The 72,089-nt window shown below is 43.4% G+C and overlaps 1 protein-coding gene across 2 annotated transcripts; it reads right to left on the bottom strand.

Moving 5' to 3' along the window:
- Positions 1–23,895: 23,895 nt before the first annotated feature.
- Positions 23,896–71,758, bottom strand: OCRL (OCRL, inositol polyphosphate-5-phosphatase). 2 transcript variants are annotated; one of them, XM_018044193.1, is made up of 24 exons: positions 71,530–71,758; positions 71,185–71,264; positions 66,734–66,813; positions 63,961–63,999; positions 55,864–55,974; positions 55,313–55,402; positions 54,486–54,606; positions 54,236–54,397; positions 53,072–53,173; positions 52,440–52,554; positions 51,254–51,370; positions 50,960–51,147; positions 48,869–48,980; positions 47,238–47,347; positions 44,904–45,039; positions 40,142–40,252; positions 39,367–39,532; positions 38,862–39,097; positions 31,942–31,965; positions 29,101–29,217; positions 28,107–28,191; positions 27,421–27,548; positions 26,544–26,655; positions 23,896–26,338 (listed from the first exon to the last, which is right to left on the bottom strand). In XM_018044193.1, exons 1-24 carry the CDS (start codon positions 71,566–71,568, stop codon positions 26,214–26,216), a joined length of 2,706 nt encoding a protein of 901 aa, XP_017899682.1. In that variant the 5' UTR covers positions 71,569–71,758; the 3' UTR covers positions 23,896–26,213. The 2 variants fall into 2 exon arrangements, with proteins under 2 accessions (XP_017899682.1, XP_017899683.1); XM_018044194.1 differs by lacking the exon at positions 31,942–31,965.
- Positions 71,759–72,089: the final 331 nt, after the last annotated feature.

Below are 72,089 nucleotides of genomic sequence, written 5' to 3'. Positions count from 1 at the left end.
TCTAGAAAGAGTCCGTGCTTGTCACCACTAGACTACACTGTCTCTTGGATGGGCAGAAATGGGATGGGAGCAGAGTGGTCCAAAGAACAGAATAAGCAGACAGTCAGGGATGCAGGAAAAGATGGCCCCCTCCTGGAAAGAAGAGATGAGTCTATTAGGACTGGAGTGTTTGGCTCATGAAGGGAGAAGTCCAAGATGGGACAGAAAAAGAAGTTGGTTTCCAGTTAAATCGTCAGGCATCTGACAGCAATGAGTCTCCGGCACTCACCTTAGCCCCGACTCCAGAGGGGGAGGCACACCCCTCTGAAGCTGGGCCCAGCTGAGACAGTGCTGTTCAGTTCTTGGGGGGCTTTGCCAAGAGCAAAGGCGCTGAGGCGGGTATTCATCCGGGGACAAGAATGGAAAATCCATCATGCTCAAGGCAGGAAATTCCACAGTGAAGGCTCCTTGAGCTGCATCATTGAAGTAAGACCCATTGCCCGTGCAAGGCAGGTCCCGTTCCTGTTTTGTTTGTCTGCGGACCAAAGGTTGTTTTTACCCTGCTCTGCCTGTGTTTATGTCAGGGGATATTTACCATCAAAACAAAAACAAAAACAAAGTCCAGGCAGCGGGCCCGCCAATGCAGCGACCACGGAACCCTTCTCTCTGACATTTCTGGCTCTCTCCCACCTGATGGATTTCCCAATTGAACAACATCAAAGATCTCCTTTTCTGATTTCCCTCTCATCTTAAAGGGACTGGTGCTGAGAGGAAGCCATTTGACTGTGGAAGAAAAGTTGCTTCTAGATTTGGCACCTTCTCCCATGTCCAACCTGGGTGAGAAGTGAAACAGGCTTGTTTCACAACCGCTGCTACACAAGCAGGGGCAGGGAAGCCAAGGTCTGGACCCTCGTGCTCCACCGCCAGCCTGGGGAACATCCACAGCCTGGAGGCAGAAGCTCTTATTGAATCAGATTTCAGAGGCTGAAGGGAAAGCAGGAGAAGCGACACTGGGGGCCTGCAGTCTCCAGCACGAATACCTTTATTCGGCAGATGAAATAACTGAGACTTAGAAGAAAAAAGGGATGACGATGAGACCCAAAGGAGGGAGAGAGAGTAGGGATGCATGCAGAAAATAAAGGATACAAAGAGAAGAGAATATGAGGTGGGGGGAAAGGGCAACCCTCATGGCTTCTGCAGCCATCTGGCCCAAGGTCCCTCTCTGCCTTTCTGCTGCCCCTACCTCTGCCCCTACATGGCTGCTCGCCCTCTTGCCTGCACCTGACCCACATCTCCTTCCGTCCTCACTGAAGGCCTGCTGGTCTCCTCCACCAGCCCTCACACAGATGAGTGCATCCCAACCCGGCCAGAACTCAATCTGCCCGCCCCATGCCAATCCCTCCTCTCCTGCAGCGTCCAGCCCTACCCTCACTCCCCACGTGCAGAATCCTCCTTCTGCTGCATAAAGTACAGGCTGCAGAGTCCAGCACTGGGCTATGGACAGAATCCCCCTAAACTTTCCTCCCACCCTCTTGCGTGAGGTGGCATCCTCCACCATCAGTCAGGGCTGAGACCAAGTCCCCTCTTTTTTTTTTCCCTTCCTCTCTGTCCTCCTCTCTCGCCAACAGCACCCAACAATGGGCCATGCTCTCATGCCCAGTGAGACATATGATAAGATCCAATGAGCCTCCCCATGACAAAAGGGATCCACTAACTGCCAAGACTAAGGATGACTAAAGACGGGGATAGGGGAGTGGGAGACTGGGGGACGGGCAGGTGGCAAAAGAAAAGGGCCCAAAAGCAAATAGGAAAAGTCTCAGACAAGGAGAGGAAGCTGTTTCCCCAAAAATGGTAGAGAGTGATAACATGTTGCCTGTGGCCCAGAAGCTGGGGAGAGGAACAGAGCCACAATGACCTTGTTACGTTGGCCCCACGCCGGCACCACCTCCACGGGGGAGTAGCTCCCAGCACCCCTAGCTGCCGCTCTAGCACTGGAGGGAGAGTGGACCATGCGGGTGTGGGTGGTGCACTGATCTGGGGATTCTCTCTGGCCTGGCCTCTGTGGGGGCCACACCACATGCTTGAGTGCCCGACTGCAAGGTCTCATGGGTGCGGCAGCTGGATCTGGGCAGGTGAGGAGCAGAACCAAGTTGGCCCCTGCTGGCCACTGCTGGCTACTGCTGGCTCATCTCATTTAATTTGGACAATTCGGTGAGGAAGGTGCTGCTTTTCTCTCCATTTTACAGATGAGAAAATGCATCCCCAGAGAGGTTACAAGTGACCTGTCTGAGGCCATAGAGCACGTGTGTGGTGGTGGGTCTGGTATTTAAGGTCAAGTCAGTCTGATGCCAGTCAGGCTCATCGCCCTGTGTTACACTGTGCGATGAAGGCAAGAAGCCTCAATCAGCAGTCGTGTGCTCAAAGCACAAGACAGGAATTGATAGGTGTGAAGGTCTGAAATACAGCCCCCCTTCCAAAGTACACACATCTACACACACACACATGGGGCACACACACATGGGCACACACATGGGCACACACATATGGTACACACATGGTACACACATGCACACACACATGCACACACACGGAACACACGTACACACACGGAGTGCGCACACACAGGGCACACACACACACACATTCCACGCTTTGGGAACATCTTTTTGATGCAAAGGTTACAACTTCCAGCAGGGAAGAGATTGCAGAGTGCACCCCTGGGGGTCAGAGGGGGACAGAGGGCCTATGGCAGGGCTGCCTCCACAGTAAAGATACGAAGTCAGAAGGACAGACACAGCTGAAGCTCTCAGCAGGGAACTAATAAAGCACTGCGGGGTGAGGGTTGCCCCTTTAAGACTTTGGGAGCTTCTTGTGGTTGTCCACCCATCCCTTCAGTTGCAGGAGAAGCACAGGGGTGGGGTCACTTCAACACAGCAGCTTCCCAAGCCCCTGGCAGGGTGGGTGGGTGCCCTTGGTCTGAGCTAGTGGTGCCAAGCCCCACCCACTAGCTGCTGAGCACGCGGAACAATCAGAAAGAGGACATCCACCTCCCAGGCCCTGGCAAGCCAGCCAGTGCCCTAGGTCTGCGTATACAAAGGTCTCCAGCTAGGCCACAGGAAACACCCTCACTCCTTCAGAGGTTTGCCTGTGAGTCACTTTGTCAGTGAGGCCTGCCCAGGCCACCCTATTTAAAAGGGCACCTATCCCCAGCTCTCCTTTTCTTTTCTTGACTTTTCTACAACAACATTTATCATCAAATTTTATGTTATACTTATTCATTTTCTTTATTGTCTGTTTATCTCTCTGGCACACTGTATGGATCATGAAGGCAGGGAGGTTTAGGCTGTTTTGCTCACTGCTGTAGCCCCAGTACCAAGAACAGTGCCTTGCATAGAGTTGGCGCTCAAGAAGAATGTTGACTGAATGAACTCACTGATTGCTACTATTTTTGAGCATGATGCAAAATATGATAGTGTTTACAGTCTCATGCGTTCTCAGCCATTCCTGAGGGGCAGGCTTGGTATTTGGGAATATAGCCAGTAAAATGGTCAGGGTGAGATCCTAATTTAAAACCAAAAAAAAAAATCTTATAAACATGATTTCCCTGCCAAGATCAGTTACTGCAATCGTCACTCTGAAGGAAGGGCCTCACTGAGGTTTAAAGTTCTTCAATCACATACAAAAGCCATGAGAAAATTCAGGAGTGCTCTGTTCACACACAGGTCATCTCCAGCAATGTTGTTTATCACGACTACCAGCAGACAGGATCTAAACTGCAGTAGGAGCTGATAGAGAACTTCCTAAGCAACTTAGGTCAACAACGACCACAACAGAAACAGGGGAACTCCCTGGCTAGTGACTAATAATAACTCACTTCATTTTCACTGGCTGGGCCACCTCAGGCAACTTACTTGACCTCTCTGAGCCTTAGTATCGCTGTAAAAATGGAAATGATAATAGTGCCTCCCTCATAGGGCCGCTGTAGGGCTTAAAATGAATGAATAGATGTAAAGTGCTTGGAACATGGTAGGTAATAAGCATTATACAAGTGTCACTTATTATTTGTATAGTTCTTTCTAGACAATGAATGTATGAGGTGAGAATCTTTGTCCTCTGCCCCACCACGTCAAGAATGACACATATGAGCAGAATATGTTTGCTATTGATACTGTTATCAATATAACAGTAACAAGGAGCAGGAGGGGTACATGTAATGTCACTACTGAATTGATGGGCCTTCTATAGGAACTGCAAGCTTCATGAAGGCAGGCAGGGGCCAGGATTGCCTAGATCCCTAGAACACAGTGGGCATAAAGCTTATACACAGCATGTGCTCAACTGAATCTCACATGTGACTTTTACCCAGGGGTTTGGGAACTCTCCTGCCATGTTAGAACTCAAATATTCTTATACGTGAGTCAGCCTTGGCCCTCCCTCCCATAGGGGACACAAAGGATAGAGACATCATAGTCTCCTCTACTTTCCCTGGGTAAACTCAGTTCAACAGGTCCAGACCTGAGAAATCACTTGCAAGCCATTCAGAAGGAAGTAATCAAACAGGTAGGCACAGTGGACCTCCCTGGTGGTCCAGTGGTTAAGAATCCACCTGCCAGTGCAGGGGACGTGGGTTCGATCCCTGGTCTAGGAAGATCCCACATGCCATGGGGCAACTAAGCCTGTGGCACCACAACTACTGAGCTTGATGCTCTGGAGCCTGTGCAGCTCAACTAGAGAGAAATCCACATGCCGCAAGTGGAGAAGCCCAAGCACCACAACAGAGAGCCTGCGCATCCAAATAAGACTTGACACAGCCAAAGAAATAAATGGACTAAAAATATTTTAAAAACCCAAGTAGGTGCAGATGGTGATCATTGATATAATACCAAAGAAATAAACCCACTGATGATAAAGAGTATCTGTCTATGCTGTGGCCGGAGGGGGGCGTGGTGGGAGACTTTATGGCTTTTTGTGGGTAGTCAGACCTCTATGTGGTGGTCTGAACTTAGACTTGAAAGATGAAAAGGAAGCAGACTGCAAAGATCTGGGAGAAGAACATTCCAGGCAGAGGGAACAGTAGACTCAGAGGCCCCAGAGCAGCCAAGGGTTTGAAGTTTCTGGAAATAGAATGGAGGCCAGCAAGCCTGGGTCATTAGGCAGAGGGGTGAGGTTGGAGAGGCAGGCGTGGGCCTTGTGAGCCTCCAGGAGGGAAGCCGTGACCCATACTCTGTCCTCAAACAACCTGTCGGAACACATTGCTCAAGTATCTAGTCGTTAAGGTAGCTTCCTGAAGACTTGTCCTTGGCAGCGATTGTTAACTCCCTTGTCTGTATATGTGTAGTGGAACATGAGCGCTTCCCAGGTGGTGCTAGTGGTAAAGAACCACCTGCCTACCAATGCAGGAGACACAGGAGACTCGGCTTTAATCCCTGGGTCAGGAAGATCCCCTGGAGGAGGGCAAGGCAACCCAGTCCAGTATTCTTGCTTGGAGAATCCCCATGGATAGAGGAGCCTGGCAGTCTACAGTCCATGGGGTCACAAAGAGTCAGACACGACTGAAATGACTTAGCAGACACGCACGCATTAGAACATGAATCTATAAAAAAATAAGAAATGGAGCTTTGGGAAGGGAAATATGCAATATGTCAGTTAAAAAAAATGGAATCCAAAGCCTGGTCACTGCCCAATTCATCTGAATTTCCTGAGTCCCTATTGATATAACTGTGAGGAAACGTTTGTGTCCACATCCTGGGCAGGAGACACAGTAAAACCTCAAAATATCCCAACCACAGGGACAAATTTCCTACCCTCCCACCCCCACCCCCAAGAATCCTATTTAGAATTGGGTTCCATGCCTTGGCTCCTCAAACCTGCCTGGAAGGTCACGTCAGGAATTTGTTTCCTCCCTTATATCTCAGTGCTGCTGCTCTCTCAAAATGTTTCTTCTTCACTTGACCCTGTCCAACAGACCATGCGTGGCAAGCATCGTGCTCAGCAGATATCCACTTGCTCCCCGATGCTTCCCAGCCTCCCTTGGAGTTAAGTTTGGTCCACGTGAGGAATTCTGACTGAGGGTGAGTCGTTGGAAGCCATGTACATCACTTTGGGGGCTGAGGGGCTTAAGACTTGTTATCAGCTCTGACTGAGTCGTGTCTCCGCTTCATATGTTGAGGGCCTAACTCTCAGGGTGGCCGTATTTGGGTTCAGGAAGGAATTATGGTTAAATGAGGTCATGAGCATGGGACCCTAGTCTGATGGGACAGTTGCTCTGATAAGAGGAGACAGCAGGAAGCTCGCAGTGAGAAGCTGGCCATCTGCTAGCCAGGAAGAGAGCTTGTTGTTGTTGTTCAGTTGCCAAGTCATGTCCAACTGTGCGCGACCCCATGAACTGCAGCACCCCAGGCATCCATGTCCTTCACTGGCTCCTGAAGTTTGCTGAAACTCATGTCCATTGAGAGCTTTTACCAGGAATCAAATCAGCCAGCACCTTGATCTTGGCCTTCCCAGCCTCCAGAGCTGCGGGGAGTAGATTTCTGTTGTGTCAGCCACCCAGTCTGTGGTAGTCTGTCATGGCTGCCCCAGATGACTAAGATTCGCGCTTCCCTGTCTCTCTCCTCCCTGCTGTGGAGCTCTCGGAGGACACATGTTCCAGACAGCCGAGCTACCTGTCACTCAACCTGCATCACACTCTGTGTGAACAAGAAACAAGCCTTTCCTGTGGTAAACCACTGAGATTGCAGGGCTTCTGCGTCACTGCTGCAAACGTGGCCTACCTAAAGCAACGCACAGTGGCCGAGAAAAGGACGCGGAGTAGACAGTGTTTATCCAAACAAGAGCAGAAGCGGAGGAACGCCACCAGTGCTTGTCCCTCTGGCCCAGCTTGCCCCTCACGACTGTGTGTGGATCCAGTGAGCCCAGGGTATTCAAACAGACGCAAATAAAATCATGCTTTCTGGGTCCCAGGATTCAGCCAACAGTGAAGATGTAAACTGCTCTGGGAATTCATGGAGCTCTCAAGTGAGAAAACAAGACTTCTTCCTGCTAAAAAGTTGGGAAACCCTGGGAGATAAGGCATTGTCTCCAGACAGCCCCCACTGAAATACAGACCAGTTCCCTGGAAGGCGTTACTCATTTATCCACTAACGACCAGGAGGCACTTTCTTAGAGATCCATTTCTCAGGGGAGGGCTGGAGGGGACAGGCAGACCACACAGCTTGACCCAGGATTACCCCTCCTCTACCCATGGGGAGGTTTGAATTTCATCAGGAGTAAGAGGGTCATTTCAAAACTTCAGTTTCTCTGTGACTTCTCAGTGGTATGCCCCTCTTGGGTCAGGCCACCTGTGTGACCATGTCTTCAGACCATCCATGAGAGAGGATGGAAGTGAAATTTGAGGCCTTGCTTTTACTCATTCATTCATTCATTCATTCAAATGCTTGGCAAGACTTACAAGAATCTTCTTCTATCTGACCTTCCAAATTCGTCTCCCCATTTAAAGCCAAGCTTAACCCTAACCTTCCCTAACAAGCCTTCCCTTACTCCCCCTTCCCTTCTATTCCTGCTGATCTAATACCAATAGCTCTAACCAACATTTACCTCATACCACTACACACCAAGCCCTTCACTAGCTCGTACGACATGAATGCCATCTCATTTGATCCTCTGGATCCTGAGGGGAGAGGGTGTTATCATCCCTACTTTAAATCTGAGGTAATAAGTTCAGAGAGGGCAAGTGACTTATCCAGAGTCACCCAGTAGGGAATTCCCTGGCAGTCCAGTGGTTAAGACTGTGAGCTTTCACTGCCGAGGGCTCAGGTTTGATCTCTCTTTGAGGAGTGGCATGGCCATAAAAACAAAACAAAGCAAAAAAGCTCAAACAAAGTCACACAGCAGAACCTGCAAGATTCCAGGTGTATCCAGTTCTAAGATCCCCCCTACTATAACCACCACACTCTCTTGCCCTCCACAGTTCAACTTCTGTTATCATCTGTTCTGAATTGCGCTCCCCCCACCCAATCCCTGTAAGCTCTTCGAGGGTATGAACAGTTTCCTCTGGGCTTCCGTGGTGGCTCAGTTGGTAAAGAATCCACCTGCAATGCAGGAGACCCAGGTTCGATCCCTGGGTGAGGAAGACCCCCTAGAGAAGGGCATGGCAACCCACTCCAGTATTCTTGCTGGAGAATCCTGTGGACAGAGGAGCCCGGTGAGCTGTAGTCCACGGGGTCTCAAATGAATAGACATGACTGAGTGACTAACACACACATACACACAGCTTCTTCTAATTGGTTAATAATTAGCACTTCTCCTTGGACCAGCACTTCACAGTTTCTATAGGGCTTCTACATACTTGACGTCATCTGTATGGCTGAAGAGCTTCTTCCACTTCAGGGAATTCTGACATGGGGAGGCCCGCAGACAGTTCCCAGGTTGGGGGTAGTGACTGAAGCAAAAGAAAAGCTTTGTATGTCTGTACCCCACTGAGTCAAGACTCCACAACAAACCAGTTACACGGTGTGAGACTCCATCCCCGAAAGCCTTCCATCCCTCTGAGCTTTTTTCACAGAGCTTTCGTGGGTGTGGTTTCCTTGTGGCCCTTCTGGGGTGAGGCTGACCCAGCAGCTGGAGGAATGGAGGACAGGCCCAGACATAGACTTTCCTTCAGGGGGAGCCCGGATGAGGCCTGCAAGGAAGTTGCCCGGAGAATAGCACCCCTCACCTCCAACCCTTGCACCCCCCAAAAAAAGTCAAGCAAAGTTTTGTGACTATGAGGGAGGTAAGAGCAGTGGAAAGGAAGGTTGGAGACCTGTGTCTGAGGCCCAGCTCTCCCACTGACTGACTCGGCTAAAGAACAACCTCTCTATGAGTGTCCTCAGGTGGAAGGTGATGGTGGTGCCGCCCTCAGAGGGCTGCAGGAGAGGCCAATGGGATGCCATTGGCTGAACTGTGGGCCACAGGCCTCCTTGTTCCATCTCTTGCTGTATAATTTGGAGTAGGTCTCCTAAGCTCCCTGTGATTATCTGTAAAAAACCAAAGAATGTTTTAAACTATCTGAAGTGAAAGTCACTCAGTCATGTCTGACTCTTTGCCACCCCATGGACTATAGAGTCTGTGGAATTCTTCAGGGCAGAATACTGGAGGGGGGAGCTGCTCCCTTCTCCAGGGGATCTTCCCAACCCAGGAATTGAACCCAGGTCTCCCTCATTGCAGGCGGATTCTTTACCAGCTGAGCCACCATGGAAGCCCAACTGTCTGAAAGCAGATATTAAATGGAAATACAATTTTTTAAAACTATCTGAAAGCAGAGGGCTGGCCTGTATAGTCTCACAAGGTCCCTTCCTGTTCTGTGTTTCCATGATTTAAAAACAAAACAAAATATAAACAAAAACTTGGAACTGGCAAAGGGAGTCGAATGCCAGGGAGGCAGCTTTCTGTACCACTCCCTCAACAAGCCAAACAAAACTGAGGTTATTCTGCCCCCTGGTGGACTGCGTTGCTACTGCAGCCACTGCCGGGGCCTGCTAGGTTTCAGATCTAGAATCGCTTATGGCCATTCACCCATTCATTCAGGCCTCACACGAATCGAGGGCTCCGCTCTGGGTCAAGCTCTGCGCTGTACACTGTGGCAACAAAGATGAATCACGTTAGGACTCCTCTCTGAAGGGGCCTTGTTATGATGTGATTTCTTTTGTGTTGTGATTCCTACTCATATTCTGTGAAACACAGGATTTAAGATATGTTTGTTCAGCCATCTTAAGCAGTTTAAATGGAGTCACAGTGGCCAATGTGAACTTCCATATTAGTGGTTTTAAAGCATGTGGTATAGGACTGCGAGTGTCTTAGAATGTCTTAAAGAATGTTACTTACATAAGAAATTTGGCAACGTCCACAAAAAGACTTCACTGGAACAAGAGCAACTGATAGAGACAAGACACCCTGGGGCATAACTGTTACACCCTACTGATGGACTTCTTAAAAAGGGACCACTGAGCTGAGCGACTTGTAAGTTTCCTCATTGGAAGACCAGGCTCTGTGTTGCTGAGAGCTGTTCACAGGGTCGCTGCTGGAGGTACTACGTGAGCAGAGGGTGATCCCCACTCACACATGTGAGACCCGTGGCCAGAACTGTGGCTGAACCTGAGATGGTGGCTCCTGTGGTGATGCCTCGTCCCTGGGCTCCTCCTTGGAGTGGTTGCTTACTCCTCTATTTTCCCCACTCTGACCAACCTGTGCAATAAACCAGGTGAGTAATGAACTGAATATTGGCTACATCTCATTTTTATCTACAATTCCATACTTCTTCCCTGACTTCATTGCTGGACCTTGATTAGGGGGCTGCAGTCTCGAGGGACAGACAGACACACAGAGAGATCATTTTGAGACAATGAAATAAAGGCTGTTAAAGGTCATTATGTTTGGCTTGAGGGAGGGACAGGGGACATGTCAGGAAGAGCTTGGCAAGAAGAGGTGGTGGTTGAGTTTGATGACTGGCTTTACGTTCTTTAAGGGCCTTCTGGACAGAGATGGGTGTGGGCGTGAAGGCACGGCACATATGTAAGTGATGATAGAATGTTTCATATGCTGGTGCCATAGTGAGGGTTGGGGGGGACAGTGAGAGATGACATTGAGAGCTGGCTGGTGTTCAAGGGGTGGAGGGTTTCATGTGCCATTCGAATGGCTTAGACCCTATCCCAGGGCAACTGGGAAGTCCCTGAAGAGCTCCGAGCAGGGTATTGACAGGTGAATTTCCATGAGTTCGTTCTGGCTGCTTTGCAGAGAACAGGCTGTAGGAGTGTAAGGCTGGCGAAGCTCTTGGGAGGGTGGCCAGATTTAAAAAAAAAAAACAAAACAGGATGTCACTAAAATTGACATTTCAGACAGAGAACAATTTTTAGTGTAAGTCTATCTCAAATGTTGTATGTGACATACAAAGAATCGTGTATCTGAAATTCAAATTTAACTGAGCAGCTCATATTTTATTTGGAAATCCTATCCTAGAGTCATCAAGGAGAGATGATGGAGGCTTGGACTAGCATGGAGGCAGTAGAGTTGGAATTGAAGTGGAAAAATTCAAGAAGTATTCTGGAGACAGAAATGGAAGAACTTGGAGATGCTGTGGGTGAGGGAAAGTGAGAAGGAAGCGTCAGACATTATATCAACTCTCAGTCTGACCTGCTTGCTCTGTGTCTGGTCCTCTAACTGCACCCCATCCTAAACACCACACACACCAAGGTCAAGGGTTCTTCCTAAAATCTCCTAGAGATCCCTGAACCCAGGAGCCAATATATCCTGCAGTTCCCCATTCACCTCTGCCCAGCTCCTTGGCTTCCATATCTGCTTGGTTCTAAATTTTGGTCTCACCCTTTGTATGGTCCAGTTTATCAGCAATGGACTGCAGCCTCAAGTGTCATCTGGGCCACCTTCAGGCTTCTGTTCTTTGCCTCTCTGTTCCACGCTCCACAACGACTGGCATGGGGTGCCCAGCCCAGGCCTCTGAGGTTGATTAGGACACATCTTTCCTACCAGGGAGGAAAATCCCAAACAATTCCCAAAAGCCACAGGTTTCCTTAGAGCCTTTCTCACCACCAGAAGGCTAGGACTGGAATGGTGGCAGGGCTTCTCAGAGCTTCTTGTGAGCCAACAGCACCTCTCAGTGGTCACACAGCACACTGCAGGCTGAGGGGAGGACGTGCGTCGCTCAATCCAGTCCAACTTTTTGCGACCCCCTGGATTGCAGCCCGCCAGGCACCTCTGTCTATGGGGATTCTCCAGGCAAGAATACTGGAGTGGGTTGCCATGTTCTCCTCCAGGGGATCTTCCCAACCCAGGGATCGAACCCAGGTTTCCCAGAATGCAGGAGAATTCTTTACCGTCTGAGCCACCAGGGAAGCCTGAAGTGATGTGGGAGACTGGTCTTTGGACTGGTTTACAGGGAGGGGTTAGCCATCCTGATCTCTCCCCTGGCAGGGCACAGTGGTCCTGCCCCTTCTGCTGGCCATCCTTCAGGAGTTCTGTTAGCACACCTTGGCTCTTACGGATCTGAACACCACATCTGTTCCGTCAACCTGCTGGTAGAGAGGTGGCCCAAGGTTACACCTGAAGAATTGAACAGCCAGGCCCTGAGGTCTCTGTCCTTGTCAGGGCTCAGGGTTGAACTGGTCAGAGTCGCTTAAATTCTCAGTCTTCCATATTTGATAAAAACCCATAAAGGTAGCTGTGTCTGGGGATCCCCTCCCCATACGTGCCTGTGGAGGGGTGGCGGCTCTGACAGATGGGTTCCCCACCGTGGCCATGTTGCCAGCCACACAATGGGCCTTGCCATCATCAAGGGCGACCGTCCAGCTCTCCAGCATGCCGCCATCCTCTCTGGGGTCTCAGCCAGAGAAAGAAAGAAACGAGCAAATGTCCCACCCACTCTCTCTTCCACACCAGAGGCTTTGAGTGTGCAGCCAGAGCCAAGGTTCTGGGCCCCAAGCTGGGGAGCTGAGAGACCTGGGGCCTCAGACGGCCTTGCGGGCAGGAGCGGAAGACTAGTCTGGAGAAATTTAAAAAGGAAGTCGGCTCCAGAAGTTCAGCTTCTAACCTTTGCTGTCTGACTCAAGGCACTTGCTGTGGGGGCCTGGGAATACCCCAGGCTGTGGGGGGTGGAGGAGGCTGAGGTGACCACTGACCAAGTGCTATCTGGCTGGAGATGGTGAACTACCCTCCAGGAATAGCACACCCTTTGCTTTCTAGCAGGATTTTGGCCATCAGCGTTTGCCATGGCCCCTGGGGGCCCTGGACTCTATTTTCCAGGGCCTAGGACTTTGGACAAACATGCAACTTGCCATGTGCCTCATCTGTAAAATGGGAATAACAATAACATTCACCTCATCACTACATGAGTTAATACCTATTTTGTTATTGTTGTTAAGGTGAGCACTTCTCAGAGTGTGAGATTGAGTCTCTGCAAGGATTTAGACACCAGCTAGGGTCTAAAGCGCCTCAAGCTCTCTTCCTTTCACTTCATCACTGGGTCTCCAGTTGTCTGCTTGAAAAATGAAACAGCGCATCTTTTCCATGGGCTATGAACCTCTCAGAATGAGGACTTCTTGAGGTTGTGTGCATCTGGGCGGGCTGTGGGTAGAGACCATGGTCATGGTCATTGAGCAGTGCAGCGCCCCACTTATCTTCCAGTAACTAATGAACAACAGTTTGCCTGACCTCCTGGGCTGAGGGGCTGCGATCTGCTTGTGACATCAACACACGCTCTGGAGTCTTTCACCTTGCATGAGCCACTGGCCTGCTCCATCCTAGATGGTGTTTTAGCCCCACTTCCTGGCCAGTGCTGAGAGATACGCAGGTGAAAGGCCCAAGGGGCCATGTTCTATTCAGCAAGGGGGCCACCTGCGGCAGACCAACTCCATCAATGCAATTTCTTGCCTTCACTGGGTTCCATAAGGCATCAGTCATCATTCATGTCTCCAACCTGACCTCCTCAGGTGGGGAAAGAATTTCTCGGTCTCTGATGAAGGGCATTTGTCTTGGTTTATGTGCGAGGTCTGGATCCAGCTCTATGGTGCCCCAATACAGCTTGAAAATGAGAGTGTCATTTGCTCAGTCGTGTCTGACTCTTTGCGACCTGCCCATGAGGTTCTCCAGGGAAGAATACTGGAGTGGGTTGCCATGCCCTCCTCCAGGGGATTTTCCCGATCCAGGGATTGAACCCAGATCTTCTGCACTGCAGGTGGATTCTTTACTGTTTGAGCCACCAGGGGGTAGCTTAGCAAAGAGTCAACACTTAGAATTGTGCACAGCAGTGGGGGAGATGCTCATGCAAGGGACACACATGGGCACTGAGATGGAGGGAACAGCAGAGTCATGATTCCCATGAATCTCATGCTCAGCCGAGCTATCTGCTCGTTGAGTGGTAGAGGGTGAAATTGCTGCACAAAATAGTGATTTTTATCTCTCTGTTACACGTGAATTCCTGCAGTTTAAATGCCATGTGATGTGTAACTACCACCAGGACCAACCTCTGGGTTTGTGGGTGCTTTGTTAAGGGGCCACAGCCTCTAGTGGTGGGTGGCTCAGACCACCCCAGTCTAGAGGAGGGGTCAGCAAATTTTTTTCTGTGAAGGGCCACAGATACTACGTATCTTAGACTTTGTGGGCCATATGGTCTCTCTCCCTACCACTCAGCACTGATTTTGCTGCACAACAGAAGCCATAGACAACATGCAAATAAATGAGCATGGCTGTGTTCCAATAAAACTTTATTTACAAAACAGATGATGGGGCTTCTCTGGCAGTCCAGTGGTTAACAGTCCACCTTGCAATGCAGGGGACATTGGTTCCATTCCTGTTCGGGGAAGATCCCACAAGCCTTGGAGCACCTAAGATACTTGGGGTTAGAACTTTAACTCACAAATTTATTGGAAGCGGGGAGACATAATTCAACCAATAGCCAGCCGTTTGTTCTCCTTTGTTTTCTCTTCCTCTCCAGTTGGCTGGCCAGAGATCATTCTGTCTCTCCCCATTCACAAATGCATCTCCCCTGCCTCCGACTGCGTCATCACCTCCAGCCCTCTTTTCCAGGTTACCCGTCTCCAAAGAAGATCTAACTCCTCAGCTTGCAGTGACAAATTCACCTCCCCACTGACTGTCCATGAAAATTTCTAAATAACTTGGAAGGGGGCGGGGGAGGAGTCAGGGAGGAAAATGCTATTTAATTCCACCTGGTTTTCAGCAAAAGAGAAGGCTGCCACCTCCATAGACTTTAGATGATTACAATGCACTCTTGAAAAGATGTTTTTGTGGATTTTTCAGACCATTAGTAAGAGATTATAATAGTCATACTCCTCCAAATAGAAAGAAATTATCAGAAAATGAGAAGTCTCTGTAGCTTTAAATACCAGTTTTACAACTGGGGACAGTCATTCTCTGCCATCTACTGGCCACAGCTGCAATCGATAAATGATCTTTGGTCTTTGGAGCCAGGGCCACCATAATTAAAGGTAGAGCAGTGGCACAAGATCACTGAACGGCCCTTGTAAATGTCTTTGTGCATGGACATGACTTACGGTGACATGTCCCATGGAGCCCCATGGCCCACAGTCAGGATGAGACCCTGGCCAGCCAGGGAGCCCCGAGGCTGCCTGGTGGTGTTCTGGTCTGAAGTGCTAGAAGCCAGAGGAGAGAAGGCTGCAGATGAGGACAGAGCAGGCCTGGGATGCGAGGAAGCCGCGAGCAGTGGGCCCGGCTTTGTGCCCAGGAGGCCCTCTCCAGCCGCCTACGTGCCTGAGCAGGACACTGTGTCTGTTCATTCAACACACAGACATCTCTTTCTTTTAAGGAGTAATGTTTTCTTTAATCTTTTCCTGATATAAAAAGTAAAGCATGCTCATTGTAAAACATTTAGGAAACCAAACAAATATAAAAGTAGAAAAACATCATTTAGGTTGGCACCAGAGGGTGGCTTGGGGGGCTTTACTGCAACCTCCATTAGCACCCCCAAAGTCACTCCAAATACGCATGCAACTTGAGGGAAACCTCTGCTTGCCTAGCAGAGCAGCTTGCAGTTTGAGGAGAAAGTCCCTAGCCCCTCTTTGAATGGCTTCTAAAGCATCCATTATAGACTTCCTGCAGGGCCCACTGGCCACAGTGCCACCAAACCTGGAGGTGACTACTGTCTGCCATTTTTGTGCCTGTGTGTTATCTTTTCTTAAATTTATTTTTTATTGAGATACAATTAACAGATAACTATATTGGTTTCAGGTGTACAACATAATGATTCAAGGTTTGTATATATTATGAAATGATCACAATAAGCCTCCTTAGCATCCATTGCTGCACACGGGACTTCCCTGGTGGTCCAGTGGTTAAGACTCCATGTCTAAGATCGTACCTGCCGAGTGGCACCCCCCCCCACCCCCGGCAAAAAACTCCACTGGTGCACAGAGTTCCGTTTTTTTTTTTCCTGTGATGACTGACAACTTTTAAGACCTAGTCTCTTAGCTACTTTCAAATATACAATGCAGTATTGTTCACTATGGTCATCATGTTGTACATTATATATCTTATCTTTATGTACTATCTTTATATCTGATTTTTTAAAATTTAGGACATTTAGGACATACCTGCTTATATTTTATTTTCCACTCAATGGCACATCTTAACATGTTTCCATGTCACCATTCCTCTGAAACATTATTTATAAAGGCTGCATAGTATTTTATCCATATAAATCTGCAATGTGTAGATCCACCTTCCAGTTTGGAAGTTTATGTAACTTGCTTCCAGGTTTTGCCCTGACGGAAAATGCTGGAATGAACTTCCATGGATCTCTGTTTGTGTGCTCCTCTAGGATCTTTTTTTTTAAAAAAATATTTAATTAACCTATGAATTAATTTTTTTTAAATTTATTTGTCTTCATTGGGTCTTAGCTGAGGCAGAGGGGGATCTTCACTGCAGTGCACAGACTCTAGTTGTGTCTTGCAGGCTTCAGAGCATGTGGGCTTAGTCGTTGTAGCACACAGGCTTAGTTGCACCTTGGCATGTGGGATCTTCCTGGACCCAGGGATCAAACCCATGTCCCCTGCATTGGAAAGTGAATTCTTAACCACTGAAACACCAGGATCATTTCTTAAAACAGGAATTACCATCGATAGTACAGATGCTTTCAGGCTCTTTGATATACATGGCCATATTTCTTCTAGCAAGTTGAGGCTCCTTTACCCTTTGGCAAACAATAGATGTGTGGATTTTCCCTCACCTGTGCCTATGCTAGACGTAAGCAACTGGGTGCCAAACAGTAGGCTGCATGCTGGAGACACCTTAGCAAGAAAATTAAAAAAAAAAAAGAAGAACTTGGTGTCTGCCTCCCCAGATTTCCTGACTTAGCCGGAGAAAGCAACCCTGATCAAATAATGAACGTAGAATTACAAACTGGGAGGAGTTATCTGGGAGAGAGGAAAGGGTGTGAGGAGAGTGCAGTGTGTGGCGGCGGGGGGCGGTGCGGGGCGGCGGGGGGAGCTGGCTTTGGAGTGAGGGAGGCAAAGAGCAGTCAAAGACAAGTTCCGTGTGGCTGAAGCCAAGAGGATCCGGTGGCTGGTGGCCGAATGTGGGTGGAGGCTGCAGGCGAGCTGCTCAGACCAGCTGGGCCATGTATTGACAGATCACAGGAAAAATTCCAGAGTACTACTAAATAGTTTTAAACACCAGGGTGGTGTGGTCAAAATTGCCTTTTGAGAGTCACTATTTTTAAAACAAAAAATTTAAATAGTGGTTAAAAGAAAAACAACTAACATAAAATTTATCACTATTGGTTAATTTTATTTTTTTCCCTTTTGAGTGGTTACAGTTCAGTAGTGTGCAACAGATTCCCCAAATTTTTCATCTTGCAAGACTGAAACTCTGTCTCCATTAAATATCAACTTCCCATTTCTTCTCCCGCCCCTCAGCCCCTGGCCATCACCTTTCTACTTTCCATGTCTATAAAGCTGACTAGGCATCTCAGGTAAGTGTGATTATGTAGTGTTTGTCTCTTTGTGGCTGGCTTCCTTCACTTGGCACAATGACCACAAGGGTCATTTATATTGTACCATGTGTCAGAATTTCTTTCCTTTTAAAGGCTGAATAATATTCCATTGCATGCGTATATCACATTTTGTTTCTCTGTTCATCTGTCAGTGCACACTTGGGTTGCTTCTGTGTTCTGGCCATTGTGAATAATGGGTGTGCAAATATGTGTTTAAGCTCTGTTTTCAATTCTTTTGGATCTATTCCCAGAAGTGGGATTGCTAGATCATATGACTGCCAGGGAAATCCCTCCTATGTTAGCTCTATTTTTAAATTTTTGAGGAACTTTGAGAACTCTCAGGAAGCAAATTCAGCAAGGCTAATTCTCTTGTCTACAAAACAATAGAAAATAGTACTGGATATTGCTGAAAGCTATCAACTTCTTGTATTACATTACTATACTTTACTAACTATACACACACATGAGTGTCTCCAAAGTTAAAAGAGCTCAATATGAATAATTAAATGTTTACACATTTCAGGAACACCTATTGTATAGACTTGTGTCTTTAAGTGCTTTGAGGGACAATATTTGTTAACCAAATGTTGTTGAGCTCTCGGTCTCTATGAGGCATCATGGGGAAACCCAAAATATGCCTAGCTTGGGTTTCTGGGAAACCCCACTCTCACAAAGGTGGCAACACCACCCTTTGTTACGTGGTGTGATAGAAATAGAGGTACAAAGGGAAGGTTCTAAGAGTTCAAGGGAGGCAGGAGTCATGGGGAAAGGCTTCCAGGGGGAGGTGACAGTGGCTGTGGTGGGGTTTGGGCAGGTGGAGGGGTAGGGGCTGGAGGGTTCTAGGTGGCTGACACAGGCATGAGAAGATCAATAGGGGGGGATTCTGTGGGTGAGATGGGCGGAAGAGACCCAGAGCTTTAATGCCAGGCTGAAGAATTGGCACTTCTGTGGTAAGCGGGGGTGAGGGGCCCAGAGGGGTTTAGGGGAATGACATCAAGCTGTGCAGTGATGTGTGTAGAGTAGACTGAAAGGGAGAGCTACGGGCAGCTGAGAAATTAGTTAGAAAGGGATTAGGTAATGAGGGTTTGAGTTCGGTGGTATGGCACAGGAGGCGGGGAGTGACAAGGAGGGGCCGGATGGATACTGTGAATGACTTGACCTTAGCTTCTTTTCTGTGGATGTCCCATCCCACCTTTTCTTCCTTCCTTTCTCCTCTCCTCTCCTCCTTCCCTCTTTCCTTTCTCCCTCTCTCCTTCCTTTAGAAAAGTATCACATATATCTTACCTTATGATAATCAGTCTTCCTTATTTAGGTTTCCTTCTGAACCTTGCATAGTGGCCTATGCTTACCAGAAACTTAATACTTGTTGGATTGCCATTGTTTACTGATTAGAAGTGGGACAGGTGCCAAGGCATGGAGTCAAGTCTGAGTGATGGGAGAGAGCAGGATGCCAGGGGAAGCTGCTCAGGGTCAATGTCAGGTTGAATCTGAGCTACTGGCAGGTTATGCAGCTGACTTGAAATCTTGCGCTGTGCTGGGAAAGATTGAATGCAAAAGGAAAAAAGGGGTGGCTGAGGATGAGATGGTTGGATGGTATCACTGACTCAATGGACATGAGTTTGAGCAAACCCCAGGAGATAGTGACAGACAGGGAAGCCTGGTGTGCTGAGTCAGACTGAACAACAACAACAAGCTAGAAAAGAGAGAGATTCTAAGGAACATCCCTGCCTTCACCCCCACTCCAGCTGGGGTGATAGTATCTGTGTTTTAGAGCACAAATTTTGGTCTGGGGTCATATTTTGGTCTGCCACTATCCGAGTACCAAATTAGGTAGTCTTTCTGAGCCTCTGGTGGCTCAGATGGTAAAGCATCTGCCTACAATGTGGGAGACCCGGGTTCAATCCCTGGGTCGGGAAGATCTCCTGGAGAAGGAAATGGCAACCCACTCCAGTACTCTTGCCTGGAAAATCCCATAGACGGAAGAACCTGGTAGGCTACAGTCCATGAGGTCGCAGAGTCGGACATGACTGAGCGACTTCACTTTCACTTTTTACTTTCTGAGCCTCAGGTTTTCTTTCACCTGTGAAAGTGGGATAAAGTGGTATCCTATAAGGTGGTTGTCAAGGCTAAGGTGAGGTTAAATGTATTCATATAGCACTTGGGGCAAAGAATAGCTATAGTTATGAGTTATTATGATTATTAAGGTTTGGAGAGGGAACATAAACCACATGACCCCTGAGTAACACCATCACGGCTTCCCACTGCACGGCGAATAAGACAGCCTCCTTCCTGGGCTCCGCACTTGGTCAGGTCCCTGCCTGCCTCTTGTCCAACCCCTCAGCTGTGTTCTGCCTGCCTGCCCCCTGAACTCAGCAAGCTCTCTGCTGCCTTAGGACCTTTGCATTTGCTCCTTCCTTGCTTGGAAGGTTCTTTGCCAGATCTTGTGCAGCTAGCTTTTTTCTGGGACAAGGGAGTATGTATGCTCTGTAATCCTCATTCAAATAGAGATACGGGATCTTTTGGCTTCCTGAGATTTAGATCTCAGCTCAGACATCATGACTTCAAAGCAAATGTCCCTGAGCAAGTCCCCTTGCCATGCCCTCTGGCACACCATCCTGCTTTATTCTCTCTAGAGCTCTCACCGTGATCTCCAGTTACCTTGCACACAGTTTATTTCTATGTCCATTGACTGTGCTCTGCCTCACCCTCCTGGAGAAAGTACCACAAGAGCAGCCACTTTACCGTGTTTACTTCTATATCCTCAGCACCTTGAACAGCACCTGGTGCAAGGGAGAGACTCAGCAAATACTTGAATGAATGGCTGGTGTAGAAGATGAGAAAGGAGGGGTGATGGTGACAGGAACAAGGTCAGTGAGGGTGGAGGAGGTGGGGAGGAGGAGTGGCCTGGGCAGGGGAGATCACTTACTTCCGAGACAGGAGGGAAGGGGGAGGGATGAGGGGACCCTGGAGACATTTTGATATGCAGTACAGGGCTTCAAGTGCACTGCTTCGGCTGACCGCGTTGACATTTTCACAAAGGAAAGGGTGCAGTCACCTGCTGAGAGCTGAAGGGCAGCAAAAGAGGGGTCTGGGCTCTGAGGCTAGTGGAGGGTTTTGGAATAATTGTACTAGTTGCATTTATTTAGCACTTATGCACCAGGCACTGTTCCAAGCCCCTCAGACTAGTTGATTTCATCTCATGACAATCCTATGAGGAAAGGCATTATCATTACTTCTATTTTAAGATGTGGAAAGTGAGGTCCAGAGAGGTCAATTCACTTTTTCCCAAGGTCAGACATTTAGGACATGGCAGTCTGGCTGTTGGAGCCTGTGTGAAGAACCTCTGCAGTTCCCTGCCTCCCTGGTCCCCAAGGCATGGGTATATGAAGGATCAGGAGGATATGAAGAGGACTGTGGCCTAAGTGGCACATGGCAGGCCCAGAGGCAGCCAGCCAGCCAGTATGCTGTGCCAGGAACCTAGGAATGGGAGCACAGAGTGAAGGGGACCATGGGGTGGGGCAGGTGGTGACTCAGGGTTAAGCATGGCAAAGATGGAGGCTGAGGCTTTCTGAAGTGCATGAGGGAGGGGGTTTCTGGGCAGAGAAAACAGCATCTGCAAAGGCCCTGGGGTGGGAAGGAGTTTAGCTCACTGGGAGGAGTGAAAGGACAGAGTCATAGTAGAGTGGCAGGGATGGGGGATGGTGACTGGTTGGCACGCAAACAGTCCAAAATGGAGCCCAGGCATTGGTATTTTTTAAAGTACCCCAGGTTATGCAGTCAGTGTTGAGAACCACTGATTTAGACCTGTTTCTAGGTGTTAGTGGTTGGGGGCCTGATTGTAGACGGCAGGGATTATATTTATTGAATTCATTTCAGTGCTCAGCATGGAGGTTTGGGGCCCACACTTTGAGAAACATGGTCTAGATGATTCTAGTAGCCAAGATGGGGTCATTGACCAGCACAGAGCCATGGCTTCAAAGTGTGACCTCATCTCCTCCCAGGGAACCAGGACCAAGGTGAGGAAGAAGGCAGCATCGGTTGGGAAAGGATCAACTTAGGTGAGCAGCAAAGGTGGTAACTGGGCAAGGGGGGCACTTTATCCCAGGCACAGGCAGAGGAAGTGGGGCTAGGAGCCAGGCACTGGGGGTGGGCAGCGCAGGAAGGAGCAAAAGGAAGCTGGCGGTGGGCACGGGCAGAGCCATGGGTGGGGTTCCAAGGTTCAGGGCTCACCGCAATCAGGTGTGACATGCTGGTGATGGCACCTCATTATTCATCCTTTAACTGACACTTCAGTCCCACTCCCAAAAAGATGTGTGGTGAAACTGAAATATGGAAGTATGGAAGGGGACTGGATGGTGTGTCTGTGGTGGGGGGAGGAGGGCAGCAGAGCAGGTGTCAGATTTTACCGAGCCAAGGTTGTTAACATCACATGACAGCGAGAGTGAGAAAGCCCTGGGTAGGGCAGCAGAGCCAGCATCATGCTGTCTGGCGCAGAGCTTGGGGAGGGGGGATGGGTGGCATCCACACAGCACCCACTATGTGCCAGGCACCACGTTTGCCACTTTGTTTCTTTCTCACTTAATAACGCAAGGCCTGGTGGGCCATAGGAAAGTTTGGCCTTTTTTCTTAAACGCACTGGGAAGTAACTGAAGGGTTTTCAAGAGGGAAGTGATGAGAGTGATGTAGTTAAGTCATACAACACTGGCACTCTGCCCATTCTATTTGATAGGCCAGGAAACTAGAGGTTAGTTAGTCCAGGACCATGCACAAGGAGGTGGTGGCCAAACCCAGATTGAAACCAGGCCCCTCTGAGATAAAGCAGTTAGGGCAGAATGTTAACAGTTGGTGAGCACAGGTTAGGGCTCTAGGGTGTTCACGTTCTCTTCTTTCAGCTTTTCTATATGTTTGAAAAGTTTTGTAAAAAAAGAAAATTAGAAAAAAGAACTAGGTCTAACTCCAAAGCTGGAGCTCTTTTTTCCCCCAGTTATGCCATGTCCTGTCACTAACCTAAGTGACATTAAGTCACTCACTGTCCCCTCTGAGCCTGACTTAGACCATGAGAAAAAACAGGATTGGATTAGACCACCACCAAGGTTCTCTAACACTTAGCAGGAATCTTGCCAGGGCAACATGTAGCTTTACGTTGCTGCTGCTGCTGCTGCTGAGTCGCTTCAGTCGTGTCCGATTCTGTGTGACCCCATAGATGGCAGCCCACCAGGCTCCCCCGTCCCTGGGATTCTCCAGGCAAGAACACTGGAGTGGGTTGCCATTTCCTTCTCCAATGCATGAAAGGGAAAAGGGAAAGTGAAGTCGCTCAGTCGTGTCTGACCCTCAGCGACCCCATGCACTGCAGCCTTCCAGGCTCCTCCGTCCATGGGATTTTCCAGGCAAGAGTAATGGAGTGGGGTGCCATTGCCTTCTCCTTTAGGTTGCTAGGCTACACTAGGAGACAGGGCTTCCACCTGCCCTGCACTCAGGAAGGCTGCCATGGTTCTCCTGTAACAGCAGCTGGCAGGCAGTTTCTAACCTCCAGGAGGGTAGTCACTGAGGCTGCCCTGTCACACTGCCTGCTGCTCCATCCACTGTGGGGAATCACTTGCAAAAGGAAACACCTTCTTCTGCCAAGGCTTTGGGTGGGGCTACAAAAACCGTTCATGACAACACTGAATCAGCACACACATTTGGGTCAAGTTCACAGAGCAGAGTGGAAGAGAGCCCTGATTGAAAAGCAGCCTCCAGCTGAGGCCTCTTGAGTCCTGAAGGGAAAGGAATCAGAATGCCCAAATCCATACCAGAGATTGGAGGCAGGGGAATAAAGGCACTATGTTCAAATGAGGGGTTTTCTCTTCCAAGTGATAGAGCTCAGATTCAAGTTCAAAAAAGCACAACTAACTTCATGGGCTTTGTCACCCCAAGAGGTACTACAAGTTCAAAACAGATTTTTTTTAAAGTTGCAAATGAACGATGTGAAAACAGGCTCTTTGGGAGGCAAGTGTAAACTACTGAGGCTATGGTGCCAAGGCCCAAGTGGTTCTCCAAAAATGTGTATGACAGAGCCTGTCAGATTCCTGGGGCTGGCGCAATCATGGGTCTGACTCAGTGTGACATTTGTGGCCATCAAGAATCAACATCTTTTCTTCTAACAGTGTTATTTTGTTGCCTGAATCCCCAGGGTCAAAATAAGGATCCTTTGCTGACTTCTGAAAGCACTGTGACTGCTTTGTTTATTTTTGATAATACGTGGTTTCTTCTCCTCTCCAAAGGCAAGTACACTGAGAATTCTGATGCTATTTCCTTTCAAGATAGGAAATGCCACTCCAGGCATAGCTGGGGGGATGGCAGCAGTCATGTGGGACCTGGCGACATAAGCCTCCTCCTCAGTTCTTCCTAAGATCACACTTTGGTTTTTCACACAACATATATTTATTCAGAAAAAATTTGCAATAAATTATAATAAAAAAGATGACACGAAATACAGAATCCCACTAGCAGCTTTGCTTAGTGACCAAGACATTTTTGGGAAATGTAACAAACCATTCATTACAGGGTAAAAATTAGGAAACAGTGAAAGGGAGACTAATGCGACATCATCACGAGGGGTTAAACCATTTCTTCCCTAAAACGGTAGCTGCAGAGTCCTTCCTACCAGCTGGATCTAAACTCCTTACTTCAGAGGCGCTAGGAAGTAGTGCATTAGAGGCACCTAGGGGTTAGAGAGTGGGTGCTGGAGTACACAGGGAAACAGATTTCTTATGTCTGCTCTGTTTCTGATCTCCCATCCCGAGAGATTGTCTAAAACCCTTGACCCTGTGTACATCCCAGGACCAGAGCTGGACAGAAGGTGGAGGCAGTGAAGCAACCGAGTACACCTGCCTTTCGGAGAGTGAGCTGGAAGCTGCCCACGGCCCCCACCAACCACAGCCCTGACCACATGAAGGCCCCAGGTGGTAGCTGACCGGGAAATGTGTCTAGGACAGGCACTTCCCTGTCTCTGTGTGACCACCTTGCCCCAGAGTCTATCTATCACCTGCCTCTCCTCAGATCCTTTTCTGACCTACTGGACATGACAAAAGGTTGTGCTCAGTCGGCCAGTAACTAAGTTCAGCACCCAGCCCCTGACTTATTAGGTCTGCAGCTATTTGGTACCAATAACTTGATTCCTACTTCCATAATTCTCAATCAGGAAAGGCTTTAGGCAGAATATCACAGGATACATACCTTTTCTTCCCCCAAAGAACTCAATGCATGGGAGACAGGGGAGCTGAAGAACCACTCAGTGGCAGTGCTTTCCTGGCTCTCTGCTTCGATGCTCTAGAAGAGTCAGGAGTCAATGCCTAAAACCTTGCACACAGCCTATACACACGGCTCTGGGGTTTCCATGTGAACATGTGACAATGAGTCAACTCAGGGTGGTTTTAATGAAAGAAAACCAGGAGGAAGTCAATTACATCAGGCAGTTTTGCAGTCAGTGGCTGGTTTGCCAACCAACATAGATTAATTTTTTTTAAAAAGGGCTGCCCCACAGGAGCTTGAGTGAATGACAAGCTCAGAGGGTTGTCTTGGGAGGGAGAGAAGGTGCTTGCTTTGTCCCACTGCACAGTCTCTTTTACGCAGCACTGGACAGGTGACTGGGAGCTGAGGGCAGCTGGCTGCAGAGCCCCAGTCAGTCCTGATGTGGGAGGGGGTGACGGTACGTCAGGAGAGCAGAGAGGGGATTCTTGGGGTTATCCTCAATTCCCCTGCTGGGGGAAGGAACAGTTTCTGTAGAGAGGCCCACTTGGAGTGCAGCCTCCCTTTTTGACTGTGGTACAAGCGTTGCTCTGGAGCTGGATTTCTAAGTGGGGTATGGGCCCCACAGACACCCAGGGTTGGTTCTCGTGTACAATTTGTATAAGAACCAAAAGGGATAGTAGGAAGCAGGACCTGTCGAACATGAATATTCTCATTTCTGAAACACTCAAGAGTGCTTCCATTCTGTGAGTCTGTCACATCAATGAGATGTCATCTCTAATAGTCCCTAATGTTCTGCTACTAAGTGTGGTCTGAGACAAGAGAATGTGCTTCCACTCATCATAGATCCATAAAAGGCCAATGTCAGGAATGGGGACAGATACCATTGTGGTAGGAATGCACAAATGCATGTAAAAACCACATGGAGATGGTTAACTCACTGTTGGAGACACCCAAGGAGTCACCAGCCTCACCGACTTTCTTCGTCATGGTAGTAATTAGTGGAGTAGAGCACAAAGGGGTGACATGGGGAGGCGGTAGGGCCAAAGTCCTTTAGACCAAGGACTACGGACAAGTCTGAGCTACGGCAAGTAGTGCTTGTGGGCCTAGAATAGGTACACCTCAGAATCTAGGTCTCAAGGACAATCATGATGGCTGGGCTGGAGGGCAACACACACATCCCTAGGTAAAGGAGTGTAAATACAGGTCTCTTTGCCTTATGAAGAGAGAACACAAAAACACCAAAATATGGTTAACTTTGGCTTGGCAATATAAGTCTAAAAGTATCTTGCTGCGTAGAATATGGCAAGGGAGGGGTTAGGAGACTCTTTTCCTTTCACACTAGAAACAGAACTTTTTCATGCCAACAGCCTCGAAATTCTGCAACGGACCCTTCCTGTGGCATGACTTTTGAAATCATTCTGAAATACTCGAGGCCCAAGATCTTCTGCCTCTAGAACCTTGGAGAGTAGTAAGAGGAAAAGGCTTATCATTAGTCTTCATCACTCCCAAGTAGAAAAGTCAGAAGGAACTGAGTAGCACGCTGGCGGTCACTTGGAGTCTGTCTTGCCATAAGGTTGGGTGGAGGCCTTAGAAGGAGACTAGTGAAGAGAGTAGCTAGAGGGAGAGAGAAAGAAAAGGGGAAAACACTTAGTCAGACACAACTTAAGCAAAACCTCAGGGATGGGGGCCAGGGGATGAGGGCAGTGGGAGGAAGTGACTGTTATACGCCTGGACACGAAGAAGGGAATACATGTGTCCACCATCCACGGACAGTCCTGACCAATGCTCCCATGTGGCCATTCCTAGGAAGTGTTCTTACCGATCATGTTGGCGTTGACATTGTTGTACTCGGAGAATTTTAAGAGTTCTCGAAGGAATGCCATCAAATAACGAAAAACGTTTCTATGGCATCCTGGAAGCTGGGAAATCACCTGTTTTTTTTAAAAAAAGGGGGTGGGCAGTGAGGATAACATGGAGGAAGGGAGTAAGAAGAGCTCACAGCTGCCATGAAAGTAGTTTATAATTCAGCCCTTACAGGACCCCTCCCTTATTGACTCATGACCAATATTACCTGTTGAATGGTAACTCACACGGCAGAATGGTCATCCTGTTTGGCCCCTGTCCACTCAATGAACAGGCCACGTTAACACATAGTCATACGCACGCCCTGCCTCAGGAGCAGATGGGTGTCAGCCTGGTCTCTCCCAACCTCCCCAGGCAGGTGGTGGTGGCATCTGCCAAGCTGAATGGCTTTCTGTGCAATGCCATTTGGCATGGGTGGGAGCACCTCCCGATACTCACTAGTCTGACTCAGAGGTATTTTCAGTTATTCTGCCTCAAAAGCATTTCAAGATTAAAAACAAACACTGAGAAGATAAAAAGAAAGGCTCACGAGTGTCACCCACCCTTCCTGGTCATGTTGGCTAGAATGCCGCATGTGATCAGTTTTACCAATCTTACCCTGGAGAAGAGGTGTGCACCCTACTCAATGGGCTAACTGGAAAAGGGTGGCAAATATAATAGGAATAACACAGCCTACAGTTGAAGGGTCCCAACTCTCAGTGCTGGTTTCCTGCTCTGAACAGATCAAGACCTGTCCTAGCATACAGCTGGTTGTCCAGCTGGCTTTGTAAAAATGAGTGATTTCTCTGTTGGGGAACTCGCCTCAAACACATTCTCAGAGCAACAAGACTCACCTGTCGGCAGATCCGGGGATCCTGAGCAGAGTCGAGGCATCGCTGATAGAGCTCATAACAGATGACAGGTTCCGGCAGGGCTTCTAGGAAAATGAGCAGTGCCTCAGCCACTGAGTGGTTACTGCCAGCTGGATGGCCTTCTGTCAAGGGAAAGAGGCTCCAGGAAAAAGGCCACACTTAGACGCAATGTGCTCCCTCACTCAAGCTCCCTCAGGGGAGGTTTTCTTCCTCTTATTCAGGGCACCCTGATCCTAATTGGGGTTTGATATTTGAGTTGTTAGAGAATTGATCGAACACTCTTGGGAGGTTTGGCCTGACTCGAGAGTCAAGGGAACGTGGCCTGCAGAATGACAGTTCACACTGGAAACTCATCATCAAGATTTCCCATCCTCCTCCCTGTTGTGTGGTGGCAGGAGTGATCACTGGCCTAAAGCAGAGCAGCACCACGGCTGTTGGTCATACGTCCCATGCAAATTACAATTCATGGTTATCTACCCTTTGATTCCTTTTAGTAAGCATCTCATACAGAGAAAGCGTGAAAGTTCCTAAAGGGAATTGAGAACTGTATAGTCAAAAGACAGTTACGAATAAAATAAATACAGAAAACACAAAAATCACACGCAGGTGGGAAGAAGAGTTTGGGCGAGTGCACATCCAGCTTCCTAAGCCTTTGTCGAAAAGGATACGGATTGTCTTGGGAATGCTGGTGTCCAGACAATCAATGATCTGCTGTAACTCCTCCTGCATTCCAGGGGTTTGGAACAGATCCTCCTACCAAAGAGGTTACAATGAATGGAACAACGCAAAATGACCAGCCCTAAGGTTCTGATGATTACCCAGTGATCAGGAGAGTACCAGGAAGCGAGGGGAAGGAAGAGGCATCATTCATGATGAGGAACAGAGGTGTGACAATGGCACCTTTTCCCTTTATCATCTCTGTAATCCATGTGAAATTTTCTTTCAAACTAGGAGATTATCATCAAAGGTTTCAGCCTGCACCTGACAGGGCAGGGGACTGGATGACTTGACGGGGACATCAGGCATTCCCACTTCCAGGCTCCTGACAGGTACAGAAGGTGGAGTTCAAACAGGGGATCATATCCAAATATTGACACACAGACTGCTAGGGCAGGAGTCAAGGGTATGTCCACACCAAACCTTGTTTTCAAGTTCTGTTACTTTTCAGTAGGTAAGATAACATTATCTTTCAATGTAGTCCCAAGAAAATTTTCTTTTTCGGGAGAATGGGTTGGGGATGGTAGGTATTTTAGATGGGACTGAAAAGTACGGACAAATTTTTAAAAAATGGGATGGAAGTTTGCTTTGGACTTTGAAATCTGTGATGCCAAGGTGACAGCTGAAGCAGGTGCTCTGGACTCAGGTGCTGAGTGGTCCAGGGGAAAGCGTGTGTGGCCAGGGGACAGGGGAGCTCAGTTGGGTTCTACTCTGCCACTACACTTATGCCATAGTCTTAGGTAAATCCCCTAGCCTGCCTGCTTCAGCTCTCACACCTATACATGGGAATACTTCCATTTGCCCAGGTGCTCTCATGTGACAGTGCTGTTCTGCAGAAGTGGCTTGGGAAAGTTAAAAGCACTATCTATACTGACACGAGGTACTATCATTTCCCAGTAGACTCGGGTGCCTTCCAAAGGTGCCCAGAGGCCTGCCCTCACTCACCTGGTGACAGGCATATCTGAATAAATGGTCTACCAGGAGCCAGATCTCCTTGGGCACTTTAAGAGGTTTCTCACTGGCACCTTCATCCAAGGGAACCATCTGCAGAAGGGATTTCTCCTAATAGATGAAAAACAGTGAGAGTCAAAGGGTCTCAATAAAAATTCCTGTGTGAAACCATCTTCCCCCCACCCAAGTTCTGCTTATATGGGTATTATCTGATCTTCAGCTCTTAAGACTGTTTTTTTTTTTTTCCCCTCACTGGGACGCTCCTGGTCAGAAGGCACTCAATATGGATTTCCACAGTTAAATGATCTCCTTTTCTAACAAGACGCTTCATTTGACCGTTAAGCATTCCATCTGGGTTTATTATGTTTCTCATGTCGATGCACTGTGCGCTGTAAATCCTTTCAAGGGTGACACTGAGAACCGGCAATACAGTCACGGTAGAGTCCACACACTACCGGAGACTCACGGACCATTAAGTCACAATTGTCAACAGAGCACTTGGAGAGAGCAGCAGCTACTGAGTTGTTGACTTTTAATTTATTCTTCTTTCAGGTCTTACCACAAATATCAGAGCTTGCATTGTTGATTTAAATGGCGTTCTCTGGTCCTCAAGAATGAAAGACAATTCACATTAGACCTACATGCATGAATATTTCAGGCTTGATAGAAGATCTAATCTTAAGGCACTAAAACTCAAAGTCCTAAGATCCAAAAATAGTAAACTGAACACAGCATACCAAGAGCCGGAAATACCATGAAAAGTCTAGGCTCTGAGTCCAGAAGTTATTCTTTATAGTAACAGCTCAGCAAAGAGTTCTCAGGCCTTTGACTCCATTCACCTAACTTTCTACTCTCTCTTAGATTCTCCTGAAGGAATCTCAGAAGAAAACCCAGAAGTGATATAAGTTAGATCAGTAACTAAACCTGGAAATGGGGAATAAACTCAATTATTTCATGTTTATATAGTCAAATAACAAATATATCACAAGGATTTCTGAAATAGGTTAAAAGGCATCTGAAGGTAGCCTTCATACAAAATCCAGTGCAGAAAATGGTGACGAGTTTTTGGTATCTTCCATCTCTTACACCTCTGGTTTAAGGTCACATATTATGTATACTCAAACTTAGGAAGTGCTGTAAATTTGATCCACAACCCTTAGCTGTGTCACTTGAAGGGAAAGAAGAGAAGTATTTCACTACTTCCAGAGAGTGCATACACTAGAACAGACAGAGGGCTAAGAAGAGTATTCTGTTCTTCAACATGCACGGGTGACCTTTTAAAGCTGCTGTGCCTTTCTATGGGCATCAGGAAGAGAAGGAAGCATGACAGTTGGTTAGCATTTAAAATCTATCTTCTTCACATTCATTTTGTTTCCCTTCTTTCCCTGGGAATCCATCACTTTATATTCACGTCTCCTAGAGTTGCCAGACCTTCAATCATGGCTCATCCATTAACTTCTTTCTACTTGCAAGTATTAAATCCAGGCATCCACATGACACCTGAGCCAAAACACTGTCCATAATGCACTCTGCTCACTTTCTGGACCAAATGTAACACATGTACAGATTCTTCAGCAGAATAAATTATTCAGCACCAATTCATGTACTTTTTAAAAAATCTGACATCCAATTAGCACTTTTCCTGTACTAAGGCATTAAGGCAACACAAGGCACTATTCAAGATGAAAAGACACATGGCCTGCTATTAACAGGAAAGGGTTGGGAAGCAGAGCCGTCTCAATCCTTAGTGGTTTAAAAAGGTTAATAAAATGCCACCAGGTTACATACACCATCCACTATCCATTTTCAAATTCACGTGTGCTAATATGAAATGTCATGCTTGCTGTCTCTGAAGTCTAGAGAAAGATTACACCCAAGAAACAAACTTTAAAAAAAGTCCACAAATGATCCTGAACTCTAATTTTTCAAAGAGAAACCAGGCACGCTGTGTCTTCTTTCAATGGGACACATTCAGTACTTGATAAGTTCACACTCTGTAACCTTTGTGCTGTTAACTGAAGCACAAAAACAGTATGCCATGCCTACCATCAAAACACATTAAACTCCACCAAATGGGAAGGTCACATTAGATACTGTGTGAAAGTGTTTTAAGAATGGTTTTCAAGCCCATATTTCTCTATTAGATGACCGGTAGAGCTGGGCCACAAGCAACACAGAAGGAGTGCTCACTTGGTTCCTGTACTGGGTATGCAGGAGACCCGGGTTCTAGTCCCCTGTGCTCCACACCCTTGATGTCAGGAGCAGGATGACTTCAGTGAGGTTCTCAACCTTCCTGGGTTGTCTATTAGAATGGAGATGACATCTTACCCTGTCTGAAGGCAGGGAACTCTACCACATGATCCCTATGATCTCATTCAGGTCTAGGATTCTATTCTATGCTCTATTCTTGACCATATCTGTGTATTCTTTCGGTAATTACTCTTATCACTTCCCCCAAATCACTCTTAAAGAAGAGAAATTCACTTCTGCTTTTACTATCATTGAAAATGGAGAATGGCTAAGCAGTACCCTCCTCCATCTTATGAGCTTTCATATACATCGAGACAGCTCTTCAGTTACTTCTCATTTCAAAAAACAGTAATCTGGAACTTTGGGTCCTATTGCTTTTATGTTCTGGGTCTCAATGACTTGGCAGGTGTAGTAAGTATCTTTCCTGTACTTTAGACACACTTAAACACAGCTGGCAGAATTTGGGGGGATTCTCATGGAGTCAGAGGTCTCTGATATGGGAAAGCCAAGGGATAAATTCCAAGGACCATGGTTAAATGTTAACCAAGCACAGGGAAATGCATAATCACCAACGGATTGCATTACCTTTTCTAGGAAGCTGTCTTCTTCCTGAGAGCAGAGCAGGAAAAGAAAGTCATTGACAGATAGAAAATGATTAGAATTAACTTACAGAATTAGAAACAGATCAGTATTATTAGAATGCACTAGCTTACTAGATACACATATTTTAAACAGCTTTAAATTCTGCAAATAAATTCTGTTGAAAATGGAACACATTCTCACATACAAATTTCTCAATTATGCATATTCAATTTTGGGCAGTTTGTTGAGACTATCGCTCAAGAAACATACATGTGCAGTCCTAGACTTTGGTGTCCATTTGCAGATGTCAGCTGATCAGCCAAACGCCCACTGGGGTTTCCTCTTCCTGCGCTGCTAGGCGGCATCTCGCTCACCCTAGTGCCACTTCAATGGAAGAATGTGGTTGTGAGCCCGAGAGCAGCCACGCAGAAGGAGATGGTGAGCATCTCTCCTCTCCACTGCCATGCCTCTCAGCCTAGCTAGCTGTCTCTCTCACTCCTTTCCCCTGCCTGGTACCCTCTCCCCTCCTCAAGGGCCGTTAGAGTCCCCAAATACGAAGTCTCTCTGAAATACAAATTCATTTCATTCCAGACCTTTGTGGACCATAAGATCCATCATTATCCCCTAGTGTGTTTTCTTACAGGGCATAACAGAAAAAAAGAGAAGCAAGGAAGAAGGAAGAAGGTTATCTTTTTAATCATCTTTGTGTTTCACCATTATTACCATCTAACAAAGACAACAGCAACTACTGCCACCACTTAAGGGGTATCTGCCATGTAGCAGTAATTGCAATGGGCTCATATACAGTGTCATTTAGTCTCCACACAAAAGCAAAGTAGATACTATTCCCATTTTATAGAGGAGGAAACTGAGGCTCTGGGAGATTAAATTATTTGCCCACGGCCACACTATTAGGTATTAAGTGGCAGAATCTGGATTACAACCCAAGTCTGACTGACTCCACAGTCATGACCACTATGCTCCCTTAGGTAACTCAGAAAAGGATAAACTGATTGCTTCCTAGACAGAGAGGCAGAGGAACTCTTCGAGAATGTATTCTATTCTCTGGCAGGCTGCTGCTGCTAAGTTGCTCCAGTCGTGTCCGACTCTGTGCGACCCCATAGACGGCAGCCCACCAGGCTCCACCGTCCCTGGGATTCTCCAGGCAAGAACACTGGAGTGGGTTGCCATTTCCTTCTCCAATGCATGAAAGTGAAAAGTGAAAGTGAAGTCACTCGGCAGGCTAAAGACAGTTAAAAGGCAGCAGGGTTAGTGGAAAGAGTACAGGCATGGGTGTCAGGCAGTCCTGGGTATCAATCTTCATTCTACCTCTTATTCATTTTGTACGGACTGCAGGCAAGCTACTGAACTTCACAGAGCCTCGGTTTCTTCATCTCTAACAAGAGACAACAACATTTACCTCACAGGCACACGGAAGTGGCCTAAAACTCGGAGTAGGGGAGTGGGGCGGAGGGCGTGCAGTGGTTTTGCAAAAGGCCGGCAGCAGGCCAGGTCTCTCAAAGCTCCCTGTACCTCCCCAACAATTCCCAACCCTGTCAGGGGCCACCAAGAACCTGAATAGAAATCCCATGTCTCGGTCTGAGAGTGAAAGGAGAAATCCTGCTCTCACCATCAGAAATGTGCAGGAGGTTGGAGGTGGGGAAGTATGTGTTCCCTGACACTCCAGCTAGTGGTGCTGAGCGCATTTGTCCCACATGACTGTTCCATATGATGGGTAGAGTTTTTAGCACTATTAGCTACATTATGAGTTAAACATGCTTTTGTAGCATATATACAATGAAATATCACATATAGAATGAAATAAAAGTAATCAGAACAATAGTGCTTTATAAAGGATACAAAGTTTATAGTGTTATAATTATAATATTTGGAAGTTAATTCGGAGGGCCAAACATCTAAGCTAACTCAATTTTGGAGTACAATCTTTTTTAAAATTTAGAACTACTTGTTAACAAACAGAGAATCTTCCTGTCTGACAGACTTCTCTATCTTCCCTCCCGTGAATATGTGCCATATGATATGATGAGTAAAACCAGGCAGAGTTTTTATATACTAACCTGCCAAACCATCCAAAAGGTCTTCTTTGAGCACTATCTACCAGTGCAAGACACTGAGTTAAATGTCTTTGAAGGGTGGTGGTGGGAGGCAGGTGTGAAAAGTGAGGCTACACAGAGGGGAAAGACATGGTCTTTGACTTGGGTTTGCAACTGAGTTGGGGTAAAGAGGCCCAGAATTTATGGCCTGGCATTATTTTGATTCACCAATCTGAGTTCTCAATAAATGGTAAAAATACATAAACAAAAAATCAGGGTTTGTACAAAGGAAGAAGTCCAACTAGCCCTTAAAAGAGTCACAGGATTTTAAAGGGCAGAGATGAGGTGGGGACATTACAAGTGGCGGGGGAGAAGAAAGCAGCATTCTCCTAAGGCAGGCCTACCATTGCTGCTAATCACTTAGTCCGACTGACTTGATTACTGGCTGCAAAAGGTTACATGTTGATCATATTATGATCAATGTTATGTGGCAGCCAAGCCTGGATGGGAGGGGAGTTTGAGGGAGAATGGATACATGTATATGTACAGTTAAGTCCCTTCCCTGTTCAGCTGAAACTATCACAACATTGTCAATGGGCTATACCCCATACAAAATAAACAGTTCAACAAAAAAAAAAAAAAAAAAAAAAGGGAAAAGAGCCCAGGAGTCCCCAGCGGGAACACTGGCTTATAACAAATACACTGCGAATCGTTCTTCACCCCAGCATTCAGCCTTAGAGGAAATTTCCCAGTAATAAATGCAATGAAAATCATGTAAAAAAGTCATTTAGAGGCAGATTCAAATTTAAAAATAAAAAGCAGAAAACTGAACAGATACTGAAGTTCTAGAAAGGATTCATTCATGTGAAATCTAAAAAGAAACACAAACCTTAAACTTCATAAGATAAGAAATGGGTCATTAGGTCAGAAAGACAAAATAAATGTCTGCTAAAGAGATCACTGGGGACAAATTAATCACCAAGTTGTTATTCATGCTATTTCAGATTTTTGATATTGTTCTGTTAATAGACATGTGATGTGCTTAGTCGCTCAGTCGTGTCCGACTCTTTGCGACCTCATGGACTGTAGCCTGTCAGGTTCCTCTGTTCATTGGGATTCCCCCGGCAAGAATACTGGAGTGGGTTGCCATGCCCTCCTCCAGGGGATCTTCCCAACCCAGGGATCAAACCAAGGTCTTCTGCATTGCAGGTGGATTTTTTACCATCTGAGTGGCCAGAAAAGCCCTTAATAGACAGGTCCCCAAGCAAATACAGCTGGTTCCCTCATCCCTCAACTTTTTCCATCTCTGTATTTACAAGCCAAACCTTTAGCTAAATCTGATGGGTTCAAGCCTAGTCTCCTTTCCCACTAGTCCAATCTACATGTAAACTAGAATGTCCCTCCAAATGTGTCTGTCTATAACCACCTACTAATGTGACCATTTACAACCACATACTACTCATCAAAGACTTCCGATGGGTCTAGATGCCCTCTGGCTCCAGTATAAACTCATCTGTTGACTTCAAGACTCTCCATCCCCCATTCCCACCCTACTTAGCCAGCTTCACACACCAAAATAGGCTGATTCTGAGACTGATTTGCACAGAAATTAGCTCATCAATCAATAAGCTTCTACAGCATATAAGGGCTTGAGTAAGGAGCACAGGAAAGGAATCTATTTGTTAATATAAATTACAAGTTACACATTCTAAATGACTCATTTCAAATAACTTTCCAAAATATTGACTTACCAAACACATTGGACATGGGCCCCAGTAAAGGAAGTTAATGTTTAGATGATCTCTAACCAAACTTCCTATTAACCTCGGTTTAGAATTTAGCCATATTGTAAATACAAGTAAAATTTCATCACCACTGAATTATAGGAACCCAATAAACTCTCTAATACTTTGTATTAAATATACAATGAATACATATTGATGAGTATACACTACTTAATAAACCAGAAAAATCTACCTTAATTCTGGAAAAGAATAAAGATAATTACAAAGAGATTATCCTGTTTGTCGCCTGTGCTAATCCTAACAGTTCTAGTAGCAGCAAAGTCACTATCAGGGAGAATGAAAAGGATTTATACCAGTTAGTTTATTCTGCACTTGCAGGGAAGAGCATGTAGCAGAAGAATCTTGGTGAAAACAGCACAGGAGAGTCAACACAGGCACTGAACTCATGTCTAGTTTCACTCAAATTTTAGAGTAAATAATACAAAAAAGGACAATAGGTACCATCTCATGGGATTTGAACTATCATCTTGGGTCTTTCAACAAGCAAGAACAAACTGAAGCATTTCAGATGGTCAAAATCAAGCCAAACCAGCATGGGAAGGTATTACAAATGGGGTACAGACAATCTTAGATTTCTTGTTTGTTGCCCCACACTAATATGGATAATTTCCTCATCAATGAGATCCAGGAATTTAATAATAATTAAATGCAACAGGCTGTGAAAAGAATCAGGACTCTAAATCCTACAAAATTAAAGCTTTAAACAGAATAAATTGTGACCACACACATACAATTTAAGAAGAACTCAATAGTTTCGTAAGAAAAAATGATCAGGGTTCTATTTAAAAAACAAACAAACTCTGAACTCTGCGTGCACAAAAAGAAGGAAAAAGGCTTCCTACAGAGCCATTAACTCCACTAAAGATTTTGGCTACTTCCTATTCATGGTCAAATGTGGCTAAATTACCTGATAATATCTTAAAGAAACCTTCCTTAATGCTGGTTAAGTCTCCTTCCCATCCCTTTAATTAAGATGGGACAATTACAGTAAAGGGTAGTATATAGTGCCTAAGCCAACTTTGAGCAAAAGGTTCCAGTTAGAGGGAGTACAAAAGTACAAGTTAAAAAAATCATTATGAGGAAACAATCAGACAAATTTTTAAAATGGCAAGCCCTTGACTGGACAATTGTCCTGGATTCTTAAAAAGCCAACGTCATCAAAAGAAAAAAAGGGAAGAACTGTTCTCTAGAAGAGACTGCAGAGGCCTCACCAAATGTACTGCACGACTCTGAATTGGATCTTGGCTTTACAAAGCTATGAGAGGAATTATTGGGACAAGTGGAGAAATCTGAATATTGACTGGCTAGTTTTCTTAGGTATCATAATGGCATTGTGCTGATATAAAGTGTCCTTTTTCTTGAGAAGCAGGTCAAAGTGTACACTGGGAAGTGACACATGACCACTTAGTTTTCAACAACATAGCAAAAAAAAAAAAAAAAAAAGGTATATGTCGGTGTATGTGTGGAAAGCATGTGGGTGTACTGTACCATTCTTTCAATTCTTCTGCACATGTGCCAGTTTCATAATAAAAGTTGGGAACAAGAAAGCTGGGAAATGGCGTTTGGGATGGAGGCAAGGTGGTAGGAAAAAGAAAGGGAAACAACTTCATTTAGATTATATTCTAAAAGGTGAAATAGTAAATCTAAAACACAGAAATATGATGGTAGAAGAAAAAAATAAGTATCATGAAAAATAATACACACAGTCATGAGGGCTCTAGGGAAACAAGCATAATTCCAAGAAAGAACGCTGTGAATGAGCTCAAGGGTTTTAATCTGCCATCTGAGTCATCGCTACAACAATTCCATGGCAACAGAACAGATCACACTCTGACAAGCCAGCAGCCTGCCCGCCAGTCTAGTCCTCCCTGCCAGATGATACAATCACTGCTCCAGCTAAGCCAAAAGGATCAATGTGAACACTGGTGGTAATGATGACATATGGCTGTCACATCATTTAATTTTCTTTGGTAAAAGACCAAGTGTACTTCCCAGACAGGTCTGCACACAAATATAATATTTTCATTTAGAAGAAAGGTTCTTTTTTTTTTTTTTTTTTTTAGTTCTACCAGTTTATTGCTACCAACCCATCTCCCTCCACCTTCCTCTTACATGCATGCTCAGTCATGTAACGTCATGGACTACAGCCTGCCAGGCTCCTCTGGCCATAGACTTTTCCAGACAAGAATACTGGAGTGGGTTGCCATTTCCTTCTCCTAACAGTTGTTACTAAATAATTTATGTTCCTGAAGATAATAAGCATTTCCTCCATAAGGACATAGCTTGGTGTTGGGAAATGGAAATCCTCTTCTTCTCTTTTCTCCAGTTGAGTCATATTAAACTTGCATCAAACTTCAGTGCACATTATAACCATCTGGGATGCAGACAAAAACACAAATCCTCAGACCCTGCACCCTGAGATTCTGATTCCACTGCTGCAGGTGAGGAGGGGGATGGGCCTGCACCTAGGTAAGGACCCCGAGGGGCTCTGAGGCAGGTACCCTGTGCTTCATTATGGTCTTGGCTCCAACAAACAGCCAAGTTTGACTTGGATCAGATATGATGATACAGTGAGAAGCTCTGGACTGCGAGTGAGAAAATCTGGGTGACAGACTCATCACTAACTTATTCCACTTTGGGCAGGTTATTGTTTCTGTGCCTCAGTTTTCTCATAAGTTTGATGAGGATAATATCGCCCTACCCCTCACTGGACCTCACATACATGTTAATTTATACAAAAATGACTCGAAAATATGAAGAGTGTAACAATTAAGCATTGTATCTCTGAAAAGGGAGGCTTTAATCTCACTCAGTGAACTTCGTATTATCTATTATAGCCATGACAAGAGTCAATTACAGATTACTCTCTTCTCTTTCCTTTTAGGCTTAATCCAATGAGAGGCGTGCTAGAGTAAAGCGACATTCTTATTCACCACTTGTGGTCCACTGCCCACCTCCTCCCATCAGCCCTGACCAAAGAGAAAGCACAGAGACAAGGAGGACATCACCGAAGCACTGTTAAATTTCCATCTTAGGGAGATTCATGCTTTACGATGCCTCTTACCAAGTCTATGAGTTTGGTAACAGGAACTTCTCGGATTGGTCTTTTCATTCGGCACAAAGCCTCTAAGGATGTACCAAAACAACTTGGGAGGTAATTTCCACTGATGGTCAAGAAGTAATCTTTGCCTCGATCCAGGTGGAGGACAAGAATATCTTCAATTTTATCTTCCCCTGAGTTCAGGATGGTCACAGAGTCCTTGCTGACATACACATCAAGGGAGATATCCACGGTCTCATCTGAAATGTAAGAGATGATAAACAGTAACAGAAACTTCCAGTGGAAAAGCAGAAAGGGGATGAAAACCAACAGAAGAACTGTCCTCTAAAAAAATCATCAAGTGATGAAGGAGAGATGGGACACACAAAAAAGGGAGGAACCCCAATATAATGACAGTGAAGGTGAGAGACGTGTGGTTAGAAAACAAGAAGTTAAACAAAGGGAGGGGATGGGAGTCACGAGGGGACAGTGCCTCGCGAGCAGAGACAATGGTAAAGGGGAAACTCACTTGGCTCCAAGTAGCCCTCACAAGGTTCAGCCCGAAGCCATGGCTTGCAGTACTGGCTGTCATTAAGTTTAGGGATGAAAGAAAAATGGCAGGGAACCTGTCCATTGTTGCTGATCTGGAACTTTTCCTTTTGTAGTTGCCGAAACTTCACATTCTCAAACACAAACTGGGGAATAACAGACAGACACAAACATGCATCACTAGTAGGGGAAGAAAGTCAGTTGGATTATTCCATAGAGAATATGAATAAAGAATAAGGTCATTATTAACCATTATTAACTGCTGATGTACTCGCCAAGCGAGCCAGCTGTCCACCGTCCCCTCTCACAATGGCAGTGGAGTGAGGCACGTCTCACTACTTCTCTAGGTTACTGATTGTTCCTGGGATCCTGAGAGGATAACCTGACCTCAGATCAGGGCATGTATCCCGTGATCAACTTCTGGTTCCTAAGATATGAATTAACCAGTAAATCTGAAATATTAAATAAGAGCAGCTAACATCTGAGGGCTTACTTTGTGCCCAGTGCTGTTTTAAGGGCTTCACATGTATTAACTCAAGTAATCCTCACAACTGTCCCTTTATCCAGAAAAGGAAACTGTGGCTCAGGGAGGGTAGGACAGGTGCCTACGGTCATATGTCTACTAGGTTGCAGCGCAGGGACAGGAACAGAGGCAGTCTGCCTTCAGCTCACACAGTCTTCACAACTCTGCTAGTTACACGATTTCCCCTGTGCTGACCACTATGGGCAGGAGACGGGTGGCTGGGTATGCTCACCTCCCTCCGGCTGAGTTCTAAGGAAGGAAGGAAATCATTTTCCATTCTGTCCATGATGCGTACAATATCTTCAAACACTTTCCGGTACCTCCGTTCATCTACAACCTTCACCTGAAAGAAAACGAACCCTCTTTTCAGTCTTGCATGCTCACAGCTCATCTTCCTTCGAGATTACCTAACGGCTTAAAACCAGTCATTACAGCAATCATTTCAAATAAACTGTGGTGCAAACAACTTCCTCAAACACTTTCTGAAATCCCATTTCATTCACACCTTTTATCTGGAAAAAAAAAAAAAAAACAAACCAGATAGATCCTTATTTAGTTTTCTGTGCTCTCAACTGATATATCTTGAAGAATCTAACTATTTTTCAAAGGTCAGTAAAACAAACAGAAATTAAATAAGCATTACAGGATCATACACTGCAAGGTAGAGGTAAGGTTAATTGGTTAACTTCTTGGAAAAGTTACACCTCTGTGCTAAGAAACTTGGCAATAAATATTTAGGAAGAATATTCTTTGCTCCACTGTTAAGTAATTTAGTGGTGGAGAAAATGTGATGACCGTGCTTAAATATTATTCCCAGCACTATACAAATTGACAGTGTCAAAACATACCTGTTTCCAACAATGATCATGAAGCACTGAAATAGCAGAAAATAATTACTAAAGCATTTAACTCTATTAGCTGTTATGCACAATGCCAAGAATCGTAATATCGATACTCAGATTATATGATGATAAAGGTATGTTAGTAAATAGACCCTACAGCCATTTTAGAAAACAGCTGATACAAAATGTTCCAGAGTAAAAGCGTGACAACAGACAAACAAATCATTTTGACTAACAGATCAAAAAACTCCCATCTGACACAGCACTTTCAGCTTCCTGACACAGCTGTGCCTTTTTTTTTTACTGTTAAAACTTTATACAAGTCGATGCTCCAAATGAACAAAATTAACATAGCCTTTTCACTTATTAAGATCCTGATTTCTTTTTCAGAATAGAACACTTTACAAATTCAATTTAAAAAAACAGACTGATGCATACAGTAGAGGCTGTAAGGAAAGCATGAAAAATAATCAAAGCTGAGCCAAGTATCTCAAATATCTCAAAGATTTTTACATATCTGAACCATACTTAGAGAACTGAGGGGTAACCCATCATTAGGGTAAGAGGAATTTAATACTTCTTAAATTCTTCTTCAACATTTTCCAAGTTTTATTTCAAAAAGTATTCTCCTGTGTCATCTTATTTTCACAACAACCTGTGAGGTGACCAAAGCAAGGATTACTGTTCTCACCGTTGAAAATCTCGAGGTACAAAAAAATCAACTAATTTGCTCACTGCCAGTTAACAGCAGAGGTGTTATCTGAACCTCTAGCGTAAGACCCTTTCCAACATACCAGGTATGCAACTTGGGTAGGTTTTAAAAACACAGATGCCTCAGCCCACAGATCAAAATCTCTAGAGGACAGGGTCCATGCATTTTGAAGCTCTCAGGCAATTCTGAAATCCACCAAAGTCTGAATGCAACAGATCCCATTACCAATTGCAGGGGTCGGAACCCCATCTCAGCTTAATCTCAGCCAGCCCACAGCAAGTCTTAAGTTAATTGGCCCCTGAGCACTTGGTCCCTTTGTTAATAGTCACTGATGCGAATGGTGGTAAGAAACATAATGTGGTTCTTAAAGCCTCTAATCATAGCATGCCTAAGAGTCCAAAATATGGGGTGGTTACCCAATAAAATCAAAGCTCTTCTCAGAGCATTATCACGATCAAAACCCTTAATGCACATGAAGGGTAATGAAGGGAAAAATGTCATCACAGAATGTCACCACTTAACACACCCATTTTAGAAAAATAAATTACCAACAAAATTAGAATTAAGAAATAAGTACAATGAGCTAGATCTTTATAGAAAGACATGGACAGCATCCTAGAATATACCACTACCACTGAATTAAAAAATAGTAAGTTGTATACCGACACATATAGGATAAGACCATTTATGATATATACACAGCAACACACAAACAATACCATATTGGGTATGGGCAAACAGAAAAGCAAATGCAAACACTGAGAACTGTGCCAACCAATATAACAGCCAGTAGCCACATGAGGAAATTCACATTTAAATAATTCCAAATTACATAAAATTGAAAGTTCAGTTCTTTCAGTCACACTTCAAGTGGTCAGTAGCCACCTGTAACTAGTAGCTACTGGACTGGACAGGATAGATTTAGAACATTTCCATCATCACAGAAAATCTACTGGAGAGCGCTAGTCTAGAAAGAAAAGAAATTCATAAGGGTAGTTGGCCTAGCAGAAGTGGGAGTGGAGGCTAGAACAGGTGAAGATCTCACCTTTATCTGTGAATTTTGCTTATTTTTATTTTAAAGAGAAAACATGTTTGCATCTCTGTGTAATTGAAAAAGTATTAAAAACTAGAAAGGCAGACCTTTATTACAGATATAATATATTTTACACAAATATACACAGAAAGCATGGAAAAACTGTAAATATCCTGCTAGGAGCTCTGCATTAATATGTATGTGTTAGTCGCTTAGTTGTGTCTGACTCTTTGTGACCACAATGACCATAGCCCGTCAGGCTCTCGTGTCCATGGGATTTTTCAGGCCAGAATACTGGAGTGAGTAGCTATTCTCCAGGGGATCTTCCCAACCCAGGGATCGAACCCAGGTCCCCTACCTTGCAGGCGGATTCTTTACCATCTGAGCCACATTAAAGATACACAAAAATACACAGAAAGCATGGAAAAATTGTAAATATCCTTCTGGGAGCTTTGAATTAATATGTATGGAGTATTAGAAATATTCTGAGGTTCTGAAAAAAATATACACAGAAAAGCTAAGCATAGCTAATGAAACTAAAAAGGTTAGTGTTTGGGAGGAAGATATCCTTTTAAAAATGGATTAAGAGAACTCAAATGAAGAAAATATGGCAGTCTACAAGTCTAAGCTAGAAATTAAGTGGGCAAAAAGTAGTATCTGAAGGTATATGTACTCAGTAAGTTCTTTGGACTTCTGGAGGCCTTGCAGGGGTAGTGGAAAGAGTATCTGTAAGTTTGGGAATTAGACAGGCTTAAGATTTGAAGAAGAAGGCTCAGTTCTTCTTCTAGCTAAATGCTTTTTAAGGAAGTTTATTTAAACTCACTGGTTTTTCACTTGCACATCTGTTAAACAAGAAATATTTAACTCAAAGCATTGTTGTGAGGACCAAATGAGATGTGTATAGATTGCCTAGCATGGTGTCTGCTACATACTAGCTACTATTTGAGTAACACATACTATTATTATTCATTATTATTTTAAAATATCAAAATGGACGAAAGTCAAGTCATGATTGACTCAATAAAATTTAGAATCTATTCTAAGACCAAGAATTAAATTTCTACATAAAGGAAATGCTCCAAAGTCATTCCCCTCTAAGACAGGAGCTAGATAAGACATATTGCTGAGAACCAATCTCAGAAGTCAAAAAAATTTACATATGCACAGAGGAAAGAAATCCACCCCACTGTGCTCTTGGCATGTCTGAACTCATTAATCCTCTTGAGGAGATACCATTATCCCCATTTTATAGAGGAAGAAGCTGAAGTACAGGGATGTTGCATAGATTTTCCATGGTTACATTTAGAAAGAGTTTGAGCTGGGATGAGAGTTTAAGCACCCTAGCTATAAGGTCCATTCTATCAAGCACTGCCCTATACAGATTCTATCAGATCATATGACCTCAGGTCTGGAAAATCTACATGGAATAATCTAAATGTACTAGTTGTACTAAATTAAGTCAACAAGATCCCAGAATATAACCTGTGTACTAATAATACACACCTACAAAATACAATAGGAAAACAAAAACTTTACTCACAACGGAGACAAAACAATTCAAATATTGGCCATTATTCCAGCCCAGGATGCAACAGAGATAAAGAGAAATTTAAAATCTGTGCTCCTGAGAGGGGAGGAGAGGGTGAGATGTATGGAGAGAGTAACATGGAAACTTACGTTACCATATGTAAAATAGATAGCCAACGGGAATTTACTGTATGGCTCAGGAAACTCAAATGGGCTCTGTATCAACCTAGAGGGATGGGATGGGGAGGGAGATGGAAGGGAGGTTCAAAAGAGAGGGGATATATGTATACCTATGGCTGATTCATGTTGAGGTTTGACAAAAAACAACAAAATTCTATAAAGCAATTATCCTTTAATAAAAAAATAAATTTTAAAACAACAATAAAAAAAAAACCCCACACTTCTGGATGGGAAGACTTTAGTATCTTAGTTAGCAGGACTGACAGTATGCCTCTTAGAGTTAGATACAGATGATGTATTCTGACCAGTCTGTGCCTCTTTGCTTCTGCTGTCCCCAGCCCTCCACCAGGAACCTCTCTCCCAGTGCTTCTACTTTTCACTATTTTTCTGATGCAAAGCTATTCATAATCCTTTAAAACCTGGCTTCAAGCTCTTCTTTATGTATAATAACTTTAGGAGGTGAAGGGTGCTACCAGACATTATGCAGCATGAGAAACATCTGTGTCATTAAAAGGCCATATGGACAGCATTTAGGAGGGTCAAGGGCTCTAACTTCTCAATGTTGCAAACAATTATTCGGTTATAAATTGAAAACATTTATGGTTCACTGAATTACTGATCTATTCTGAGTCTAAATAATGTCCTAAGAATAGATACTTAACACACAAACAAACAACTGTGTGAACAAACAAGTGTTTACCCCAATATGGAAGAGGGCGCTAACAGGCTTGTGGTCACTGGTTTTCAGTTCCATGTGACTCCGGTAATGAAGCTGATTAACATTAATGCCTCTCCAGAGAATTCGGTCACACCAGGCTGGCACCCGACATTTCCCACTGCAAACAAATAAACAAACAAACAAACAAACAAACAGCAAGGGATTAGAAGGAGAACATACCTCACAAGAGTGGAATATCTACCACACTGGTTCAGACCTGAGTTCGGCCCTCTTGTTATCTGCTTCTCCTTTCCTAACGACTTCAACTATTCCCTCTCTATTGCAAGCTCTGTGAAGGGACTGTCTTGTTTGCCACTGAATTCTCAGCCCCTAGCACAAGATCTGATGAAAGTAGGTGCTCAGTGAAGTGAAGTGAAAGTCACTGAGTTGTGTCCAACTCTTTGCAACCCCATGGACTATACAGTCGATGGCATTCTCCAGGCCAGAATACTGGAGTGGGTAGCCTTTCCCTTCTCCAGGGGATCTTCCCAACCCAGGGATCAAACCCAGGTCTCCTGCATTGAAGGCAGATTCTTTACCAGCTGAGCCACAAGGGAAGCCCAAGAATACTGGAGTGGGTAGCCTATCCCTTCTCCAGGGGATCTTCCCGACCCAGGAATTGAACCAGGGTCTCTTGCATTGCAGGTGGATTCTTTATCAACTGAGCTATCAGGGAATGAATAAACAGTGCTCCTAAGGTCAGGATTTACATTTTCAATAACGTTGCCCCAGGGAAAGCAGAATAGCACCTTCTTAAAATAGCCTCAGAAGGGTAGGATTATATTCAGAATACTTCCCCTTTGTTTGCTCTATCAACTGCAATGACACTTCACAACAGATAGACAACAAATGAACTCTAAAAATCCAGTCCTATACTTCTAGAGTGGGTTGAATCAATGGAGATGGGTAATAGCAGAGGTTTCTTCTTCTTTTTTTTTTCAGAGGTTTCTTTAAACCTAGACTTTTATGGACAAGTCGAGCTTCTAATAAAGATGAACTAAAAAACCTAAGCATGCAAGTTTGAACACATAACAGCCTATAAGAATACCAAAGGAAGGGAAAAAGCCTATTCATCATTCTATTAAAATAAGCAACACTGTACACCTGATCTAGACGGGGACACAAATAAAGTTCATATCAGTAGCTCTTCAGTTGACTCTCAGGCAAGTGGAAGAAACAAAGCACCGTGCACAAGATCTGTCAGGGTCACTTTTCACTTGCTGAGCAGCTCCCTCCCTCAGAGGACAGGGAGACAGGCTCCTCCCTCCCCACACTCCAAGTCTAAAGAAGCTGATGATGCCTGGGAATTCTCTTTTTCTTTCAAACTTCTGGGTTCAAACAACTAGGAAACCATACTGAATGAAGAAACAGTAAGAAGACACACAGCCACCAGGCACACACCGACAGGGGCACTTTACTAGGGGTGATCAGGAAATCAATAGCCCCTCACTAGACAGGATTCTCAGCCTCCTCTGGCGGTCATGCAGGCCAGGCTCAGGCACTGGTATTTTTAAAAGTCCCCCAAGAGATTCTAGGGTTTCCCTGGTGGCTCAGTGGTAAAGAATCCACCTGTAATGGAGGGGATGCAGGAGACACAGGTTTGATCCCTGGGTCAGGAAGATCCCCTGGAGAAGGGAATGGCAACCCACTCCAGTATTCTTACCTGGAAAATCCCATGGACAGAAGAGCCTGGCAGGCTACAGTCCGTGGGGTTGCAAAGAGTCAGACAGCCGTGCGCACACACGCACACACACATACGAGAATCTAATGTACACTCAGGATCAAGAATCACTGTGCTGGAAAAACCTTTCATGCTGCTTTGTTTTCACATCTGGTATCGTGAGTTAAAGAGATGAAAAAGTGTTTGGGCAAAGAAGCAGAATAGGGCACTAGGTAAGGAAATAGGGGCAAAATCAGGAAGGCAAAAATCAAATAAGCAGTCTGCTGAGGTGAGAGAATAAGGCGCTGCAGGCAGCTCATAAAACTTCAGAGCAGTTCACACCCTCTTAAGGTGAGCTCCCTAGAGGAGGAAATGGCACCCTACTCCAGTATTCTTTCCTGAGAAACCCCATGGACAGAGGAGCCTGGTGGAGTCGCAAAGAATCGGCCACAACTGAGCAAAAGCACAAGCAAGCAAGGTGAGCTCACCTGTGAGTACACAGGAATTAAAAACTCTTCTTTAAGAGCACTGAGCCATTACATTTTTATCTCTGCTTCTGGCAAGACCCCAAAACTTCCCAGTCCCTCAGCAATTCAGAGGGACAGAAGTAAGATCAGGTTTTAACCTATTCCATAATGAGGTTCTTGTTATTTTACCTGGAATCCCATCGGTCTGTTTTAGAATCATACTTATATGTGGGGATAAACTTGATTTCCCCTTCCATGAAGTCAGCAAAAGCTTTTTTCTGTGTGCGTTGAATATTTAGCTAGAGATAGAAAAATGTATCATATAAGCCAAGGTAACACCATCTTAATAGAAGTGATAATCAGGTTGATCAGCTATTTTTCTATGCATCTAGTTTCTGTATCTTTTGCAATTGTCAGAGTACATAGATAATATTTCTGTGCCTTATGAATTAAATTTTGACATTCCCACAGCATCTAAACTCACCCACAGACAGGATGCTCATATAAGCATGTCACTAATTTTTTATTGCTAATGGTGGTCAGGGTACAATGGAAAAATGAAACCTGAATAATCATAAGTTCCCTGAAGTTAGCATTTTTTTTAAATTTATTGAAGCATAGCTGATTTACAATGTTTTCTTAATTTTTGCTGTATAGCAAAATGACTCAACTATACATATATTCTTTTTCATATTCCTTTCCATTATGGTTAATAACAGGATATTGAACATAGTTTCCTGTGTTATACACTAAGATCTTGTTTATCCTATATTTAATAGTTTGAGTACAGCTTTTTTTAAAAAAGCACACAAATGTTGACTGGATAATTCCCAAAGCCAAATTCAGTAAGAGTTAGAGATCATTTTGAAAATTATCCTCACTCAAGTATTTTACCAGAATTACATAAGATTCCAATTGTACCCCCTTTGGAGGCAGGACAGAGGAAAAAATGCAAAGAAGTTAGCTAGCCAACTTCAATGTGAAGGTAGACAGGGTGAAGATAGGCTTACTATAAACACCATTCTACTGCAAAACACCAGAATTCTGACCATATCTGAAGGTTAAAAGCCTCATATTAGGATTTAAAGACATTAAAAAAATAGACATTCAAGTCAACTTGAAACATTTTCTCCCCTCAATAAGAAGCATTCACTTTCAGCAGCAGTATCCATATGCTGAACTAAAAAATTCAAGTCCTGTGCCAGGTTCTGAGGCAAATTGCCAGAAAACTAGGTTCCTCAATATTGTTTTATATAAATGCTACCATATCAATGCTTCCCTGACAAGTTTTAACATCTATAAAGCAGCTAGTCTCAACTTCTCGATCAGTTCCCATTAGACCGCAGTTTGTGCTATTTGTCCCAGACAAACTTCTCTTCTATGCTCCCCAATCCCCTCATAGGGCCTCCCTCTTTTACCTCCAAGCTGTTGCTGAGCCTGCCAAGTAATCATAGAGCAGCTTTCCCTGTTCCATCTGCCAAACCACATCAACATAGCTGAAGGCCTGTTTCCTCCAGGAAGTGTTTTCCAATTAACCCCACCCATTCTCCAACTCATTTATACAAATCTCTGAAATCTCTTCTTGATAAAGACTTAATGAATAAATGTTACATTGACTATTTATCACTAATATTATCTCCCCTCCTCCCATCCAAGTAGTTTGTAAAAACCTTGTGTGTATTCACTGCTTCACTAGTCACAATGTTTTCCCACACAATGAGACCTTTCCATCTACTTCTAGATTAAGACACACTTCCCATGCGGCTTAACAATTTTATCTGCTATGTAAGAAAGAACCTATAAGATAAAATTTTACTTACCTGGTCAAATTTCAAGAGTCTCTGAAGGTCATTCTTGTTAATAAGACTCTTCACTTCACTGGCATCAGGCATGCAAAGCCTGTAGTTCAAATCTCCCAACCAGATGACGACACTGAGGATCAAGCAATATATGAGTAAGAGTAGCAGTAATTAGCATAAAAGTCAATGAGAGGAGAATGCAGAGAAGGAAAATGGGTAGATTACTGATAAGCATTCATTTATCACTATCTGACAAGGGGTTTGAGTGCTAACTATCCTTTGGGGATGAGTACTATCAATGCCTGAGAGGGTCAAGGGGATGAGAAAAGAGGTGGGAGGATGGACACTGCATGCATGAGGAACAAAGATGGAGAAATATGGGGTGTGTGTGGGACTCAGGAGCCAAGGAGTTAACTGCCTCAGAAAAGCATGTAGTTTATTTGCTGGACTAGTTTCAAAATTTCACCTGGCTGCTTGCCAGGTCTCTAGGGGAAGAGGATCTGAACATTTTCTGCCTCTCCAAGCTCTGATGTTCTACAGGCTCTCCACAAGGGTCTGCACAGTCTGAATGACACCTCTCTCAGGCGGGGCCCACTAGCGAACAGAGGTCCAGGGCTTTCTGCTGTTGCCAGTCTATCTACCCCTGCCCGGGAACCACAGTCCAAGTCCCAGGAAGGAAGGAGACTGGCAGCCCACAGGGGCCACAGGCTCCCAATCACAGCAACAGACCCCCAGGTGTGCTTAGAGTGCCACAGGGGAGACCCTGAAATGACTGCACCAAAACGGGCTATTTCAAATTCTAAATGGGTCTCCTTGCCAATCTTTGATGCGACATGAAATTTAAGGAATCCCAGGTAAATAACTTTATGGAATCTCAGGTCAATTTTATGACCACTGATGTCAAGGCCTTGCTTTACCACTGTGAAGCAGAATTCCATATGATCCTAAATGTTGAGACAATATGAACAGGCCAACATCACTATCTTGCCCTACTCTTTCCTCAATTACCCCACTCTCTATTGATTCTAATAGCCCTCAATTTATCTTTTGTTTTCCTGCTAATTCCTATCTCAAACCACTTATTCCAAGTCTCATCACCCTCTCAGAGTTTCAATTACTAGTGTTAATTTCCTCACAGCTATTTTCTCAACTGATTCCTTGAGAATCCATTCCTCAACTGATTTTTGTTTCTGTTCTTATTAAATTCCATTATTCACTAACCTTTCATATTAACCACTGGTGTTTTTAAATTACCATGGCCCCTTTTCTGAATGATTCACAGTCAGTGAAAAGAATAATGTAGACCTATGTTTACTGGCTTGGAAAATAATTCACAAAAAATAGGATAATACAGTCCTATATACTGAGTATGTGTGTGCATGTGCACAGATAAAAGTCTAGAACAGCACTATTCAGAAGAAATAGGATGCACATTACAAATGTAATTTAAAATTTTTTAGTAGCTGAATATAAGAAATAAAAGAAACAAGTGAAAATAACTTTAACAACAAATTCCATTCAACTCAATATATCCAAACTTTTGTCATTTCAACATGTCATCAATATCTTAAAAATTGAGATAGTTTACATTTTCCCCCATAATTTCAGTGCATAGTCTATGCTCACCACACATCTCAGTTTGGACTAGTTACTTTCAAGTGCCCAGTAGTCACCTATGGCTACTGGACTGCCATACTGGACAGCAGAGATCTAGAAGGACACACACTGAATTGTCCACAATGGTTTTCTCTGGAGGGAGGGACTGGCTGGGGAAAGCAGAGATAAGAAATGATGGATATTTTTCCTTTCACCTTTTATTATATTTATAATAAATTTTTCTATTTTATAATAAAAAATAATGAAAACTGACTACAACTGACAGACCCCCTCCACCAATACTCAGATGTCCGCTGATAGAACTAAGCTTTCCTCTGATAGCAAATCTAATTTCTCTGACTCATTGCATCTGCTAGTTCTCAAAACCTTCCTCTTCTTTGTGAACCCAATCCCAAAACAGTTATCTCTTACTCTGCACATTTCTATAGTTTCTCATCATGGTTAGTCTCTTCTCAGCTCCACTACTCAAAGGCTAAAGAAGACTTAACCACTCACTCATGTTTCATGATGTTCAGCTGCGGGAGGGTCTGATTTGGGACCACAAAACTCATTCGTGCGCAGATGTCCTTATAATCTTGATTCCTTCTTTCAAACTCTTCCACGTGGGCAGCCAGGTGGGAATTGACAATGCAAAAGGTAGTGTTGTGAAATACAAACCTCACAGCTACCCCACCTTTGTTTCCCTGTTAGCAAGAGTAATTATTCACAGTTAGTACAAAAGACACAATGAGCACCTGAACTTCATATGGACATGAAATCATAATCAAGCTCAACTCCAGATTAACTCACCATCTTTCCCATGATTCCAGTTCCAACAGTTTCTGTAGCAATATCACGGATATATCGCAACTGATCCTTTCTGGCAAATATCAGGAGCATCATCCCAACAAGGCGGACTAGCTGAACCTTTAAGTTCCAGGGAATTAGAAGAGGTTTGTGTTAATACCACTCTTTGCACATCTCTAACTTCCCACAAGTAATTTTCCACCAAGAAGATATAATCATGCCTCAATTTGAATCTAAATCCTCTAATTTCCCAATGGACCTCATAAACAGGCAACAAAATTTTTCCAGGAAAGCGCTAATCTGGCTCTGACCAGTAAAAGTCTTCAGGGACAACAAGTACCCTCAGCTCTAGATTCATTATTTTAATCACGTTTTAGCCTACCATGAGTAAGCAGTATTTAAAAGTTGAATAATAAAGACAAAGCCTCTCTCCCAGCTTGTTCCTTTTGCCTCTCCTTCCTAGTAAATTTCCTAATAAAATGTGTAACAATCCTATTGACTTTGTGAACTAGAAATATGTCTGAAATATGTATTAGTCTATATGAGAGGAATAACATCTTCAGCAGTCTTATCACCTACATCAGGTGTAAGAAGGGGCAGATGAAAATTACTCAGACAGATGACTCCTTTTGAAGGGCTTGATATGGTAGCTGAATAATTAAAATAACTCTTTTGGTAGCCTCTACTATGTGCCTTCTAAAGACCAACAAATTGGGTCACCTAGCTAAAGTCAACTCTACTCTTGACTTACAACCAAGTTTTAAACTCATTTAAATTCTACAACACTCCTGTTCTTGCTCCAATTCTAAAGCTTACCCAATGCACCCACATGCTTCAAACTGCTTTTCTGTAAAGCATCCAGTTCTGACCGTGTAAGCAAACAATTTCAGTCTTAAATTCTTGTTGCAAAAAATAACTTATATGTCATTTGAGTTAATTATTGCTATCAGTACAGTAAAATTCTTCCTTTCTCTTAAAACTTAGCCAAGCAATGAAACTATAGAATTGAGCAGCTTAGGGAATTTTTTTTCTAGGAAATAGGAATGAAAAGCATTAGTCTGCCCTATCCGGTATTACACATGGGGGAGAATTCAATTAATCCATTCTTTTGGAACAAGCTATAAACAGAGTAACTTCCAGTGAGTGCTATTTAGTCATATACTAAAAAAGATAATTAAATGCAGCTTACTTTCTTATACTTGGCTTTGGAATGCAAACTCCTCTCTACCGCCAAGGACCACTCTTGTTCTTTCACAGATTCAAAGTAGAAAAAGGCTTCTGTGCTCAAGTCCAGCTCTTGGAATCTGAGAAAACAAGAGGATGTGAGATCTACATCCCATAATTATCTCTGACTACCTCCTGTCCCATTTTCTGAGACATTAGGTGAAAAAAGGAATGTGGGAGAGAGGAATTTTAGAGAACTGCTCTACTGCTCAAGTGATCAGTAAGGACAAGTAGTTTTCTTTTCAAAAGACTCCCCCACAAGTATATGCATAGGTCAAGCAAAACACACAAAAAAAACTTCCATAAGGGATAACAGAGCTTTGCTTATATATCCTAGGAATAGTCACTATTAGAATTAACCTCAGATCTCAGTTTCTATGAAGAATATAGTTTTCTATGGGTTTTGAGAGGACTAGATGCTTCCTCACACCATTTTAGATATTTGTTCCTCTATGATCTCACAAATTTGACCCACAAGTTAGCTCTCATATATAGTCTACAGTAGGTTTTTACAAACAGTGGGGAAAAAAGGGCAAAATGTCACATAAAGTAACACCAAACATATAGCCAAAATGAAATTCCAGATATGTATTTTACCCAATGCAGTAGATATCAGGAGGATTCAGATCACAGTTCAGCCAAGGTTCTAACCCACTATCTGGAGACTGGCCATTCACGTTCCACGTTCCAACAAAAAATCTAATACATAATACCAAAAAATAATTTAGAAACAAAGGTAAAGTATGAACTAAAGAAAGTTCTCTCATTACTTCTATACAAGTGTATATTCACAATAAGCCAGTGCAATTTCTCAAGCTGCTTTGCCACACATACCAAAAACCCTTCTTGCCTGTAGAATGCAAAGGCAGTGGGCTTATTCCCTCTAACTTTCACAGCAGGTAAACCTACAGAAAGGAATCAAGTTTCTATTTAAAAAACACAAATTTAATGGCTCTACCACATTTCCTTCCTCTTACATTCCATCCAAACATATTTGAAGGGAGAGCTTCTGGATGGGAAAGAGGTATCTTCACTCTGTAAGGATATCTAATATGGATAACTGTTCCATAAGGAACCATAGTTAAATCCAAAAACTCACTTCTTGAAGGATTAGAAGGACATCTGTGGAGGAAATTCTGTTGAGACAGATATAGTATTAAGGGGGAAAGCAGAAGGGAAAACTCATGACTATCTTAACTGTTTACATACAAATATAAGCATCCTGGGGAATCTGAAGAACTGGAGGCTTCAGCACAGGGATATAGTCATGACTGAATTAGAATTCAAGATAGGCCTCCCAATCAAGAGGATTGGGTGAAACTTCGTTTAGTTAACTTACCAAAAGTAGGAAAATGAAAATTAAGATCTAGTGGTAACAGTGGACTTAATTTGCCAGTACTGGCAAGAAGAAATTCAGCAGGTCAGATAGATAAACACACCTGCTTATGGAATGTGCTAGGAGACAATTCTCTAGTACATGTGAGCTTGATTTCGTTCTCTAAGAGTGGATAGTATTAGTAGATGTGGTATTATTAGTAATTAGAAAATCCAAGGGAAATTGTAGCATTTGCATTATCGCGGATATGTAGGTTACTGACCGCAAAAAGACAAGCACTTGAATCAGCTCACCATTCTTTTTTATTATGCTTTTATTCTGAAATAAGCTAATTACACTAATACCTTAAATACCAAAAGAATATTTTTTTCTATACCAACTAATGTAACTAATGTTTCACCTCCTTAAGTAGAAGGGAGACTAACCTGAAAGTCTGAATGTTGACATATTCTTTTTCTCGCTTTGCCAGGATGTGTTTGATGAGACCCTCCCGCTGTCCAGACTGGGTGTTTGGTACAAAGAGCTTCCGCATGGTGTTGGTCACTTTGGGGGGTTCCTTGTTAGAAGCTTCTTTTTCACGTGGAAGCCTAGCAAATAAATGAGCAATTCAGAAGTGAAACTGCCTTCACCAGGGAAGTCTCACACATGGGAAATCTGTTTCAACACAGGACTTACATTCTATTCACTGAAGGGGGTGGGGGTGGAGGTTCCCGGTGAACCCCTATAGGCTGATTCTGCAAATTGATTTTCTTGTCCAAATTCATAGATGAAAAATTATCCTCAAATCCAAGAAGCCCTGAAGGATGCAGAACCCAGAGTCAAAGCGGGGGAAGATAACATCCAACTTGTTCAGGATAGATAGGACTTTGCTTTGGTCAGCGGTTTTGGTCTGACCCCTATTTGCTCAGCGGCGTTACCAAACAGAAAGGTATACGAACAGTGATAACGTAGCTAGGGGAAGAAGCACATTTGTCCCTGAACCACTGACATATTAACTAGAATGATAAACATAACTAGTAAGTTACATTAACTTGGAATGTGACTAAAAGAGCGAGTATTTATAGACTTTTAGCACAATGCCTGGTTGATAATTAGGGATTATATCACTATCTCATTTAATCGTCACAAAGACCCCCATGAGATAGGTGCTATTAAAAAATCTTCCTAAGTTACAGAAAAAGAAACAGAAGCTCAGAGATGTCAAAGTAACTTGACCAAGGTCATATAACTAGGAAGTCAGAGAGCTGTGATTCAAACCCAGGCAGTCTGCCCCTGCAGTCTGCATTTTTTACCCCTCTGCTAAGCTGGCTCCAAAAGAGCTAATGTGCCACAGAAAGTAACAGGACTGAACATGAGGTGGTGAGTACAGACTCCAAAACCACTCCACAGGAGAAGGTATCTGACATTGACATTACCCCACACTATCTTATCTGCCCAGGTAAAATCTACTGACTCTGCAATCATCATAGCAACCAGGGGAAAAAAAAGAATCTTTTCAGTACCTGAAAAAACAGAAGAGTTGTCCTTAGTGTCTAATTTCTGGTACCAGCTGGATGACTCCTTTTGGTCTGGAACAAGAAGCTGTGACTGAGCTGGAGAGATAGGGGTCATAGAGTGAAACAACCATTCCACTGAATGGAACTTACCATAACCAAAAGAGGAGCCTGGCAGGCTACAGTCCATGGGGTTGCAACAGTCAGGCACGACTTAGCAACTAAACCACCACCACCACCAAAGGCCATTCACTTAGCACCATTCCTGAACACAAAGGAAGAGACTAAGAAAATGAGAGCAGCTCTGGGACCATCTGGGGCTGGAGGAGGATTACTGTCTGCAGTAAGCTGGCCATGGCAAGAAACAGAAGATTCTGGAAACTGACTCAGGGTCCTTAAAGCTGAATAGACTTACCCTAACCTATCCCTGGGGTCATTCCTGAACAACAAAAAAAAATCACCTATCAAGGCTCCATGGGCAAGGTACTCTGCTAACAGCCACCTGTCTCTGTATGCATGTCCCATACAAATAGAAAGAAAACTGCTGAGGTTTGAGTCACCTTCCTGAGCAGCAAGGACTTCTGAGACGAACTTCACACAGTGATCCTCATCAGGGATTTCAAAGCGTCGCTCTCTGGTCCAGTCCCCTTGAATCCGAATTTTGCAGCCACCTAAAAAGAATAGAAATCCATATACATATAATGTTTTCTTGGGATCATATTTTCAACTTACCAATTTAATAGAAGAAGATCCAGATAGCAAACATTCCAGACCTCTAATGTATGAAGCATTCCTATAAGATGAAGGGATTCATTGTGGTGGTGGTATTGGGGGTGATGCAGAGAAAAATTTAATGTAGGCTAATGAACTGTGTAAATGAGCAGCCCAATATAGTGACATGATGCATAATAAAATCATAGTTTCCTACATTCTGATATGTTGCTCATATGTCACTGTAGGAACCTTCAAATTCTAGCAAAAGATCAATTCCCCAACCACCTCCCTCACAGCTCCTAGCTGGAAATTCCTACCACTTCAAATCCAAATCACATAATATGAATCTCTGAAGTGTGAAGGAAAAAACGGAAATAGGATGGTTTGTTCCTTAGGTACAGACTGTACTCAGGCAACTGAATTTATAAGCTAAGTAAAAAAGAGAAGCATAATGGGAGCTGCTTGAATTATTCTGAAAAGAAGCATCCATACCTCATTTACCTCCAGTAAAAAATCTATGTCTTGAAAAAACTCACAAAAATAATATAATGACCCATGTCCATGAGTGTTCTGGTTCAAGTATAGCCAATTGGAAAACAGTGTAATTAGAAGCAAAGTTACCTAGGACTTCAGTTTCTTATGTATATAACATACTGTCTCCCCTTTTCTAAAGCCTTACATTTACCATCTGTATCAACTGTCTGGCTATGGTGATCCAGGAAACCCAGGTCCTTGTTTATATTCTTATTTTAACTGGTTTATTACACATACTGCTTTCTCATGGCCCTAGAAACTATAAGCTCTTTGAGGGCAAGAGACAGGTTTCACATAAGGTTTACCCAACACAACACTCTCAATGGTCTCCCGGGGTTGTCTGGGACAGAAGGGCTTCTTAGGACTCAAGACTTCTAAAGCTAAGACCAGGAAAGCCCCAGGCAAACTGGGCTCATCAGTTACTTTATTGATAATAATGACATCAGACTTCACAGACAGAAGGCATTTAATGACTATAGAACTGGACTCTTTCACACTTGTAAATAACAGAGATGAGAAAATGAAATGAAAATCGTAGTATCTTATGGTAGAAATCCACTTCTGAATCTTTGACTCTTTCTTTGCATTTCTTTACGTTTCTATCTACACAGATTTAGTGATCAGAAGAAAGAGATAAACATAGAGGATTAAAATGGGGGAAAAAAGCATGCAAGAGGACCAGCAATAAGAAAATTAATGAGGCTGCCACTGTAAGGAGGAAAAAAGGGCATGAATAAGGACTGTCAATTAGAACTGCCTTCAAGATACAGGGAAAACCTCCTTCAGGACACAAATAGTCCTCTCTTTCTCTGATAATTTATATTAAGAGTAGAAAAAAAAACTTAAAAAGAGCAGCTTGTATCGGACAGAAACTTAGAACAGGAACATGTGTTCTCTCTGTTCCAGGATCTTGAAAGATACATTTTAGCAAGTTTAAAAAAATAAACTGACCCATTTGACAGAAGATTCCAGAAACTGCTTACAAAACAAAAAACACTAGATGCTCTCTCACCATGTTGCATGGGAAAGGGAACAAATTACCCCCTCCACCCAACTGTCTACTCTCTTCCCTGCCAGCCCTTCTGGCCTCTGAAATCAGCTAACACTCCTCTTTCCTCAACTTCTCTGAATACTCCCTGAATCTCTCAGTAGTTCTCAACTCAGGGAGCATCAGAATTACCAGAGGCACTTTCAGGAAATACTGACACTTGGGCCCCACCCCAGGCCAAGAAAACAGAATTTCTGGGGGTGAAGCCCAGACACTGGCAGTTTCTAAAAACACTCCCCTAGGTGATCTACTGCATCCAGAAAACCAGTCACCTGCAAACTGGCTGGCCCCTGAGAGTAGCTCCCCCTGTGGCCCTCCGAAGTAGAGGCTATTTATAGTCTCTCACACACTATGTAATTTAAGACTGGTGTCCTTATTTGTCCTAATGCCATCTCCAGACCATTCCCTCTCCTCCTCCCTCAGGAAAAATCCCTTCTACTTTGAGGCTCACCCACTGGACTATGCCAGCGCTTTCCCTTCCTTCCTCCATGAGATCATGTACCAACCTCCCAGAAATTTCTGAATCCAGGTCTGATTCATAAGACTTCCTCTCAACTCACACTTTTGCTTTAATTTTGCATCCCTTCAAAATTAGCACCAAAAACTCAGTCAACACCTTCAGCTTCCTCATCCAATGACCTTGCCCCTCCACCTCAGCCACCTACTCCCTCAGTCTTACTGGGACTACTCAGTTATACCCTGGATCTTTTGTCACAGAAACACCATCACCTCATAAATCTTTAATTCAAATACCCACTCTGAACTCCTTGCCGCTTACCTGCTCTTAGGGGAATCTCTGACACACTGATCCCTTCACTTTCTCAGTATTCATTCACTCTCTCTTGTTTTCACTACCCTCCCCCACCTTTCTTTGTGAGGGCATTAACCCTGCAACTGTGCTTAAGAAATTTTCTCAGCAAGAATATTGGAGTAGGTTGCCATTTCCTCTTCCAGGGAATTTTCCCGACCCCAGGATTGAACTCATGTCTCCTGAAGCTCCTGTAATGGCAGGCAGATTATTTACTACTGAGCCACCAGGAAGCCCTTCGCTTTCCTTTTTGTCAAACAGAAGCCATCATTTCACTCAGTTGCAAAAACCCAGAACTGCCTTACCACTCACTGTGTTCTGGCTAATGCCTACCTGGCTAACTTTCAACACTCAGAAATCCAACTAACTGCGTTCTCTGTACTTATATCTGAGGGAGTAAAACCAGATACACAAGCACACACACACCCCATTATAAATTGACTGCTAACCTCAACAGGGCCCTGTATGATAGGAATCAGTCTAAGTTTCCATAGTCAACTTGTCTCCCACTACTATCTGGAAAAACAATTCACAACTTCACATTTATCGTCAGTCTTTGAATCCCACTCTTCTCAAGCTCCTTTCTTCCAAGCAGACTGCTTTACCTCATACTTCAAAGGAAATGGAAGCCATCATATAAAACCTACCTGTATCTCTATTCATCTTCTTTCCCTTCTGGTACAAGGAAGAAGATCAGAGGAATTACAACCCCTTGGGTTCTCTCAGGAATCTTACCTTCTCTATCATTCTCTAGACACCTCCCCTCAGTATCTTCAACCTCTCCCTCATAGTCTCCTTCTTATCAGCATTTAAATAAATCGTGCTCTAAATTATCATTTAAAACAAAAGACCTTCCTGGACCCCATATCCCCCTCCAACTCCAGTTCATCTCTACATTCCCCTCTGCAGTCAAGCTTTGAAAGACACATAGTTAAGTTACTACTTGCTCACCTTCCATTTTGCTCTTTAATCCACTCCAATGTGACTTTGGCTCCCACTACCCCTCTGAAATTGCTTTGTTAAGGTCACCAATAATCTCCATATTGCTAAATTCAATGGATATTCTTCAGTCATATTATCAGATCTATCAGCAGAAATCAACAGTTGATCCCTCCTTGAAATAGTCTCTTTAAAAGGCTTCTATGACACCATACTCATCTAATTTCTCTCTCTTTGGTCACTAATTTTTAGTGCCCTTTGAAGTATCTTCTCCTCTACCCAAACTTTAAAAAGTAGAGTGAGTTCAATCCTAAACCTTTTTCTTCACTCTGTATCAGCACTGTCCAATAGGACTTCCTGTGATGATGGACATGCTGTATAACTACACTGTGCAATATGGTAAACAATGACCCCATGTGGCTAATGAGCACTTGAAATGTGACTAGTGCAACTGAGGAATTGATTTTCTAATTTTGTTCTAATTAATTTAAATAGGCACATATGACTAGTGGCTACTATAACTGATAGCACAGCTATACAATACAATTATATCATCTCCTATGGTTTCAAATACCCTCTTTGTGCTAGTGACCCAGACCTTACTTCTGAGCTTCAGATGCATACATTCAACTGCCAATTTATCATCTACACTGAAATGTCTCAAAGAGATTTCAAAGTAAACATAGCTAAAACCCCAGGAAAACTCATTCCTCTTGCAATGTTCTTATTTCTGCAAATGGTACCACCAACCACATTCATGCCAGAAACCTAGGATTCATCCTTGACAACTTCTCTTCAGCTTACCCCCTACCCCCACACCAGCCTCTGTTGATTTACTCTTCAAAATCATTTATCATATCTGTCTACTTCTCTCCATTCTTACTGCCACCATACTCTCTAGCACTCTAGCTTAAACCACTGAAAGAGCCTCCTGGCAACCCAACACGGGCATAAAATCCTTCATATTCTTTCAGTTTTTAAACTCTAAAAATCCAGATTCCTCATCATGGCTTACAAGATTCTACTGGATCTGGTCCTAGCCTGGCCTACCTTAGTGCCTGAGACTTATTTCAGGCATCCTGGCCTTCTTTCATTTCAAAGAAAGTATCAAGCTACTTCCCAATTTGGGACCTATGCCCATGACGTTCCTGGAATCTTCTCTTCCCCATTTTCACCTTTTACTTATCCCCTCTGGTCTCAATTTAAAAGACTTCTTCAAAGAGGCCTTCCCTGAGGACCTTGACTAATTTAGTCTTATCAACTCTTTGTATTTCTCCCTGATAGTATTTATCAAAACTGCAACTATCAGGACTTCCCTGGCAGTCCAGTGGTTAGGACTCCAGGGTTCTGCTGCAGAGGGCCTAGATTCAATCACGAGTTGGGGAACTAAGATCCCACAAGCTGTGGGTGATGAAGCCAAGGGAAAAAAAAACAAAACAACAACCCTGTAACTATGTAACCATACATTACCAGTTTAAAAGCTGTTTCTTGAACTAAGTTTCATGAAGTACCATGCCTATGCTGCTTTTCCCTGTATCCCTAGAGCATAGTGCCTGGCACATAAGAGGTATTCATAAGCTTATGAAAAGGATTAACGGATTATAGCCATCAATGTGACACTAGTACCAAATAGCACAGAAGCAAGAACCAAAGCAGGAGCAGCAACCTTATCTATGTTATTTTCTACTGATTGTGCAGCACTTAGAATAGTGCCTGGCAAATAGAAGGCACTCTACAAATATTTGTTGAAGAATGAATAAAAGAGGGCTCAGTATTAGGGAATTAGTATCATACTGTCCATCAATAGGTCAAAAAAGGAAGAACAATAGAATCATCTCTATACATACTAAAAAGACATTTGATAAAATTTAATATATATTCATCATTTTAAAAACACAAAGGACTTCCCTGGTGGTCCAATTGTTGAGACTCCATGCTTCCACTGCAGGGGGCGTGGGTTCAATCCCTGGTTGGGGATTTAGGATCCCACATGCCCATATGCCATGGCCAAAAAATTAAATAAACTCATACAAATTTGAAATACATGCAGTTTCTTAACATTTTTAAAAATAAAACTATCAAATCAATAAGCAATAATGTCCTCAACAGTGAAGCACCACTTGAGGCATTCTCACTGGAATCAGGAGCTAAACATAAAATGTCATCATCATCATCATTTAACGTTGACCTCCAAATTCTTGTTGGTGTAATGAGATAGGAATCAAAACTAATAGCTACTGCTGCTGCTAAGTTGCTTCAGTCGTGTCCAACTCTGTGCGACCCATACATGGTAGCCCATCAGGCTCCCCTGTCCCTGGGATTCTCCAGGCAAGAATACTGGAGTGGGTTGCCATTGCCTTCTCCAGGTATAGCTACTACAAAGACACAAAACTATTATTTGCAGATGACTAGGGCTATCAAAACCAAAAAAGAAAATAAAAGGCTCCCCCAAAATAAAATTCTGTAAAGTGGCTGGATAAAAGATAAATATCTAAAAGCCAACAGCTGCTCTGTATACTAGTAGTAAGCAATAGAAGAGAAAAAAGCTTCCAAAAAAAAAAAGTTCCACTGACAATAGCAGCAAAAAAAATCCATCAAAAAATACTTAACCTACAAATATTTGCTATCTATGAAGAAACCACAATATGTTACTGAGAGATATAAAGAGAACCTCGGTAAGCAGAGATATACCATGTTCCTTGACAGTGACTAAATTTTACAAAGGAGTTAAATTAACAAAACTTGGTGCATATCTATGGTGAAATGTTAGCCATTAAAAATCATTTAAACTATTTTAAATGATATGCGAAAGGTCACAATATCTGTTAAATGAAAATGCAGGATAAAAACTATATATTAGGATTCCAATTATGTAAAAATATAAGTAAAGGACTGGAAAGACATACATAAAAATGTTAATTACAGTGGTGATCTCTAGGTCACAGGAGTGTAATTTTAATTTGATACTTTAAACTTTCGTGAACTTTACAAATTGTACCTAATGAAGGATGTATTGTCTCTATAATCAGAAAAAAACATTTTAAAATGTTTAATACCAACATCCAGACAGTGGGAAAACATAACGTTTCAGTAAAATCACCCTTGCTTAACAAACCCAAGGTCTTCTCCAGCAACATATTGTGTGCTCTAAAGGTTTATATGTGAAGCCTAAGGATCAAGAAAAAATCTAGTTTCAGTACAAATATTAATAAATAGGCATAAATGAAGGATTTTTTTCAAGTGGTTACTTAACTCCTTCCCATATAATCTAGTAACTTGAACTCTGGACACAGCAACACATGGTTAATTTCCATGTAGGAGAGGCCAACTAAACCAACGTCATAAATTAGGTGTTTGTAAGAAAAAAGGCACAGCTCAGTTTAACTTTTCAGCTATGGAAATACCTATTTCCATACTAAGAACAGGACATTTAGGTATCTAATTTCAGAAGATTTCAGCACCAATGTGAGTCACTGCTGAACAAACTTTGCTCACATTTTGCTTTATTAGTATTGCTCTTACCTTCTCCTTTCTAAGTACAGTAAGACATAGATATTAGGTTACTTGCTCTCCTGGATATCTGCAGTAGAAGCTAGAAGTTGGATGTGCTTAGCCTTTTAGGATCAGCCCTTAAGACTTCCAAAATTTATGACCAAAGGAAAGAATAATAAAATCCAAATCAGAAGAAGTACCTAAACTGTGTAATACAAAACAATAGTGCCAAGGACAGGGACTATATCTAAGCAAAATTATGTATGAACTGATAGCCCCAAGCTAAGGGCCAAGTCCCAGGCATCCAAGGACTCAACCAAGAGATAAAGCACCCCAATTGATTTGGATTCATGTCGTCATATACTCTTTCCCACGGCAACCACAGAGTAGATACAGTAGCATTCAAGTGCCCAATTTTTCCTCCCCATGTTAACAAAGCACAATTTTAAATGATAAATGGAGAACAGCTTGCACAGAAAGTCTAAGATGATTTGTTTCAAACAGATAAAAAATGCGAGAACGGAAACAGTGAGAAGGAAGACCATGTTCTCTCTGATAAAGAAATGCCTTGAGAAGACGGTCTTAAATAAAAGACCAAAATTATTTTAAGAAAAAACAAAACAAAACAAAAGATTTCCCTGGTACAAAAGGGACTCTGTAGCCTCCCAAATAATATAATAAATTAAGGAAAACATTATGATTTAACATGTAAAAATCAAAAGTAGGTAGGGGAAAAAAACTTAAAACATAACAGCAGTTAAAAAAAACCTCATAAACCTTTTGTGCCTTAAACACTCTATGGCCCTTCCTACAATTTCCTACTCCACAGGAATGACTTAACTGATAGCAACAAAAAACTGGTATCTCAAAGAAGTTCAGCATCAGAAAAGCAGATCACGTTTTCAACTTTTTAAAGACTCTTGCCAGCCACCTGCTTTTTCTTAAGCGTAGGCTAAGTGTTTTGGGGAGGCAATACTAATTTGTATGGCTGCCTTATGAAACTAGAGAATACAGGATAAAATGGTAAGATGAAAGTTGTGCAAAAAAGGTGTCTTACATACAGTGGGTCTTCAAGTACATATTTGTTGAATGAAAATCAACTCCATTCAGAAAGATACTTACTGTTTGAAGCTATGTCAATTAAAAGAGTTTCTTCTGCTTCTAAAGGAAAAGAAGAACAGGATCAGGGAAGAGAAAACCATTCATTATAACCCAAAGAAGTACAAACCTAACTACTTCTTTCAATCACCACTACTAGGTTTTAGAACACATTAAAAACAATCCTTTGCTTTTTTGTTTAGCACTTTTAAAGGGGGATTTTAATAGCACTGTGTCCTAAAGATTATAAGCAATTCAACTGAAACAAAAATGCATTGAACAAGTAATCACATGGAATTCCTCAAAGCAAATCAAGCAATGACAATAGTAGGGAATATAACATGTTAATTCAAGTGAAGGTGAGTTTAATTCCCCTCAACTATAACACACTAACTTAATATAATCTAACTGTATCATTTAGATAATTCTTATAAAAAGCCAAGAAAGTGACCCCAAAAGCCTAGAGGTAAATTACTTTCTTAACTCAAATCTAGTCTCTGAAAATTTTCCAATGACCTCATTACCTCCACCCCTGCCCCATACAGGAACAGAGAATACTTGAAGTTATCTTCAGGCTACCATTAACACTTGTGGGTCTAAGGCTTACCACACCCAACAAGTATAAAACGGGTCAAGTTCAAAGTTCTATTTTCTCTCCATGGCTCACCTAGACTTCCTCCCTTACCTCTAGTATCTAGATCCAACTCATCACTTCCTCTTGGACTTTCCTGGATTTGGCCATTGGCACCTGTCAGACCCTCCTGGCTGGTTAATCTCCGGGTACTCCCTCTGGGTACTGACTCCTTCCTGGAGGAGGAAATGGCAACCCACTCCAGTATCCTTGCCTGGAAAATTCCATGGACAGAGCCTGGCAGGTTGCAGTCTGGGGTCGTAAAGAGCAACTGAGCACGCAGGCACTGACTCCTAGGGATGAGTCTGGATCCACCTTGGCCAGGAGTAGTCTCAGCCTTTTCTAGCTCCCTCACTTGCCTGGATTGTAATTTGGCTCCATTATTCAGGTGCAACAGAAGAACTGATAATGCCCCAAGTTGTCTAATATTAGAGAATAGTCTCAATACTTTTACTAGCATGATGAATGAAGCAAGGGACAACAGTGCTTCAAGACAGAGGTATTAGTTCACAACTGCTCTTTGGTAACTTTAATTCTTTAAAACCCAAGTACTCATAGATTTTTCAAGATAGATGTACAGGTTGGGAAACAGAAAGGATGTGAAAACTCAAGGAGGTATCTGTTCCTTTTGTCATGAGGATTACTGTGTGCATGCACACAAATTTTCCTAGATTCCAACCTAGCAATCTGCCATCTATTTCTTATTAAAGACAATACCAAGAGAAACAGGGTAAAAGAGATTCTAGAAGTAGCACAAAGAAGGTATAGAGTTAATAGGATACTAACATCATTGTCTTTGGCTTTTCTCCTCCTTAAAGGGCTGAGTATATAACAAAAAGCACTATGCTATCAGAAGTGAGGTGACCACAATAACTTATTTCGGCATGCAGGTGCCTCCTTCAATGTCTCTCTTACACAGGGCAGGCTAAATAAAAGACTTCATTCTACTACACAATATGGATTCTATTCACAGTGGGTATTTTTAATTCTTAATACATGCTCTCTTAAAAAGTCATGCCCACTTAGTATTTCTACTTATAGGAATAAATTCTAAGGAAGTAAGAGACATGCAGGAAGATTCATTATTTATACTAACAAAAAATAACTCAAAGGTCAAACACAGGGAATAACTACAGTAGAGGTCACTCATAAAACTGAATAGTATACAACTATTAATAGCATGTCAAAGCACTCAAAACATGATAGCAAATGGAATGGACAAAAAACACATACATATGAGCTCCACCGACCCTAAAAGTTACATGTGTAGAAAAAAGGAAACTGTTAGGTATTTATCTCTGAAGGACGTTGAGTTTACTTATTTCCTTTATAATTTTCTGCTCTTTCCCAACTTTTTACAGTACATAGATTACTTTTGTGATCAAAAAAGTTGCATGTAGTTTAAGAAAGAATTTATGCAAGGTAAGATTCAAGTTTTCCAAGAAGCTGTAGCCGACACAGAATGCCTGTCTGATAAGCCAATGGAGCCACCGGAAACATAATGCATTTGTTCTCTAATAATCAATTTCCTTTCTAGGGCAATGTGAAATGACAGAAGCAACACCTCCTACACAAACCTCCCAATTTTTTGAGTCTCACTGTAGCAGATGAAACAACAGATTTTCTGTTCCCTTTCCCCAAATTTGAAGGCAGGAAGCCAAGTATTTCCTCCCAAGAGTTGATTTTCTTATGATTCACCAATGTCAAGGTTTGAGAATCAGCACAATTGAGTGTAAGGTACTACAATCTGGCAAGGCGTGTTGCCAAATGTTTTAATTTAAAATAGTGTGGGGAGAAAGTGCTGAATGCATGTGAATCGAAGTGACCTTGACAGTTTACAACGAGCAGTTTATCAGTTAAGCCCAAGAATGTGATTAAAATCTACATATAGGTTCATCAGCATAAAAGACTACCTACATAGGTAACAGACCACATCTGTCTCTAACCCCAGCCAGGGTGGCAGGTGAGAATATATATATTTCAATATAATCCTTCAGTACTCTTAGACAAAGAATTTATCATCTTCTCAATGGTAGATTATTTACAGAGGGTAATGCATTTCATTTTATGTGCAGTGACAAATTTAAAGATGTATGATATTATACAATGAGATAATGACCGAAGGAAAAAACATTATAAAACTAACTAAGCAATTAAAGCTAGTACCTTGAACACATCTGAAGTGGCTATTTATAGGAATGATATCTTGAACACGCTGTTCCTTCTTGTGCAACCGGATTATTAGCCTAGGAAACAGAAGAATGAATCAACGAATAGATACTGAAAAACTAAAAAAAAAAAATTTAACAACAAAATACATTGCTGTATTGTTATACAAATCTAGTCTGTATTTATTGGACTTGTTGGATCTTGTTCCCTGGATCTGAGAATCATGGTAGATATTGCTTGAGGTCTAAAAGGATATTAGTGATGATCAGTACCTGAATAACCACAGTTCAGTGCCATGGAGAACACAGTCTATGTCCTAAAAACAGTTTACAATTTTAAGAGCATGAGTTATAGTGCACACACCTTCAGATTATGCATACCAGAGTGAAGAACTAACAGTTAGGTGTGAAGACCATGAGAGAAGGGACTATGGCTGTCTTTTCACCACAGTATTTCTAGCACCTAGTACAACACCTGGCATGTAGCAGTCCCTCACGTTTGTTGAATAAATGGATTATAAATTTCATCAATTAGCTTTCTGATTTTATTCCCATGGCTTTTATCAAAGAATGATTCTATCTTTTCAAATAAGTATACAGGTTCGTGGAGAAGTAAGAGGAGGTGCCCAGCCAGCTGCATCAGTCAAAATAATCCAGTGACCAATGAGGTAGCAGATATCACAACCAGATTGCTTTTATATCCCTGTGTTTTTATCATGGTTTACAATTTAATGCTAGTATTTCTGGTAAGTATGACTGACTGAACTTGGCCCCTCAGTATAAAACACAAGATTTCCAAATTCCTATGTATTCCTGAAATATTAATTTTTCACTTATTACTTAATCTTAGTGGTCCAGAATCAAGGTGTAACTGACTGGTAAAAGGTCATCCTGAACATCTCCTAACTTCCCCCAAATCACTCTTCAGGTGGTTCTTTGAGCCAGGAGCACTATTCTTTTCTTCTGAGAGCTAGCTCAAACTATCAACTCCCCTGTGAAACTCCTCCGAAGTAACCTCAAGCAGAACTAGTGGCCTCATGCCTTTGCTTGTCCCTTAAATATAGCACTTAACAGACTCCATTACAGGTACATATATAACTATATACATACATACAAAAAACTACATGCGAATCCCTCAGATTTGAACTCCATGAAAGCAAACACCCTATTATATTCAGTTTTGTCTCTTACCTAATAGATGATCAATAACTTTGGTTGAATAAACATTTAATTAAGCTACAAAGAGAGGTGAATTTCTAAACATACTTGGTCAGCTTTTGACTTTAGAAGTCATTCTTTAGAGGGGCCTAATTTCTATTTTGTTGTCTTTTGGGGGCTTGTCATTTTAGCTCTTTGATTTTTTTTTTCAAATTGGTTAACTTTGAAGGGGTAACTTGGGGGAAAGAAATGCTTAGATAGAAGTAAGAGAAATAAAAGTACTAATGCCATTTTTCTGCTCTGATTCTACTTGCCTAACTTTCAGGGATTTATAGTTTAAGGTGATTAGAAAGAAGAATATGGGGGCAGGTCCTTCTCAAACTGCAAAGTTCATGAGTTGAGTAGAGTCCTATAAACCCAGATGTAGACCAGAAACTAGATAAGACTGACAAAATAATGGTCAACGAGAAAGAGCTTACTTTAAGGAAAATGAACACAAACCAATGTTATTCCCAAGTAAAGTAATACAGAAATGATGTTGAACATTAACAGTAAAGTTTCAACTGGATTGTCTTGTTAAAAACCAACACAAAACAGACAACATGGATGGACCTTGAGAGCATTATGCTAAATGAAAGAAGTCAGACAGAGAAAGACAAATACCATATGATCTCATGTGTGAAACAGAAAAACAAAACCCCAAAATACTGAACTCAAAGACCCAGAGAACAGATTGGCAGCTGTTAGAGGCAGAGGATGGGGGTGGGTGGGTGAAATGGGTGAAGGGGGTCAACAGGTACAAATGTCCAGCTAGAAAATAGTTAAGTCCTGAGGCTGTAATGTATAGCATGATGACTATAGTTAATAATAATGTACTGTATATTTGAAAGTTGTTAAGAGAATATGTCTTAAAAGTTCTCATCAAAAGAAAAAAAAATGTTGAAGGAACTTCTCTGGCAATTCAGTGGTTAAGACTCTGTGCCTCCAATACAGGGGGTGCAGGTTCAATCCCTAGCCCCGGAAACAAGACCCCACATACCACGTGGCACAAAGACAGAAAAAGACTTATGGTAGTGATCATTTTAAAGTATATACAAATATCAAGTCATTATATTGTACACCTGAAACTAACATAATGTTATAAATATCAATTTAAAAAAGAAATGCGACCCCCCCCCAAAAAAAATCAAAAAACATAAGCTGGGAATTCAAGTCAAGTCCACAAATATTTCCCTAGGAAATACTCTGATTTGTTTAAGGAAGGTTAAAGATGAAACAACAGGTTGCATCACAATCTATTTACCTTGAAAAAAAAGAATGTCAGTGTTTGATTCCTTGTGTGCAATAAAGTCGTTTTCAATTGTAATTTTAGTCTCTCAAGTAAATTTCTCCTATGGTTAACAGCAGGAACTACAAAACTAAAGAAGGCACCCAAAAGACACGGATTATACAGATGATTTGACAGTATTAGGTGTCTCCAATAATGTAATGTCTCCAATAAATGATTTCAAAAGAAACTTCTCAGATATGATGTAATTCTGAGATGTTATATGGCTTTAAATCTCAGCTATGTTACTTCCTGACTGTGAACAAATGACTTAACCTCTCTAAACCTCCATGTCTACACCAAGGAAAAGGGGATGACGATGATAATATTACAATTTCACAGCAATCCTCACATGAGAGTTAAATGAACTAATTCATGCAAGTGCTTAGAAGAGTACCTGACACACATCAAGCCATTGAGTGTGACTTGTGTTATACTCATAACTTATACAGAACTGTAACATAGAATTTGATTTCTCTAGGGGGGAAGATAAAAATAATCAGGAGAGCTACCACTGCAAGTTTAAAAGTGCTTCCAGTATATGAGACCAGATAGAAAGAGGTGTTTCTCTCAAGGCCAGCCGCTTGTTCCCTTATCAGCCGAACAGTTCCAAACCTACAGAACCAAGGGACCAGATCCTGGGATGTGGTCATCTCAACACTGTAGCTATTTTTATTTAATCCTCATAATTTAAAGAAGAGGAAACCGAGGCACAAAAAATTTAATGGTTTGCCCAAGGTTCACATCTTCCCATTCTATTCTTGCCTTTGGAAGTGGTACTGGTGTTCCACTTTTCAATTCACTTTTCTGTTGAATTTACTTTCATTAAACTGGTCTTCCAGTTTGATGAAATCTGGGAAAAATAAAATGAACTTATCACATCAACAGAACTGACCAACCACAATCTAGGGAAGAGCTACTTCCATAGAACCAGCTGACATCCAGTTTGAATGGCACCAAGAGTTTCAGAATAGGGCAGGCTAGGCTAATGGAAATTTCTTCTCTGTAAACTAGACAGCATAGACAAAGATTGAATCTGGACAATCTAAAGGCAGGGGCTGAAAAAAATTGTTTTTAAGCAGAATTCATTGTTGGGGGATGGCAGGATTTAAGTGATTGACAATTCTTCACTGATGTCAAGAAACCAGCCAACAACTAGGGGCGGTGGCTGGGGCATAAAGGGATAGGGACCTACCTATATAGGATAGTCATCAGAGATACTTTAGATGAAACATTAGTGGCAAGGAAGTGAGATCAGCAGCTATAGCGATGGCTTATCAAAATCTTTTGATCAGTCAGTCAACAGTCTTTACTGAGCTCTTATGTCCAAGGCAGAGTGGAAGGTAACACACCCTGATGAAAGGCCAAAAGTCGTTTACATTTCTATACATGTCATTACTTTTTCTAGCAGTCAAGTCAGTAAGTGAAGCAGTTACTGGCCTACACAAAATCATGACTGAATTAATGAATATGCCTTCAAGCAAACGGAATAAAGGGGTGGGAGACTGGAGGAACCAGTTGAATGAGATTAAGAGAAGGTTAACAATGAAGCGTTTTTACAACACTTTTACTTCTTTGTAAACCACTTTCATATTTATTATTCTCTCAGTTAACTCCAAAGGCTATAAGGTAAGGCAGTTCATGTTTTTATTAAACTGATGAGGACACTAAGACCCAGAAAGCTTTATTGACCAGCCCAGGATTACACAACCCATGTCAGTTGCAGGGGCAGGAACTAAGAACCCAGGCTTCCTGCTTGCCTGCCCATTGAGCCCTTTCCTGAGCCACAGGCCAGAGCAAACTTGGGGAGAAAGCCAGGTGGTTAGAGCACTGGCACTTCACACCCGGGCCGAACCTGTTGCCCACGTGGCCTCAGTGGGAGGAGGGTGCGTGGCTTGTCGCGGTTTGGGGTTGGGAGGTAATGGCAGGCTCCCCTCCTTTGTGGGTATCAGGTGGTTACTTACTCATACTGCCCGTTCCTCTGGACTAGGGTCAGCGCGCAGGGCTCCCGGAGAGGACCCTTCATCTCCATACCCTCGATAGTATGCGGGCGCTAGTCAAGGGTCTTCTCTACAAGCGCGGCCCAGGAGGGGACCCGAGGTGCAGGGTGGCGAGAGGCTCCTGCCCCTCTGCCCACCCTTCCTCCCCAGCGTCCGAGGCAGCGCCTCCCGCGCTGGCCCCCCTCTCCCGCTCTGCCCGGCTTTGGGGCCCGATTGCCCCCTAGCAGCCCCTCCGCCGCGATCCGCAGTCCCGCGGACCCCCACCCCCGCCCTGCGCGGCCTCCCCTCCCCCTTCTCTCAGGCGGATACAGTAAGGGGCTGGGCTCCAATCGGGAGCGGCGGCTCCATCCCGGCGGCTTCCAGGCTCGGCGGGGCTGCGGACTGCGGGCTGATCCGACGATACTGCCTCCCGCGTCCTCACACCCCTTAGCCTCGGCTGCGCGTCCTTAGAGAAACAGCTCCGTGCTGGGCGCGGGCAGCCCGCAGCCTGGAGCCCAGAGCCGGGAGCCGGGAGCCTGACCCGAGAGAGAGCGGCGCCTCCCACCCCCGCCAGTTTTCCAGGCCGCCGCAGATTCCGCCCCCTGCGGCCAAGCTGCGGAACTGCAGGCCAACCCGACGGACTGGGGGCGTCTCCCCCACGTCCAGCAAGGGATACCTTTTCAAGGCTGTCTGTGACGCCAGACTTGTTTTGGGGACTTTGAAGGTTGCCATAGAAACAAAGTACAGTCATACCCACCAAATAACTCAAAGGTGTTGGGGCCACTAAGACCCACATCCTCCATTCAAAATATCCTTATTATGGTTAACAGAATGGACCGTGCTGGACCTACCGCTCAGATGTCCTCCCACCTCACTCCATCCTTCCACCC

Source organism: Capra hircus (assembly GCF_001704415.2).
Source record: "Capra hircus breed San Clemente chromosome X unlocalized genomic scaffold, ASM170441v1, whole genome shotgun sequence".
NCBI lineage: Eukaryota > Metazoa > Chordata > Mammalia > Artiodactyla > Bovidae > Capra > Capra hircus.
The sequence above is the reverse complement of the archived record's forward strand: the minus strand, read 5'-3'. Positions and strand labels throughout refer to the sequence as shown.

Bases quoted from the DNA above. Each gene is read 5' to 3' on its own strand.
- OCRL (XM_018044193.1), bottom strand. From the start codon at position 71,568: ATGGAGCCGCCGCTCCCGATTGGAGCCCAGCCCCTTACT. The intron at 55,975-63,960 runs GTAAGTATCTTT...TATTCTTTTTAG, and splicing joins AATTGACATAGCTTCAAACA to GTGGCTGCAAAATTCGGATT. The intron at 39,098-39,366 runs GTGAGTTTCCCC...CTTACATTTCAG, and splicing joins TGAGGGCTACTTGGAGCCAA to ATGAGACCGTGGATATCTCC.